Source organism: Arabidopsis lyrata (assembly GCF_000004255.2).
Source record: "Arabidopsis lyrata subsp. lyrata unplaced genomic scaffold ARALYscaffold_3, whole genome shotgun sequence".
Lineage (NCBI taxonomy): Eukaryota > Viridiplantae > Streptophyta > Magnoliopsida > Brassicales > Brassicaceae > Arabidopsis > Arabidopsis lyrata.
The window spans coordinates 9066467-9133827 of NW_003302553.1; the positions used below are offsets into that span (position 1 = coordinate 9066467).

Genomic DNA, 67361 nt, shown 5'->3' on the forward strand with positions numbered 1-67361 from the left:
CTATGCAAAAGCCTAACCAAAAGGCAACAAATCAACAAACTGATGGGTTATGAATGCAGAACTCAGGTTGGAACTCAGATCTGCTATGACAAACAAGATTTTCAGAAGTTTTGCATGATCGGAAATCAGAACTTTCTCGATCGGCGGAAGATACTCACAATTCGATCTTCACGCGTGACGGCTAGGGTAGGATAGATGAATCGAAAGGGTGAGACCAACTCTTTATATATAATAGCTTCTATCACTTTTCTACCACTTTTCATCTAATTACAAAGGGACATATGTAAGAATCTCATCTCGCTGCTAATAACAATTATGTATAACATTTAGTCATAAATCATGAATCAAAATCTAGCAGCATAGTAAAATTTAGTCGCATACCACGAATAACTTGATTAAAACATTTCTCATATACACCGTCAACGTACAATAGTCTCATACCATAATTAACTTACTATATAACTTGGTATAAGAAATTTGACTAGACAGCACGCCTCCAAGTCTATTTAGACACAGTGCAAAAAGATTTACTCTTGTTAACATACATATCGACAGTTTTTTTATATAAGAAATAATGTACTAATCAAAACATGCACTGACTTTACAGTAAATCTGCAAAGAAGTTAAAGTTCATCACTGTGAGCATTCATATATACTCACAAATTTGAGCATGAATATCTAGATACTTAATACAGGTTACATATTAATGAACAGAGACAAAACGAACAGAATAAACTTTTCGGAAGAAATTGAGTTGTAAAATGTGTTATTTCCCAAAATGCACTTATCAGAAAATGCAGATTGTATGTAGTGTAACAATAAATAGCTCAAACAAATCCGCATCTCAAGCAAACATGAGGAAACCAATTGTTCCCAAGTTAGATGGCTAATCTGATGAGAATTGTGTATATAAATTCAGAAGGGAAGGTTTTCCGGGGAATCAAAGGGAAAGAGTCAGTTTGATCTCAAATGGAGCTGCAAACTCCACTAAGCACCCATGTACAACAGACAATAGTCATTCTATCTTAGACATACAACTACATTCAGTCTTGAGCACACGAAACTTGTAAAATTCAAAACTTCTAAAGACCACCACACAAGAATTTCAGCAAAGAGGTATAACAGAACTCCAAAGAAAGAGAAAGATGCAATGACCAAAAGCAAAAGAAGATTCTGAAACCAAGCTTGCTGATTCACCAACTCTCAGTCACATTGATCCATGAAATTAGTCGTGCCTCTTTGGAAGGAAAATTCAATTTTTATGAAAAACCAACAAATCCAACAAAAAAAAAAATAAATAAATAAATAAACCCAATTAAGATTACCAAAATTCAAGCTCTATATGGTTTCCGTACCAATAAATCACTCAAACCTTAGTAACGCTTAAACATGGATTCCGAAATCAAAAATGGTAAAGAAGAACATCGTTTAGTTACCTCATAAGTATTCGAAGATAACGGCAAGAGATTCCGATTATACGCAATTAAAACCCCCAAATCAGGAAACAATTTCATGATTCTGATATCGGGATTTTATAATTTTTTTTTTTTTTTTTGGGAATCGAGAATAATACGAGCGAATTTGAAGAACACGTGTTGTGAGAAGAAGAAACAAGTCGTGTTCTTCTCTTTTGAGTTTTGAGTGTTAACCATAACGAATTATCCCACTTTTCGATCTCAAAAACTAATTAAATTAGAAGATCTCCAATCTCAGTGTATCCCGAGATTAAATATTTTATTACCATTTCAAAAACTTACAATCAACAGTTTCTTCTCTGCTAATGAAAATATATATTTAGAACGAATCTATTGACAATATGGGCTTATGATATATTATTGGCCTTCTTAGCGACTTGAAGATGGGCCAGTGTTTGGATCCAACAAAACTCATAAAACGTCGCCGTTTAAGTTGCTTGCTTCTCAGGTCTCAGCTCAAGGATGACTCTGATGATCGATAGTGAAAAAAAAAAGAATTTGGTTCGTACACAAAGGTAAAGCACACATATCTTGTTACAATCAATAATGTCTTACAAAGTTGAAAAATAAAAGATTACAACATAAAGCAAACCAGAACATCTTAAACCTGTAAACAAAATGAAATGGGAAATCATCTTTGGATACAAGTACTAGATTGCTTGCAGTCTTCTTTCCATACCCATATATCCATGTAATCTTATTGTAGAACAACCATTGATAGAGATCCTTCCAGATTAATCAGATAGGTAGTCTCTGTTATCCGGTCTTCATCACTTAGATGATCTGGATACTGAGGCAACAATTCATAACTTCGAACATTTTTTCCATATCCACATAGAGGATTTCACCAAGATCGTTCAAAGAAACCACACAGTATATCTCTCCTCTTACAAAAATATTATAGGAGGAAAAATATACTGTTTGGTTTCTTTAAACGAGCCAAGTGAGATCTTCTCGGTAGATTTGAAAAAAAGATGTCGAGGTTATAAACTTGTCTGAGTATCTAGATGGTCTAAAAGATGAAGACCAGATCACAGAGGCTACCCATTTGATAAATCTGTAAGGACCTCTCGCATTGCTTGTTCTACATCCAGGCTACATGGATATATGGGTTTGAAAGGAAGGCAACAACAAAAAAATTGTGCTCTTAAGTTTAAGATGTACATGGAATTTGTGTCTTTCTTGAGACAGTGATTTCATATACATATATACATAGGAAAGTTATAGTGGAATCCATTAACTTTAATGAGATTTTTATAAGAACATATAATTTTTATAAAATAAATAAATTCATGCACCTATTTATATTCACCTTAGAATTACTTAGTTTCCAAACATAGGTTAAATTTAGTCAAGATTCATGTATTCAAAAGTTTTAAACATAATAGGTGGCATGAATAAAAGGAAATATATTTGTCAAAAATAAATCAGTTCATGCACCTAGGTAAAATTGTAAACTACTTAAAGTTCATGAATCTTTGACTAATATTGTATGGAAATTTTCTTCAAGTTCATGAACTCGGTAGTTTAACATTTTACATAGCTGTGTGAATTAGTATAGTTACATCATACTCTTCGTTTATTAAAATAAACCAACCGGCTTAATATATAATATAAGGCAATGGTCGTAATAGAAGAAGAGGGAAAAAAAAAGCTAAGCAGAACTCAAAATTAGCAACAAGAACAGAGAATCAAAGCAGAAGAACATTAATGGTTTTGACAACATTTAATAAAACTCTGTTCAGAGACAAAGCACCCACAGCTTATTACTACTGTCAATCAAGTCTTGAAAACAGAAACAGCATAAACCAAGTTCAAAACGAAAACGAAACCCAACACAAACCAGAAAGTTTTAACACCCAACCTCTCAGATTCAGCATTCTCCGCATGGCATCAGAGAACATCGATACTCTTGTTGTTTTCTTCTACAGCTTCACACCACCTTTACCTAATTCAGCAATCAACAGATAAAAGTGGATTAGAAAGCAAACAAAGGAAGAAACATTGTATCCATACATATATAATAAAAACTTACATGGAAGAATGCTCTCGGTGAATGGGAACACAGCAGGATACCCAAATCCAGTACGAGGTCCCCTTATCTTCTTCCACTTTCCAGTATCCACATTATAAATATGCCAGTGTGTCTCAGTCACACATATGATCTTGTTCTTTAATGAAGTTACAGTTAAAACCAATTCATCATCTTTAATACGAATATGATATTTCAATAAAGGCACGGGCACCCAACTATATGTCTCGCCGTTGTCTTTCAAAAGCCATATATCCATGTAGCCTGGATGTAGAACAAGTAATGCGAGAGATCCTTTCAGATTTATCAGATGGGTACCCTCTGTGATCTTGTCTTCACCCTTTTGATTAGCTTCATATTCTGGCAAGTTTATAACCTTGAATCTCCCTTCCAAATTTACTGAGAGGATCTTACCTGGCTCATCTAATGAAACCAGCCAATAAACTTTTCCTTCTACACAAATATGACCAGTTTTGTATGGCCTAAGACCACAATCCATAGGAACACAAGGCACAAGGCCAATGTTTTTCCAAGAACCAGTGCTAGAAGAAAACATCTCACATTCATAGGCGTAACCTTCCCGAACATAATATCCCTCCACAGATTCCCTTTCTTCAGGAATTTTCTTTCCAGTGCAGAATATACGGAAAATTCTATAGTCACTTGTGTCGGAGCTATAAGCCACTCCAACACATGGCTCACACTCAAACGAGGGTCTCCCTTGGGGAAGAAGGAGAGTCTCCCCCGTACAAGGGTTGCATATCCATATCTGCAGATCAAAGAACTTGCTTTCTACGTCTTCGTCAAAAATCACATTAACGCAACAGATGAGTCCGTTAAAAGATGATATCATGTATAGGGATACCCCGTGGCTTCTCTCAGAGGGATCAATAGTGTTGAGGGGGGAAAGTTCAAAACTCCTTGAATCCATTGAATACAACTTCATTGATGTCTCCAGAGTAGGACAGACTATGAATGAGGGATTCTTCCTCGAGTGCGCTAACTGCAGCTTACAAAAGTATGTAGTACTTATTGAACCATGCCAGTGCTTACTAAGTGTCTTCAGAGACCAGATAGATTTGACAGAGACCCGAGATAGGATGTCCATAAAGACATCCTCTTCATCTACGACATTCCATCTCTCTGCTCTAGATAGCTTGAGAGGTTGTGTCTCTGTTCTCCTCCGCTTGATATGCTGACCACAAGTTTCGACCATTTTCTGATTTCTTTCTGTTGCTAAGGTTCTGCATCAACAAAAACGTCAGTTAGCACATAAAAGGGATTCAAGGCTTCAAGCACATATATTTCTGCAACATGAATGTGTATTTATGTGACTGTAACGAGCACACAACTGCTAACTAATCATACACAAACACAGCGCCCTTCAGATAAAGACCACAACGACAGCTGCGCCTATTAGAACCAAGCAAAAGGGTTTGAAAATGAAATGGAAATGCATCAAAATTATCTTTCATCTAGGAGAGAACTTCCATCAGCATGTTTCATTTTAAATATATAGATACACGAGATCAACACCGAATTGAACCTGAGAACAAATTGTGAAGGATACAAAATCTAAAGTACCTAGAAACATTGATCAGAATAATCAAGGCGATAGTTACGAAGATAGATCGAAAAGAGAAAACATTATGCACCTACACGAAACCAAGGATTTGTTACGGAAACAAAATCTAAAGTACCTAGAAACATTGATCGGAATAATCAAGGCGATAGTTACGAAGACAGATCGAAAAGAGAAAACATTAGGCACCTACACGGAATCAAGGATTTCTAACAGAAACAAAATCCATTACCACGAAATCAAAAACTGTTTCGCAATCGTGTTACATATCAACACGAAATTGGAACCGTAATAAATGATCATGAAAGAAGCCTAACCAAAAGGAAACAAATGAATTGATAGACAATTTATGAATGCAGAACTCCGGTTGCAATTTCAGATCTGATAACAGGAGGAAAATAGGCGACATCATCGAGACCTCTTGCTGGCTTTTATATGTTTTTCCTACAACGATCAAAATCTACAAACATAGTAAAATTTAGTCGTATAACACAGATAACTTGGCAAAAATATTTCTCATATATGCCGTCAACGTACAATAATCTCATACCATAAGTAACTTGCTATATAAAAATCTAAGATTTGACTAGCCGACATGCCTATCAATTTATTTAAACACAGCCCAAAAAGATACTCTCGTCAACGGTACATATCGAGTTATGATTTACTGGGAAATAGTGTACATAAATATTTATAATTGAACCCTCTCTGCAAAGAACTCAAAGTGCATTGATGTCAGCATTCATATACATACACAATTTTGAGTTCTAGAAACTTAAATACATATATACGTATAGAGGTTACCTATTGATAAACAGAGTAAAGGAAAACAAATTCAAGTTTTCGGGGTGAGCTCTTGATTGTGCTATTTCCCAAATGCAGATTCTATGTAGTGGAACAATGACTAGCAAAATGCGCATCTCAAGTGCAAACATGGCGAACAAGTTGAAAGAAATGGAAGCATAGGAAACTAATTGTTTCTATGTTAGATGGCTAATCACAGTCCATACACACCTGATGAAAAATTTCAGCCCAAACACCATTTATTTGAGTCAGAAGGGAGGGTTTTTCGGGAGATCTAAGGGAAAGGAAGTTTCTTTGATCTCATATGGAGCTGCAAACTCCACTCTGCACCGATGCAGAACAGATGATAATCATTCTATTTAGACATACACAAGCAGTCCTTGAGCAGAAGACGGTTTTATACAACAACTTCAAAGAAAAAAACAAACATTTATCTCGGGAATATAGATTATATTGTCTAAACTCAGAACTCCAAAAGACCATCAAACGAGAAATATAGCTAAGGAACTTCTTTCAAGAGGTATAGCAGAACTCTAAAAAACATTCACTGTGTGAATATTTCTTGTTGCTGTACATTCTTCTATGTTCATTGCAATCTACCAAACTTTGCAAACAATGCCTAATTTCGAAATTTACCTAAATATCAACTTGTTCAATCTCAATGAAATTATCATAGACAAACAACATATGCAAAGAGAGGAAGAAAGAGGCAATCTCATGAGCAAAATAACAACAAAAAAGAAGAAGATCCTGAAACCAACCTGTGACAAAGCTTGCTGATTTTACCAACTCTCTTCAATCACAATGATCCATAAAACTTGTAGTGCCTCTTTGATTACCCTTTGAAAGGAAAATTCAAAAAAATGAGTCTTTAATGTTTATAATAAAAGCAACAAATCCAACAAAACTTAAGTTAATATCATCACATCATAAGATCAACACAAAATCACCAAAATTCACATCAAATTCAATTCTATATGATTTCCGTTTTTCACCACAAAATCCCTAAAACCTTAGTAACGCTTCGAGCATATATATTCTGAAATCAGAAAACAGTAAAGAAGAGCATCTTTTAGTTACCTGATAAGTAGTAGATAACGGCAAGAGATTCCGATTAAACGCAATAAAAACTCCCAAATTAGGAAACAATTTCATGACTCGGATTTATTTTCAACTATAGTTTGTGGAAATCGAGAATAATATGATCAATTTTGAAGAACACGTGTTTTGAGAGAAGAGATAATTCGTGTCTGCTGTTAAACAAATCACATCAGTCTGATCCTTAAACCTCTCGATTAAGAAGAGAGCTCCTCCGTCACCGTTGTATCCCATATATTATTTCTATTAATAATTTATATGATCATAATTAGTCAAGATGCTTTATTTCTCCGGCGCGACGGATCGGTTATTAGGTTTCGGTACAACATTCATATTAAACCGGGAGATATTAAAAGAACTCACTCATTTATTTCACAAATTCAACACTTTTCTCTGATTCTGTGCTCATGAAAAACATATCAAAGAATTAAAACAAACAGAAGAAGATGAGCAATGATGTTTTGTTTTTAAACGGGTCTTAAAATTTGCGAAGAAGTTCCACAGGATACAATCATCAATAGTGAACCAAATTTACTAATCCACAAGTAAGATTTTGGAACCGAAACAAGTCCCATGGGTCACCTCAATCCAAATCTTAAAAACTCTATCGACCTTAAAAGTTTCTATGAAAAAAAAAAAGGGATTAGTTTTTTTTTGTCTTTGTGACTGGCTCCATCGAATCAATCAAGCCGCTGAAAGAAGTAGACATAACCCATGTCTTTAGGAGGATCAGTCGAGATACCAACTTTGTCGTCATTGAAAATAACCCAACGACCTTCTTTCAATATGTGCGCCACGTAGTGACCACAGTGCACTGATGTTCCCATGTGACTTACTATTCCAAACAGCTTGTATTCTGCGTTTAAGATCAATCTTGAGTTAGAGCTTTTCTCATATTGTTTTGTGGAAAAAATACACTAAGATTTGTTTTGCAATATGAGATAGAAAAACTCAAAAGAGGGTTTAAGAAACTAACTCCCTCCTCCATCTGGTAATCCACTTTGAGCCGGAGTCTGCGCTGAATTGCTAGAGGAAACATCCATGTCTGAAACAGATGCATTAGGGTTGTTGAATATCCAATCTGTTGCTTTCTCTATATCTCCTCCCTGATTAAAGAAAAAAAAAATGATTTCGGAAATTGAGTAAAGAAAAAACAGCCTCGCAGAAATGCAACTAATTTTCTCGAAAGTGTTATACCGAGGCCTTTAGTGCCTTTCGAGCAACATCTTCAGCAAAACCAAAAGAGAGTAAGGCATCAAGGCTTGATTGATCAACGTCAGATGTCTGGTGGGAGATCGGTGCATCAATGTCTATAAAACATAATGCCTCATCATATTAGTCATTGGTCTCGAATCATAATTTAGTTTTGTGAGAGAAGTTGAGCCTCAACTACAGACTTGTGGAACTATTCAATTACCTGGATCATCCATGTGAGAAAGTAACCAGTTCATTGCCTCTTCAACCCCAGCATTGGAAGTATTTATGGCAGCTTTCTGGCAATGAAGCTGGCTAAATCCCATTGAGACAAGTTGTGCAACTATCTCCTCATTTGCCACAGGCTGCGCTGATTCAATCACTTCTTCTGGAACTGTATACAGAAAAATCCAATAGCCAACAGAATTATAGGGAGAATAACAAGTTTTGTTTATCTAACAATAGATAAATGAATGGAGAGAGTGGACAATGAAATAAAGAAGCTAGAGCACCAAGACACTAAAACAACTATGACATATTGACATGCATAAAAAAAAAACATAGTCAAATAACCAAAAAAACAACCAAGTAGCTAGTGAATGCAGTCTAAGAGAAGGAAAACTCCTGAGTGCATAAAGAGTCCAGCAGAATGGTAAGAGTATCTGTTTGAAAATGTATTTAAGTGCTTTGGTGATGAAGGATCATTCAACACAACCATGGTGCACAACACAACATGCAACAATACACAGACTTCCTTCTTAGAAAGTTACTGCCCTGATAAAGAAACCGTTTAAGGTATGCTGATACTTTTTAATGATTAGTAAACTGACTGCTAATTCAAAAGGCTAAGAGTCATGACACCAGAAAAAGTAGCACGAGTTTGAAACAATCAATAAATTAAGTCAATCATTATTTATGTGAATTATGAAACACCATTCTTGTAATAAATATAACAACATACCGCCATCTGGCAACAGTTCCTCCCCAGGTTGGAGTCCTTTGCTACGCATGTGGCTGATATCAATAACATCCGGAACATCAATGTATACATCTGCCTCAGCAAATCAAAAAAAAATATAATAAGTATTTATGTACAGGGCCAGTAGGGGAACATTATAAGGATCAGTGTTTCAGAAAGAGACCAAGTTTTTTTGGCACCCAGCCTGCCTCCATAACAAACTTCCGCATGTGCAAGACCAAATAATCTGGGAAAGATGTCAAACCAGTTGTCCTGCATAAAATGGAAACCAAAAGTTCACCCTTAAAACCTTACTTTCATTCTAGTCCTGGTTGCACTAGAATTTACTCAGTAAGAAAAATATCATACTTGATAGCTGTTGTCCTCCCCTTCAGAGCAGAGCTGTAGTAGTCATCAATCGCCTCTGATGATGCAAAATTTGCTAGACAAGCTTCTAAAGGAACTCGTGGGCGTACTATTTCATCACTTGACCTGCTGAAAATAAATATCTTAGATAAGCAGCGAAACTATGAAACATATTTAAACTTGAGTCAATTAACTCACATATCATTTTCTTCCAATCCTTTTCCTGCTTTCTGCTTGTTAAAGGCTTCTAATTCATCTTGATCACCAAACATTAAACAAAACAAAGACAACAAAATTAAGAAACACGCCAAACAATAAAGGAAGAGGAACATAGACAGACGAACAGGATATACCTTTATTAGTTGCCTCATGCAGCGGAATGTTCAAAGAAAGAATACAGTCTTCCCTCTTATTATATCCAACCTTTCCAGATGGACAAAGGATCTTCTCTTCTATTCCAAACTTGAAGCTCCTCGAGGGATCTAAATCTGGTGTCGTGTTGCTAGCACGCTCAACCTTGCCTACCAAATGGAGAAAAAACTCGAGCGCATCCTACGAGACAGAATGGTGATAGAGTGAAAACATAAAATAATTTCGTTTACTGATGCCTAAAAGGAGTATCGTTCAAATACAAGTTAGAAAATAAACAAAACTCTGAACATTAAAAAAGACATGGTTTTCACCTGCTGTCTCATAGAAGAGAATTCTGCGTGGCTCGCAGCAATTACGTTTTTGAACATGCGAGGAGGTATTCCTTCTTGTCTCTATTATCGATTAAAGAAAGAAACAATATGTAAAGTCATCAGAAATCAACACAAGGGGTATGCAAAATAAAAAATTGTGGCCATCCGCATACATATATTTATTCAAAAGTTAAAGACAGGACTTCAACCATTTGTTGCCTAGATGTGCTGGTCTGTTTTTATTTACCACAAGTCGTACCAAAAAGGAAAGCCTCTAAAGAGTAGAAATGACTAAAGACGAGGAACTAACTATAGGAACCCGGAAAAAAAATCACTAGGATAATAAGATTGATGTGCTTATAAAGCTCTTGATCAATCGACGTTTCCATTGAAAGATCAATAAGGAATTTAATAATCATATAGAATAAGAATCTTACAGCATCTCCAGTTGTAGCATCCTTCTGCAATCAGAAAAATCAAAATCAATCTACCAAGGCCCTAAAAGGTGGTTTAGATAATATATATGTATGCAAGCAAAAAATATTCCTGATATAGTTATACCTGAGTTGCAGGAATAGAGTACTTCCCAGATAGTAAACCATGTCCAAGCTTTGTTCTGTAACCAACAGTGCAAGGAGTATGAAATAAATATGAAAATTATCTGAAAATTATCATGCAATTGTTCCTCATGGAAATCAGATTAGAAAAAAAAGTGCACAGAATATTAAACCAAACAGAGAGAAATCAGAAACTAAAGCACGTATCATGCAGATACAGAGTATTCACAAATATAATCTCATAACCCTTTCATCATTACGATGTCAAGAGTTCAATCACATGATTTCAGAAAGTCCAGAGAGAGTATAAACATAGTAACATTTGTTCTAACAATAACTCACAATTGCATATTGAGGTCCAAAGTTGGATCAGCAGGAGCCATCTCAAAAGCCATCTTTAAGCTCTGATGTGAAAAGTATCTGCCACAATCTCAGAACCAAAAGTTACTACAGTTGATTCAAACAGCAAAAGGTTTGTTTTGATTTAAGTTATACAAGTGAAAGAAATATGGGCAATGGCATCTACCTTGAAATAAATGAATGGTTAGAGAAAACAATCTGCATCGTAGCTGCCAAGTAGCAACTGGCAAAAGAAAAGAAATGGGCATAAGACATCAACAGGGAAACAAAATCCCTGACAATTTTTCCATTAGAGTACCTGTTCCCAAGATTAACAAGTCCGGTATATCCAGGTCCAAAAACTGGTACCAATTCTTTTCCACTCTCTTGTATACGGTTCCAATCAAAATTTGTATTTTGATCAAGTTCTCTTTCGGCAGTTGTCATTTCAGTCTGTAGAGATTGTAGCAAACATTCCAAGAAACTTAACATTAATCAGATAAAAGCTGTTTTATCGGTACAGGATATCTTCTAGCAAAGATGATGATCAAGGCAGTACAAATTGGAAAACAAATACAGGTGACCTATAAAACCTAAGCTTTGGGAAATGAAGCAGTACATGCAGCAAGGAAAAATGTTTGAACCTGACGCAAGAAATACAAGTAAATAGACTGAACGCGTGAATGGGAATTATTGTCTCAAAACAACCTGAAATTACATTCTCCAAGTGCACTGTGCATCTTTTTGATCGCAGTTATAAAAAAGTAAGCAATAACACTGATGTGAGTCTACTTGCTCTTGGTAAAGTAACGTAAAGCCTCATACATATTCCACATTTGTACACAAGACATAAGTTTCGTGGCAACTGATACTGAAGAAAGAAATGAACACAAGAGCAATGCGACCCAGTAAGGGTATCTCTACAAACCATAGCACTTAAGAAAGAAATGAATTCCAGACATAAGATTTCTAGTACACTACTCAGCACGTGCCAATGCAACCCAGGAAGGGTATCTACACAAACATAGCACTATTGGAATACCTAAGCTTGAGTCTCTGATAAAAATGCAGTATACGAAATTCATTACTAACCTTCTGCATCGACGAAAAGTCAATTCCAAAATGGGCCAGATGCTCAGCCAGGAGCGGGTCCAAAACACTGTCATCTTCCGGATAGGAATAAACATCTGAGCTGCCAAAAGTTTTTGCAATGGTAAGTGCTGAAGAAATCAAAACCCATCCAAAGAACATGATAATCCACATGTATCAACATAAAAAAAAAAACAAAGTGATGCAGGAAGTCCCCCTTCTCCAGCCCAAAAGACAACTATCAACTGACATTAGCCATACACAAAAGTGAAGTCCAGTGACTAATGTGGTTCTATGATTACGGATTCAACATTTTTTTTTTTTTTGATAAGGTATGGGGTAGGAAATTTACAACAACAAAGCTCTGAAAGTTAGAGCCACATGCAATGAATCATGACATTACTTAAAAAGGTATCACCCACATGACTTTGCCTTAAGGGCAGAGATTGGTATTTTTGAGCATATATGTAATGCGGCTTAAGACTCAAGAGTACCTAAAAACTTTTCAAAAAGGCCAATTCCAATCCCAGGATATCACAAGCCTTTACATTTCTCAGAAGTTAAAATAAAGAAATCCACAACAGAGACGACTAAAAACTATATTTAGGAAACAAGACAACATTACCTGCTGCTTCTAAGTCAGCTGTGATAGTTCCAAGCTTTACAGCAAGAGGGTAGGCTGTCTCTTTGTAGTGCTCAACCGCATGGTTGTTTCCACCAGTTCCATCCCAGTTTTTTCTTCCACAGAGAATCATTCCATCGGTAAGATTAAGCCAGAGATTCTCCGTCTTATCACACTTGGCACATTTCCAACCAGAGGGAGGAATGACAATGCCACTCTTGATTTGCTGCAGTGTCAATGCATGTTCACTAACTAACTTTTTCTCAGCTGTCCAAGCTGCAACTTGCTCTTTCCGCTCAGCACCTACGGCATTCACTACAGTATCGACAGCAATCCTCACCTGCAATAACAAATTACAAAAAAGCTAAATACATGCAATGTGTTTGCCATAAACCCTCTCTGATAACACACCTAAAATCAACAACATATTGCTAACAAACACCTTCTCTGGTAGTTCAACAGAAGGAAACGGAAGTGACACAAAATCCGGAAGAATGACTATGCTATACGACTCCTCGTACTCAGGCTCATTGTTATCAAATCCTCCATCAACTCCTGCAATATTGAAACAGTTCAAAATCAACCTCTCTACTCTATGTTCAAAAAACCAGTATAGATACGGCATTGATATCATCATTGAATATACCTATAGCGAGCAGAGTCGGTTTCTTGAGAGGGCGATCCTCAGGAATAGACTTGGTGGTCTGCTTAATATGCAGATAAACAGGGTTTCCAGTCTTCTCATAATTCCAAGAAACATAATCCTTCCCAAAAGCAAGAAAACTATTCATATCTACGAACAATCCTCCTTCGGATCTCTGAAAATCATCATCGCGAAATCATCAAAACCCCAAGAAACAAAAGAGAACAGTCGAGAGTAGTCGAAAACGAAGTGAGAGAGAGGTTTTACCGGAGTATCGAAGGAGATGCAACACTCATGCTTGTAGATGCGATGAGTAGGTTCAGGGATCTGAACCCTAGACAAGTTGGATCGGAGGAGCTCCATAGGGTTTTGCGAAATCGGCGAAACTCTCGACGACGGAGAGAAAGAAAGGTGTTGGTTGAGTGTTGATATCACACGTCTCCGTTACAATTTAAGAACAATGTACGGATGGATGATGAGAACGTCGTCGTCTTTCTAAATTCCTTTCTTATTGATTGCCCTCAGGTTTTGGGGTTTCTTTCTCTTTAGAGAGAATTGGAATAAAGCAAAAGTTGTGTCAATTTGGTGAAATTTCGTTAACCGGTTTTTTGTTGGGTGAATTTTGAAAATATTCTAAATTAAGGATAATGATATTTATTGGATACACAAGAAGAATATTGAACGGCCCATTATTGTTTGTATATACCCAATAGACCCAAGACTATTTGATTGACCCATATGCATGGATACTATGGCCAATGTGGGTTTTACATGCTCTTGTTCAACACGAATATTGCAAAGTATGAGGATATCATTTGATGATTTTCGAAATAAAAACATAAGTGGATGTACTGTATATGTGATTATATGAATGCTTATGAAATATGAACAATGGTGAAGTGATTGTCTTCTTCATATGTAAAACTTTAGTTTACGGTATTTGGATCGGTTGCTACGGATCCAAACTGCAAAGGTTTGTTTGTTCTTCTAGCATGCTAAAAATATTTTTGTTCAATTTTATTATTTAATTAATGTGTGTTTAGGATTATCTTTTTATATTTTGTGACTAAAATATGTGTCCCTCTATAAACTTTTTATTTACTAAATGGAAAACTAATAGATATGTAAGTATATTAATGTAAACTTATGCATGAACTAGTGGTAATTTCATGTTGATGGTATTCTTAAATGAGAATCTCAATAACAATACTTACAAAAGAAGTCACCTTTTTCAATAATCTCATTTTAGAAATTTTCCATATTTTTTACTGACAAAAAATATATCAAAATCAAACTGGAATTGATAGGTCAGTGATCTAACTTCAAGTCACTAGATCTCACTGTGTTGGTTCAAATTTCTATATAAGAAGTTAAAAAGTGCTCTAAATCCACTAGAGTAGTTGACAACAAAATAGCAGAGCCGATTTTTTTCATCCAATTTTCTCCATATAGAACTATTCTCTTTTGAAAATCCCATATCCCTTTAAACAATAATTCAGTTTAATGAAAATGTAGGGAGAGGGATTTTTGGGAAGCATGAAATGCTTTTTTTTTTTCTTTTAAAATGTTCAATAAAGAACCTTTCTGATAGAAAAATAAAAACTTTTGTGGGCCATATCTTACTTCCACTAACATTATTCCAAAAGTTATAAAAATATATCTGTCCCAAGATTATTTTCCTCTTGTCCAATCAAAATATGCATATCAACACATTACTCCCTCTTATTCGTGGAATCTAATTATTCCCTTTCAAAAAATAGAATAGCTAAACAAAGGAAGAAACAAAAGCTCCTTTTCTCCATAATTAAATCATCTTTCTCCTTCTCTGAATCAATGAAGACAATACTTGCATTAGAGATCCTTACATTCTTCTCTAACGAATAACTTAACATCTATCTTTTATACATACTATTGCAACCCCCAAAAAACGTTCCCTTTAGATATATGTTTGGAATTGATCTTGTAAAAAAATTACATGTCAAATCTCAATAGCTCTTATATTGCTATGCATGGTTCTTCAATTACACATTATCTTTAACTAGTTCTATGTATAAGAAATATAAATGGACAGCAAGTTTCATTTGTCCATTAACTTATCTTCCTCTTCGTTTAAAAATGCGGTGATTCTTATCAGCAATCAACGTATATATTATAAGTTAAAAAGATACGTACGTCAACCAACATCTAATATACGATTTTTCGTCTATATATCTATCTAAAAGTCCCACCAAATGTAGGAGTCCAGAAATCTACAGTAGTATCGTGTGTCACTGGAAATGTGCTTGAAACTGGCACTAAGCATAAACCTCGACTTCTAAGATCTGCTTCTTCTGATACTTCTAGCTCTGTGGGATGATCACTCTGCATCATCATTAGAAAACAAAGAAAAAACATAATTAGTTGCAAATGATTTCTTTTTTCGTTGCAAAAACCGTCTCGTTACATTGTTTCTTGGAATAATAATGCTTTGTCCAATCTTGAAGATGAAGCAACCATATTAAATACATGTAATAAATTAAGAATGTGAACGAGAGCCGTACGTTTATTCAATGGTATAATAATAACAGTATATAATGGTTTAATAATGCACGTAAGATTATATAATTATAAAAGTTACCTGTTGATGTTGTAAAGAGGCTCCACTTTTCATGTATGGGTTGCTCAGAGCCTGAGTTATAATCATTTGCAGGTTTGTTGTACATCAGTAGAAGAAATACAATAACTAACTAAAACTGTAGCAGAAAATGTTTGTATATTAAGGAATGGGCTAACTTACTGAAACTTGTTGGTGTAAGAACTTAATGTATTCAATGGCTTCAGAGAGCACTGAGGCTGCATCAGTCTGACACAAAACCACATGAGATTCAGTAAAACAAAATCTAAGAATTATATTTCATCTCCAACATAAATATCTATAGAAATAGACTTTACATAGCATAAAATAAATCAAAAAAGATATAATAATAATAACATGATAAGTAATAATGACAGTATACAAATATACTAATACACACTCATCATCTTTCTGAAAGGTAAAGCAAAAAATTGCAGACAATGAGAGAGAGAGAGAGAGAGAGAGATAGTACCTTTCCGAAAGGTGAAACCAATTGTTGGAGCGCAGCGATTCTGTCCCCCATTTTCTCTTTCCTCACCTAATTCAGCAAAATTTAATTTATAAAAAATCCTTATTATATAAACAAAAAAAAATATGAAGTAGAAAAACTAAAGAGATCTATGCAAGAATTTTGGGAAGAATGTTTGTTTTCTTGATATAAAAGAATGTTTTCTAAAACTCATTATATATATTCTATCTTATACTTTGGTGGTAAATGATAATAAACCTAATTTTATTGGTCAAATTAGGGTTTCGGTTTTGTTTAATAGAAAGATTCGAGTTTTTTTTTGGCAAAACCACAGAAAGCTGGCTTTATTTCAATGTAGTTAAAGATGCTTTTATTTGTAGACCAAAAAAGAAGCTTATACTGTTTTCTGTTAAATAAAAATAATAAAGCAAAATACCTTGAAAGCTGGTGACGGAGACGCTGCTTCGCTCTTAGCTCTTTTCGCCGCCGGCTGCTGATGGCCTCCTCCTCTCTTTACTTCGCTGCTACTCGAATCTCGAATCTCCGTTATATTCTACGACCAATCAATACATATAAACATATAAATAAATAAATGAAAAAACAAAAAAGAACTCGTGCAGCTATATAAATATACCTTTGGTTGTTCGTCAAAACTCGGCGGGTGAATCTGCGGCGGTTGTAACGCCGGGAAAAAGTTAGAAGACGCGTCATGAGGAGGAGGAGGACCGGCGTTTCCGGAAGCCGCAGGGTTCCAAAACGTTGCGTTGTTAGAGAATCTCAAAGGACTGTGTGGTTTTGGTGGAGAAGATCTTAAAAACCAAGTCGATGGTAACGCTGACGCCATTTGATCATAGTTTCCGGTGGATGATCCAAACTGAGAATAGGCGAGAGATTGCTGCTGCTGATTCCTCGACTGTTGTTGATCGGAAGAGCCAAAACCACCTGCTTGTTGATGATGAAACATACCGGAAGATGAATTAGGAGTTGTCGTTGTTGCTGCGTACATGGTGTTGGAAGAGTTGTCAACAGCGAAACCTTGACATGTCACTGTGCTACTGTCGGTACTTGAGCTCCCATGAGGGCTGAATTGATGATCTAAGAAAAACCCGCGATTACCACCACTCGTTAAAATCTGCGGTTTGAAATCGCTTTGTGGATCTCGCCACAAAGCTTGGTGCTGGTGAGAGGAATCAGATTCTTGCAGCTGGTAAGAAGATGTGGATGACGTTGTGTTAGCGTTTGCGTTTGAACTCGCATCTAAATTGAGATTCTCTTGAAGCATCACACCAAAGCTTGTCTCCGCTTTACTATCCCCTCGTCTTTTGTTCCCCGCAAAGAAAAAGAAAAATAAGACAACACATAAATCTTATGATTGAACCCAAAAAAAGAAGAAACAAAATTAAGACTTACAAGAGAGATTGGTTCCATTGATCAACAGGTGATTGTGAAGAAAGCCCTAAACCAATCATCTGAAGATGATGATCAGTAGTAGCTAAAGAATGATCATGATGATGATGAAGCTTATGATCATGGAAAACAGCAGAACCACCAGATTCAATAGAGCTTGCTCTCATGGAAGATGAAGAAGATGGTGAAGAAGAAGAAGATACTTTCCACCAGCTTCCTGAGTTGATGAAATCATGATGATCTCCCATAGCTTTTTTTTTTCTCACTATATATATATATATGTGTGTGTATTGATGTTGGATCTTAATTTGTTGTGTCTTCTCAGATTGTGGTTACATGAAATGATGAGGATCCACACGAGAGAGATACTTATAGTTATAAATATTTATCAATTTAAATTGGATATTTTTTTCTGGTAGGGTTTTCGTTAACTATTTATGAAGAGAGTGAAGACATCCGATTAATGTTTGGTTGACATTTTTTCAGGTGGCTCTCGCTGACTCTCTTGCCCACGTCATTCCCAACTTCTGTTTTTGTTTACTAAAAATATTGTTGATTTTTTCCATTGGTTACACTTCAGAAGAATAATAGTATTTCATTTCTCCTACTTTCCAAAAGGGGTATTGAAAAAGGGGCATTTTTAACAATTTCTCTATAATATAATTATATCACTCATCTCTACTAATTATTTTATTTTTTTTGTCATACAACTCACAAAACTTGTTAGTTTAAACATAAATTATAACACAATAACAATACTAACACAAATCATTAAATCTTGACAACTTATTAAGACATACACGGTGATATTTTTGTATTAATAAACATCCTGCAATTTAGTATATGTAAATGTAATGACCTTTCAATTCATTAGCTAGTGATGATAGTATGTTGATAGGAAAATAATATAAATCCAGATTTAAGTATTTTCACATTGAGAAGTAAAACACTAACTAATGAGGAAATACAAATTGACTTTGTAGATAGATATTAAAAAAAAAAAAAAAACCCGAAGAGGTTGAAATGGATTTGACTTATTTTAAGCAAGAGAGACCAAGGATGGACTAGAAGGAGCGGGTCACAGTCACGGTCACAGTCATAGTCACAGACCACTGAGATATTTTTTTATTGTTTCTTTTCTATTTTTTTAATATTTTGGCCTTTGAGTTTGGCTATGAAACTTCAGCGTTTATTTTTTCCCAGTCACAGCAAGTCAACGAGTGGGCTCCACGTGGCATGCGCGCGTGCTTTCACACTTTGACCCCACTTGTTCCGTCTCAGAGTCAGAGCCTGAATACGACTCTTCTCTTTTCTTTTTTTGTTTTTCTTTACGGCATCTTTTTTTTTTCTTAATGTTAATTATAGATAACAAAATGTTAATTTCTGTAATTTTCTCTCTTAACTTTTAAAAGATTAGTATAATCCGATTTTGAGATCTTTTGTTTTATTCACTGGTCGTCGCCCTAATCATTTTCTTTTGCCTAACGTTTGTCTCTATACGCATCTTCTCATTTCCAATCTGAACGAGCCCGACAAAAAAAAAGTCACATTGATATTCAATTTTGCTGTTAATTTTTGCTTAAGTATTTGGATTATAGTCAAACAGTAATATCACATACGTACCTTCTCTTACAAGTTACAACCGTCAAAATTTTATATAGTTTGCATGATCCTGTACTCCTGTCTAAAAACATCACATTCTTAATACACTGGCATCAGTTCGAGTGACTGAATTCAGTTTACCCGATTTAACAACTAAATATATTCGAATAATTATTTGCAACACAAGAATAAAATAATCGAAAATGTGGATTTGGTGGAGCTAGCTACATATGCGTAAATAGCACCAGTAAGTTTATTTGCCTATTAAATGGGGGTGTTAATTGTTCATTTTTCTAACATTACAAGCGAAGTACTAATTATTACTCCTTCCGTTTCGGTTTAGTTGTCGTTTTAGGATTAAATTTTGTTTCATAATAGTTGTCGTTTTAGGTTTTCAATGCAAATGTTTGGTAAAAATTCCAGTTTTTTACTTACTGTTTTAATGTTTTGGCCAATGAAATTTTTATAAAATATATTAATAAAGGATAAAACAGAAAATTTAATGTTTTTCTTAATTTGTTTGAAAAAACCTTAAACGACAACTAAAACGAAACGGAGTGAGTACTTACTTATTACAATACGATTACCATTAAAGACAAAAGAGCTCCACGGCTGTTGTATTTAGTTGGTGATCTTTTAATTTGAAAAAGAAGAAGAATATCACAAATTTTCTACCTTGCAACATTTACGGGAAAAATGGAAAGTTTCAGTGGTATTTCACTTCTAATCATAATTTATTTGCGAACTTTTTAACATCGGTCGGTTTGGACCTCCATTTTAACCGTCTATTTTTGCATTTTGGAAATTTACCACTTGTCAAATCTGTTTTATTTTATGTATAGTTAGTTTTTAACATTGTTTGGGTTGCCCTGATTTCCAATTACTCACAAGTCTATAGATGTTTTACAAAATATTTCTTAGGAAACATATCACGAATATATATAAACGATTATATATATAGGTGTACTGACAAAATGATCTGAGATTTAAAGCACCCATAGAACTTGAACTCGTGACAATTTGAATCTATTGCTTAGCTCTAACTTTTATTAGATCACTAGATCAACTCATCTTGATCTACGCATATTAATTTGCGATCAAAGTCAAATAGTTCAAAATCCAATTGCATTGCTTGCAACATTGACTACTACACACTACATAAACTAGCTAGTGTTACTGCTCAAGGAGAAAAAGCGATAGACGACAACGGAATAATCTTGTTTCCAAATTGTCATTAAATTGGTTATGTCTCCATCAATTAATAGAATTATATACCAGATTGTGTCACACGACATGCTCTTCAACTGTCTTTGCCGTCCAAAACCGTTGGTATATACGTTGGATCCATCCTCCTCCATATGTTATTTGAAATGAAAAAACTTTTAGAATTGGTTTATGGTTATAGGGAAGAAGCTAGCTAGATTGAGGTAGAGCAATGCCGTCATAATGACGTAAGCATGTGGTGTGATGAAAAGGGACAAAACATAGAGAAGAAGATGAACATGTAAATTGTACAGTGAAGATTTAGACAGAAACTAAAGAAAAGCTGAGAGAAAGAGACTGTCGCGGAGACAAACCCACACGGCCTCTCTCATGGCCTTCCATCATCACATCATCAACTATATCAATTCCATTATTCATGATTATTAATTTTATGTATATACGGTATGTTAAAAAAAAACAAAGCTGATTTTTGATATATTCCTTTACTTCAGAGTAATACCACACACTCAATGATGGTTATAATTATTTTCCCCAACGTGTAACATACACAAATATCATGCATTATGATTCGAAATGATCTATATATACTGTTCCTTTCATTAATTACTTCTTTAAATAATTTTATTGCTATAATATACAGTATGTTAAAACTACAAAAATTATTGAACAACATACGTCATTTCATGAATTTGTGTTACATCCCAACGTTTTAAAAAAAAAACTAACATTCTAAGAAAATAAAATTACAATTTATGCATGTTTTCGTATTAAATTAAGTACACAGCCAATAATTTCATAAATGTAAGAAGATAATAAGACAAAAGTAAATAGTTATATAGGTCCAAAATGATCATCACTCCATCGATCAAACAATATAATTGATTAGATCTCGACCGTCATAATTTTTTAGGTTTGTAAAATATTTGTGTACACACACACTCTCTTATGCTCTCAACTATTCATTCTTGTCGCCTCTGTTTGACGTTTATCTCACAATTCTTCTTTATAAGTCAACCTATGAGTGATTTAATCGTTTACACGTTCTGCGTTTTGCTTTATATTTTATTCTTTTGACTTCGGTGTATAGATATATAATTTTTAGGGATATTTCTAATTATATATAGTGGCTCTTGGATTTACCGAATTATATATAAAAGTATATTTTTCAATAAGATGCATGATCCTAATAAATTAGACTGTGATCTATTAATCCAACTAAACATTAAACAAGAAACATACATCACATTTGAAGAGATTATTGATCTTCACATATCTATATCACTATATATTAGGCCACTATTTTGTACATATATATATAATTAAGTAATTAACTGCATTGTATGTGTAAAAGAAGAAGGTATTATATGTAGTTAGTGAAATGTTTTATCAAATTGAGATGAAATAATTAAAATCGTATAACTTGGAGGTAAATATTTGACACGAAGAAGCAAAGTCGTACCATTCGTATTGGCGTCAAATGTTAAATGCTTAAGTTAATGATTAGATCATAGAAAAAGTAACACCAATTTCAGTTTCTCCACTCTTCATGATTTCGCCATATATTATAAGACATATATAGCCATGTGTATGCATATTATACATATCACCTAGCCATATATATATGGTTAATATATATGTTTTAACAAACATATTTTAATGTACAGTATATAGTAAATCATAGATTAACAAAAAAAAAAAGTAGCAATAAAATTAGATTCTCTTGTTGACAATAATTTTTTTTTGTTTGTTTGTTAAAGAGTATTTGTGTTTGGATCCTTTTTTTCGCCATTTGTGTTTGGATCCTTATATGAGAAAAATGTGATTAAAAATAGTATATTTTGCAAAGTAATTTTTTTGTATATATGTTGGTATAATTTGTCATTAAATTCGGCGCTATTCAAAACATATCTTGGTAAGTGAATGTACGAGGGAATATATCTACATACGTATTTACAATAATACTAAATATTTGTATACAATATAGTAAATTAGTAATATAAGCCGCCCATAAGCACTAATTGACGAAAGAAGATGAAGAAGAAGAGAAAAAATGCTGAAGGAAATAGAAACAGCTAAGACTTCCACTTGGACAGATCAAATGGAATTGTTGTCTGTCTCAATATGTCTTATATAAGTCATTACGTGACAAAATCCCTTTTTGTAATGTAATATAAATTTCTTAATTCTTTCAACTACCTTAAGATATTAAATATATGAATTAATTAATTACAAATTTTGCGCACTTAATTCGTCGATTGCTTCATTATTATTTTTGTTTTGTTTTTTCTTTCTTTCAATCATATCCCCGCCGTACTTGCTTATTCTAGTAGCATAGCTTCCCCCACACAAACGTTATAATTAATTGATTATATGTACATAAATATACATTATTATATATCTTACTTGTGTACTAATAATATGTAAAAGTTAATATTTAGGTCAGCTAGTGGTAGAGTTCATATCTAGATTGATGACTTCTACATTTGGATAATTCAATATTAGCTTCTAATTTGTTGTTATAAACGTGTTTTCTCTTGGAAAATTCATGATTTATGTTCTTTAGTTCAAAGGAAAACGTAAAATCAATGGGTTTTCTAATATAAAGAAATTGGTTCAAAAAAATCATCCAACTCGTTAATTTTTGTAAATTTACCTTTAACTTTATAAAATACAAATTAATCTTACGAAATTAAAAATAATTCGCAATATAACTTTTTTCTCTACAGTTAAATTTGTAAATTTTTTGAAAATTAATATGTCAAATCGAAGCCTTCGCGAGGATTTCAACTCTATATATACAATTTGAAAATCTAATATATATGGCCATGAAAACATTTACAATATCCGTATAAGAGTTATATTGTATCTTATTTTTGACTTTGTATGATTAATCTGCATTTTTTTAGATGGAAGGTAAAATTACAAAAATTGATGACTTAAATAATTTTTTTTGCAGAAAACCTTAATATAAGCATAATTTATTTGCTATTATTAAAAGAAAACAAATCCCACAGTATTAATTAGTCAAAATCTGATGACAAAAAAAAAAATTTAGTCAAAATCTAAACTAAGCCTGAATTAAATCATAAATGTCTCGGCTTCGCCATTGTTCATTTAATAAAATTGAAACAATTTATTTTTTACAAAATTTCAAGAATCTTGAGACATTATATATTTTTGATTAAAAAAACATTATATATATAACTATAAAATATGATTTATCATACCTGTACTATTTTCCTAATTATGTGATATGAAGAGGTATTGATATCATTTGAGCAAACGTACTATGATCAGAAATATGATTTCATAACTAGTATTATTCGTTTGAATAACATATATCTTAATTAAATATTTCTTGAAATATTTAGTGGATATATTAATAATCGAGCTGATAATTTCTAAATAAAGCATAATGAATTCATCGTCACCAACTTTTCCACCCGTCCAAAACCCCACAGATGTAGACCAAATCATAATTCTTCTTTCTAGATCTAATTAATCAATTTCTGTTTTTTAATTAGTATAATTAGGGGTTGACATATCTACAAAAACTTGCCCATCGGATATCATATCCTCTTGTAAATAATATATTATTTGATTATGACTCTGATACGGATGAATTCAAATAACTTATTTATTTAACTAGCATTATGGCCACGGACGTAGTACTTGTTTTACTAATTGGAAAATTTTATCAACTACTAAACATTTTAAGAGAAATACGTATATTTCAAAAAACATTTGACAAAGAGAAAGAAAAAATGACATAGCTAATTTGAATAGGTGGGATGAGTATAAATACATGTCTAAAACAATCTCACTCTCAGTCTCATCACTTCTCTTCAATTATAATCGCCAATTGTCATTGTGATCAGAAACATGGTGATTTCACCCTTATAACCGGATTAAGTGACCTGATAAATATGTTTGAGAACCTTAAAGATGGAGATCTTGTGCATACTCTCTTATCGTGCTTTTGTTTTCACCTATAACTTTCTCCAAGAATGTCTAACTTGTTGCTGCCGAAAAAAAACAATTACAGAAAACCAGAGACAATTCAGGGCCGGTCCAAAGTTTCAAAATTTTCTTTGATACCCTACGCATAACTAAAAATTTAGGCATTTTTGTTAATGTAAAAAAAAAAATTCTCCCAAAAAAAATATTTTATAATGTGAGACCCTAAGCGATGGCTTCACTTGCTTGCCCTCCGGACCGGCTCAGAGTTAGTGAGATATAAAAAAGAGAAAGATAAATATCTTTTTGCAACAGAGAACAAAGAAATACGAAAATTTTAGAGAACAAAAATGAAATCGCTGGTTTTTTGTACTTTGACAAACTCAAACAGTCTCAACCACTTGATCATCATATATGTGACCAACAATTAGTGAAAAGAAAACCAAAGGAAAATTAAATGACAGTTACCTTGGATTAATCACAATCTAACAATTTAGTATTCACGATTTGCTTCGTGGAATTGTTCTTTTCCCGAAAATGTTTCCCACAAAACCCTGATATTGAAGCTCATGTTCGATGTGCCCAACTTCTATAAAATATCAATATCACAAATTGTAAAATTCACAACTTATACATCAAAATTAAGACCCAAAACAGAATATGCAAAACGAAAAGATATACAATCTTGAAATATTACAAATTTGATACCTAAAACATATATGCAGCGCCAGTGTTTGATTTCAAAAACCAGAATCACTCTCGTTCTCGTGTTTCATCATCGCGGTCCGCAATTCACTATGTTCTCTTGTTCAGTATCACCATTTTCTTGTTCTCCTCTTCATCTGTAATTGATAAGGAATTCTGATTTGAGAAGGAAAAGTGGACCAAAAAGTGGTAGAATGGTATATCTAACATGGCGTGCAGTTGGTCGCCGAGAAAGTAACCGGTCGGAGGTGAGAAATTTAAAAAACTATAATTCACAAAGAAAAATGAAACCGTATAAATAAGGTGACCAATCAACTGCAAGAAGGAAACGGTTTCATATTTTCTTTGCAAACTAATTTGCTATTGTAGTCATGGAAATCGTGGGGAAGGCGGCGGCGAGTAAGAGGGAAAGATATTAGGGTTGTAAATATTAAACTATTTAATATTGTGTAAAAATAATTAGTTGTGCAGTTGCTAAAAAACAAAAATTTGTGTGCCACGTATTGGTTTGCTAACGTGTCAAGAACTGGAAGTTTTTTTTGTAAGAAATAATATTTTTTCTGTCAATTTTTTTTGTTCTGTAGATAACGTAATTAGATGTACAAAAGTAAAAACAAAAGAATTGAGACTTAACACACGTGTAAGATAGATAGAGTTGCAGTTATTGAAAAAGTGAGTGTTGATTTAGTAGATATAGATTGGTTAATTGGCCTGTTTTTTTTTCAATATGTTTAACAAATTAAAAGAGGAGTTGTAAGTTAAACGAAAGAGTCAGATAAATTTATAACAAAGTGGTCGTATCCCGCTGGTTAATAATGTTTAGTGTTAACTAAAACAATTTTTGATTTGCCATAATTTTTTTGGTCATGTCAGAAAGTTGTCATGACTCATAAATTAGATTAAGTTTCTTCTCCGAAAATTCGGGGTAATGTGTCAATGCTTTGTCTCTGTGGAAAGATGAAAGATCAAAAAATTGAAGCAGTCGTTTTTAGAAAATCACAGCATGACAAGTTCCAGCTTATTATAAGTCAAAAAAGAAATAAATATGTAATATACCATAGTAATACATCCTTTTTAGGAGTTGGCATATTAATTATTTACTTATTTTGAACTAGTGCTTCCAACAAAAATATCTTTTAAACGTTTATCTTTCGATATCAACAACAATACTGAGTATAAAATTGACTCTTCTCAAAAAAAAAAAAAAAAAAAATGAAAATTGGCAGTAAAAGAATATCATAGAATGAAGTGATATGGACAACTCTACCGGACACCTCTGTCCGAACATTCTCCCGACCTTTATCATATGGGCTCACTTCTTATTCAAATCTCTATCTATTAAAAAGGGGTTAGGTGCCAATCTCGAATGAATTGTTCAAAACTATATTTACAAAAGAAAATTATGCTACTTTTATATAACGACAATTACCATTTAAAATATAATTATACACTTACTCATAGTGGTCTAGTGATTGAATGATTTATTTTTATTTTATTTTAAATAATGTTAAATTAGATTCAAAAGAAAAATATTGTCTTTACAACTAGTGCATCGTTGGATTGAAATTTAAGAGCTTAGATACATGAACACGTTGAAACTATAAGAGTTTAACTTCTCGATTCGTTATTAGAATTCGACAAGTATATTAGAATTCGAGTTATTCTATTGAGATTTCAATCGTAATTTGTAATTATGGATGGCTTATATGACTCAAAATCTAATTTTCGTACAAATTGTAGAGATTAGTTTGGATTTTGGCTCGAGATTCTTCAGTTATCAATGTTAATAAATTTTTAATACTCGTAGCCCGTAGTTAATTACCAAAAAAAATATATTCAAAACTAGAGGTCTAAGACTAATCACGGTTCAAAATTAACAGCTGTTTATTAATACCAGTTACGATATTAATCTTTTGATTTGTAGCTCTATACATCTAGTGAAATTGATATACAACTTTAACTAACAACAACCATTGTTGAGAAAAGTGTTACTCAATAGGCAGACGATAAGCCAACTCCTAACATCTAAACGTATAGTATAATGGACTATTAATACATACAAATCTTTAAGTTGTAAAAAACATAAATGGTGTTTTGATACTTCTAATTTCTACATAATCAAAAAGTACGAGGAAAATCGTCAATATGTGGACAATTGGTTAGAGCTAGCATTAGATAGATCGAAGTTGTATGATAGCAATACCTCATTTTTGCATCATAAAAATAAATAATTTTAATTTATGGACCAAATTTGTTTTTTAATTTACTCTTTGTCGAAGGCAAGGAAAAGGAAAAAGAATTGATGATAACAATACGAAGAGAACAAATAATGGAGCGACTTTTTGTTCTACTTTTCTCGATCTGCCATGATTGATTATATTCTTGAGACTAAGCTTACTTAATTGAATATCATCTTAAAGAGAAAGTAACGTCTTTAATTAAACATTAATTATTGGACTTTGTGCATTTGATTATCACATAATGATTAACCTATAAAATTATAATAGTTTGCCTACGTCTTGAGAGATATTTAGCTTTTTGTATCAAAAAGAATTATATCTTTGTCATCTACTTCGTTATTAAACTTGGGATGCTTGCAACATCAACATGATAAACGATGTTGTTAGTGAGACCGATACAAGCCAAATGATGTTGTCGGTGTAAAATAAATGGTGCAAATATTGAAACATTACTATATTAGTTAAGTATTTTTAATTGTTCAAATGGGGTCATCTTTACAAGTTTTACATACACAAAGGTTTTCAAATTTTGAAAGAAATATATGTAAAATTGTGAACTTAGCACGAAATATTAATATAATTAAACCTTTTCTTCTATAATTACTCTCATGAACCATGACGTGGTTTGGTATCAATTAGGTAACATAAAGTAATTCAATTCTTATCTACAGATTCCGTTAAGCACATGTGTTTTAATTTAGGGTCTTTGGTTCATGAAATTATTCATCTTTTAGCCGAAAATTAAAGAAACGCAAGTTCATAATTCTTCAAAATGTTTGAAAAGTAGAGTACACTAGCTCAACCAGAGGGGTCGATTGTTTAAATCTATAGCAAAAGACATGAAAACAAAACAGAATGTTTCAAACGAAAAAAGAACCAAACAAAGTCACATGCTCGACTTTGTTCTTGATCAGAAAGTACACTCGACATCTTTATGGAAAGAACATGCTTTCATGTCTCAACTGTGGCGTCTCCTTGTGCAATTAATGAACATCGACATAGGGAGAAACAAAAGACAAACATGTCGTGATTAAGTTTTGTTTGATCTCTCAATTGTTTAAGCTTTATAAGAAACTTTCTTGTCATTGTTCTATGTTAAGTGTGGCAAAGAAAAACAGATAACTCGTAAAAGAAAGAGAAAGTGAGATCGAAACTAAGAGAGTAGTAACATAACAAAAGCTTGAATCTTTCTCAATTTCCTCCAGTTCAACGTCGATCTAATCCCAAAACATAATAATACAAAAAAAAAAAATCATGGACTTCGTTAAACAAAGTACGCTGCGAATACATCATAATACAGGTTATCATGTTCATCATCCTGATGGTATATCAAAGCCTACACACTTGAAAACACAAGTGTTCAACGACTATCATATTATTGGGCTTTCTTTGTGAAGGGATCAGATTTTCGAAAGTAAAACAATCTCTCAATTCAAATGGCCAAAAACGTAAGAGAACGAAGTGAGACCAAAACAGAGACTTGAGACACTCTGGTGTATAAAAGGAACACTCTTTTACACTTCAGCTATCGATATACAAAACATCGTCTTTCGATAAGTTCATTTTCCCATTCTTCCTCCGTCCGCTCCTTCGAGCTCCATCTGGTTCTCCCCTCTATAAAACCCGCCCGTTAAAACTCATAATCGAAGAAGCAGGGAAAACTGAAGATCGAAAGATATTAAAAAGGAGACAAACCTTCCTCAAGACAAAAGAGAGGTATAGATATGCAGCTTCCCATTCATCAGCTGATAATGTGCCTGAAAAGATACTAATCGAGTTAGTTATGTTTTTCTCGCATTTGGTTAGAATCAAAAGGATGATATGAAGCAGGAATCGAACAGATACTTACTCTGATCATTGTTACCATCACCCAAAGCACCAAGCCTTCTCATGAGTTCCACAAACTCTGGCTTTTTCATATACTCATGGACAAACTCGTGGGAGTTCTTCACAAATACCAACTCTAAATCATACTATCCAAAAGTTCATGGACAATGTCACACTCACAAATATAAACCAGTGTTTTTGGCAATTAGAAGGTTTTCAAGTTAACACGGTATCAAGTAATTACCTCTTCTGCTAAAGACTTGAAGACGTTAAAGGGCACAATCCATTCAGGACAATCAACAGCATCCTACAATACAAGTTCCTATGTTATATTTTCTTTTAAACAGCAAATATGACAAGGGAAGTTTCTGGAATCTACATTGAATAGCTCGTCGTGTTCTTACAATCTATCTACACCGATATATTTTCTTTTAAAATGCTTAAATTTCTGAGGTAAACTAAGTGAATATCTCAAGAATATTGTACATAAAGTAAGTACCTCCAGATGAAATACGTATTCGATACCAAATGGGCTGCTAGATTTGAACTTCTGAACCACATAACGAGAAAATCATCATCAGAACCGGGAAAGAGAGGACATTCTGCTAAATGAATTACGTTAAAATTAAGGACAAAGAAAGGTCACCTTTTGGGAATACTCTTCACCAAAACGAATCCAGTATACACTATTACCAATCTCCAAACCTTCAGCTGCGTATTCAGTATACAACAAAGAACAGTTTAATTTCCAAAACCCAGAACAACTGAGGAAAAACTAGAACGAAATGTATAGGAAGATTACGTTTTTTACTTAGATAGGTTGAAATAACATACTAAAGATTAAGTTTGAAGCTGTAAAGCACAAATCAATTTTCATAGGATGACAGATCAAATTCTAAGCAAAGAAGGAAAAAGAAAAGAACCTTCTCTGAGTTTTTTTATAATAACATTGGCATCTGGCATTGTTCCGATAAAGACACCTCCTGGACGAAGTAAAGCTGAAACATTTGCCAAAGCTCGTCGTGCACGTGCCTCAGTAGTCCATGAGTAATGCATAGCAAACTACAATTTAACAATGAATTGGTAACTTTAGAATCCATAACTACACCACTGACCATATTTCAACATAACGCTACAACTTCAATATGCCAGTGGGAAAAAATCATTTTGGCACAACCTAGTTACAAAGCCGAAGTAGATTCTCGTGACTAGTAAAACCAAATATGTTATCTGAAACAGTTCAACCTAGAGCGGAAAAGTATTTAAAACAGAAAGGCGATTGAAATATATAAAACCTGGCAACTGCAGATATCAAAAGGGGCATCCTCTTCAAGAATCTTGTCTAGCTCTACCTGAAATCATTGAAATGCAATTCCACAATTAGGATTTACAAATAGTCAAACAAAAGAAATTTTGGGGTTGTTGTTGCATCGACATCTAATAATACCATGTCAATAAATTTACGTCTTAAACAAGATTCCTAAACTACTAGAGAAGCTTATCTCAGTATACCTCAAAACAATCTCCACATAGTAATCGAGACGGAAAACTGAACTTTTTACGCCGTTGATGATGGTCTGCATCACCATTATAACGCGTGCGACAATCTTCAATCTGTTATTAAGAACAACATAGAAGCACTTCTCAGATATAGAGATAAAAAAAACAAGCAAAAAAAGATAGAGCTATCATTCAGCCAGTAAACTTACCGACCCTTCAGCAATATCGATTCCAACATAGTACCCGATTCTCGCCTTATCCCACTTGATCAAATCACCACCCTGGTAGATGTAAAAGCAATACATTGGGAACAGTTTTGAGAAATAACAATTGACATGAACAATAAGATCGTTTTAAGAAAAGAACCTTCCCACAGGCAAGGTCGAGAACAGCATCGTCAGGACGAGCATAAAGCTGGATCAACACACTTTTAATCTGTTTGCAAGAATAAGAAAAAGAGGAACAAAATTGAATATCATAATACAACAAGTTTCACGGAGAGAAAGATGTAATGAGTAACAAACCCAATTGTTAAGTTTCTTCAAATGAATGATGGGACTAGCTTCTCGCTCTTCCAATGTTTGGTTTGTTCTTCGACTGTAATGATCAGCAACTTTCCGGGCAAAATTCTTTGTGGTTTCATCTTCCAGAAACTGAGAATCACCTGAAAGAATCTGACTTTAAGCTTTACACAATCATAGGCATTTTGGCAAAACTATTGCTTAAAGAAACTGGCTTAAAGCTACAAAATCATAAGACTCCAAGTAAAAGATTAAACTAAAACTCGAACAAGACAGCAAAACACAGTTAACACTTGATAGAAACTATAAAGAACGAAACTTTTTCCAACCGGGTAACAAAAGGAACTCTCAGGTCCAAAGAAGAAACTAGGAAGGGATAAAAAAAAAAACACAAATCGAATCGACAGAGAACGAAGAACCCAGATTATGCAGAGAGGGAAAGGAAACCTTCGGGATTAGATTTGAATCGGGAAGAAGGAGGAGGACCAGAGCTTGAAGGAGATTCGGAGAATCCTCGTTTCATTACAAAAAAGATGTAGTAAAGCCCGTTTGTTGTGTACGAATGTCTCTATCTGCAAGCTCTTTGATGTTCTTCAATGATTAAGAACCCAATTAAGAAAACCAGAAAAAGGAAAAAAAGATTTTCGAGTTGGGATTTTCTTAAATCTTCTTCACCCTCCGATTCACTTTTTTTTTTTTTTTGGTTTCTTTGGCAAAAAGCAAAAACTGGTTTAATATCGGCTTACAGGAAAAGAAAACCCCCAATTCTGCTTGCGGCTGCGGCTTGTTTCATGCCGCTCTGATGCGACAAAATATTTTGGCCGGGAAAAAAAAAAAGAGGTAGTAACAAAACGATTCCACTGGGGATCGAACCCAGAATCTCTGGTTTCGTAGACCAGCGCCTTATCCATTGGGCCATGGAACCTGTTGCCTACTCCGTCGCACAATGCATTATATATCCGCGAAAACTAAAACAACACATTAAGATAGTAACATTGTCAAAGATTTCATGACATTTATCATAATTTTTGACAATAACATTATTAGTGTTAAAATACAATAATACTAGAGAATTTGATAATAACATCCATGTTTTTTGGTAATAGCATAAATAGTGCTACTGGTAACAAATTTATGATATTTGGTATTTTGTCATCAAAACTAATTTTATGTTCATGACAACATATCTAATGATTATTTTCTTTTAAAATATTTTAATGATTTTTGCATCGATGATATCCTATCCATGACTTTCGTGTACTATTTTCGAAGGAGGAATAGTTTTGGATTTATAAACGTAAACCGTTTGACAAAAATTGTCCAATAGTTTTGAATGTTCAATTTCCTAACCATTTCATAATCTTTTGTGATGATCTTTACAGGACCGGAAGATGCAACAAGTCTCATTCCGATGAGATCCAAGGTTTTGGATTATGTCTCAAAGTCAAAAGTTAAGGTGATTATTTTCAAATTGTTTGTAAGAGTAGGATTGAGAGTTGTCTCTCTCTCTCTCTCTCGATATATCTCATATTTGTTTCGCTTTGGTTGCTCTAGTGCTCTTGCTATTTCTCTTGTACATCGGATAGGTTCGATGGTGCCTATTTTGAATCGAAGAATTAGTTGACAAAAATAAAATTAAAACACGTTAATGTAGTTTAAAGTTTTTTCAAAAATGAAAGCAAACATAGAAACCGGCCCATTTGCTTGTAGCCCAATTTAGTCTGTTTTAAGTCTTTTAACCTAAGACGTGATTACTGTCGACTTCTTTCCCTTTGATCATTCTTCATCGCTTGAATCCTCGCAAAAAAAAAAAAACCCCCAATTCTCTGATCCGATATCCGAAGATGGAAGCTGTTTTTCGCTTTAATGGACCCGTTGCACCTGCCTTCAAAATTGACATTCAGGCTGATGGTTTTACAGTAACTGTCCCGGCTGGTTTTACCATTACCGTTAACCCTGTTGCCGGATCCGGTGTACAAATTCATCCCACGCTTGGAGGTGGATTCAACGTTAATGGAGCCTCTCCCGTCGCTGAAGATGTTAAGCCTCCCGTTTCATAACAAATAAGTCTTTTGTTTACGAATGTGGAGTTTGAGTTTTTCTCATTCTTTGGCAAACAAAATTGGTTAGATTTTCACTTTCCGATTTATGGCAAGCAATATTGGTTAATGTTTAACGTGCATGAAATGCTTATTGTTTTTGTGGTAGCAAAATAAATGTTAATTCTGTTATATCATGCATGTACCACCATTCCAAAACCCAAAGACTTGATTGAATGCAAAATCACAACACGAAAAAACCAAGAAGCACTCGTAACGCAAAAATACACATGTAAGACTACAAAACAATTCGACATTTCAAAAACACCTATTTTCTAAGATCTTGATTCGTGTCTCCATGTCTAAGTGTAAATTCTATTTCTTTAACATATTACTTCTCCTCTTCCTCTGTTACTTTCACTCTCAGCTTCGTGCATTCCAGACATTGTGTCATACAACGGCTTGTTTAACGTCTCCGGCAAGTAAAACGCAAGCCCACCTCCCACTAACCCGCAAACCGCAAAAACCCCAAACGGTAACTCCTCCCCTAAAACCACCACAAAAGGCGCCAGAATTGCTCCCATTTGAGCTGCTTGAGTCGCACAACCCAATGCTGCGTTCCTCACCACTGTTGGAAACAGCTCCGCGATGTATATGAACAGAAGATTGTACGTTCCTGCCATCCCGAATATCCCTAAAACCCCTGACACCATTCTAACCGATTTCCATGGACCAGCTCCCCATACAGCGAATCCTACGAGACAGAAAATGCAGCTGAACCACTGTGTCCCAATGGACAGCGGTTTCCTCCCGTACTTGTCTAGCAAAACCGCGGTTATAGCAAATGCCGGCATTTCCGACACCGCGTTGACAAAGACGTTGAGGTAGAGATTGGTCTTGAGGTTGACTACGTTGAGGCTTAGTCCGTAGTATACAATCGAGACTGTGAAACTTATGGCAACCGAAATGAGAAGTCTGATCCGCATGAGAGGCGACAGTATAACATCCTTGAGCGAACCCTCAACAGCAGTATTCCTCTCTCCGTTTTTATTTTCCACGTCGTCGTCAAGAGCAAGAGTGACTCCAGCGGGAATGTGGCGCCCGTTCGTTTTAGCGATCAAATGCATCAACTTCATCGCCTCGTCTACTTTGCCTCTCACGAGATACCACCTAGGGGACTCGGAGATGAATGGGATAACAATGAGTAGGAACAAGAGAGACGGTAACGATGACACTATAAAAAGCTCCCTCCACGATCTGAAAACGTAAGCAATGCCGGAGAGAAGTGCAATGCCGGCAGAGAAGAAGTAGAAAGTTGACATTCCGGCTACACCACGTTTGCTTGGTCCTATGGGTTCAGTGGCTAGGACAAACGCAGTTAGGCCAACACCACCGGTGCTGAAACCAGTCAAGAACCGGAGAACCACATAGGTCCAATAGTTTGGGGAGAAAGCTGTTGCGATACCAAAGATTGCGTTGATAATGCAAACAACTGTTAGCGAGCCTTTTCTTCCTAGCTTTGAGTCCGATAGATGTCCGAATACTCCTGCACCTGCACATAATTGAGTCGGGACACTATCATTAGGCCATGTTTGTAAGTTGTAATTAAAAATGTAATCAGAAAAAGTATACAAATAGTTAAATTTTGGTTAAAGACTTATCAAAGATTTGATAAGTTCATAGGGACCCATAACGCATGTATGGTCTACATGAAGTGCTTTTTGAGATATGTTGGACCAATGTTTCACAATCTTTTTTGGTTGACATGAAAATGATATCTTCAACTTCAAATTGAAGATGACGTATTTCATGCCAGTTACATGTAAAAAAATTGACTAGTATGCAACTCTAAATTGGATATTCCTTCGTATATCCTATTCATTATATATAATGTGCATCAAATTTAGAGATTGGATAATCCAGAGCCAAACTGTCCCTTTTATAAACTAATCTAAACATAAGCCAAGATAAGGCAAACAACTTTTGTTTTTTCTATTATTAAACCAAAGTACTCTAGATGTCTTTTTGCCACGTTTGTTTCTAATGTGAAAGTGAATGTTGTAATCATTTTTTTCGGATAAAAAACGAATGTTGTAATCATCATTCACTAATGTCATAATATAAACGCTAACGAATACTGTGTTAATAATAATCAAGACTAGGCCTGGACAAAAAACCCGGACCCGATACCCGAACCGATACCCAGACCGAAAAAATCGGGTTGGGGCGGGTTAGGGTATTAGAAAATTACCTTATTGGGTAGAGTATTATATTACCCGTGGGTATCGGGTCGGGTCGGGGATTATCCGTTACCCATTTAGGGTACCCACAAACCCGAAGAAATACACATATTTATATATGTATATAGATAATTAGATATATAGTCTTATATAGTTATATATTTATATGTATGTCCTAGATTTTAGGTTTTGTGACTTTTGACGTTTGAGTTTATATATGTATATAGATAATTAGATATATAGTCTTATATAGTTATATACTTATATATATGCAATACACATGTTTATATATGTATATAGATAATTAGAATCTACTCTTAACACTTAAGAGTGAAATAGTCATCTTTGTTATTTTGGATTGGATTTAGTATTTAAATGTCATGTTTGATGTTCTATTCTCTTTTTTTGATCATTTGAGTATGTAAAGTGATTTTAAACTTCGGGTATTATCCAAACCGACCCGAATCCGATAATACCCGAACCGGACCGGAACCGAAACTATAGGAATACCCGAATGGACCATAAATTCATTACCCATTCAACCCGAACCCGAACGGGTTTTACCCGAACCCGAACGGGTTACCCATATGTCCAGGCCTAATCAAGACCATAACTAAGATCTACAAACAATTACGGGATTCCAAACATAATTCAAATTTTGATTAACAAATTATAAGTATATAAACCCACGAAGGTTATACCTAGCTAATTCAATTTTTTTTAAAAAAAGGGAATGGTATGATGTAGATTAATCATGATTTACGACAAAAGGTATCATGATTTAAGTCTGAAGCGGTGTATAACCCAATGTTTATTTGCAGACAGGCGCATGCCATGCCACGAGAGAGATTTGTGTGTTTCGACTTTACAGATCAATGCAACGAATTAATTATGTTCCATGATTAAATTAAAGTAAGGAAGTTTTGACTTTTATACCAAAAAAGCCAACAAGATAATAAACATATATATAATGTGATCAACTCGTTAGACAGTCGGTCACATGTATGTTATACATTTTTTTTTTGTCATTTTAGTTGTTTGGTTTCTTTGTTTGTCACCAAGCCCTATCAAAGTCTATCTTTTCTTTCTCGCCAATCATTTTTTTTTGTGTGTGTGTGTGTGAACTTGGACCGCCTAATGGGTAAAAGCATTATCATCCAAATTTTCTAATACTAAAAAAATTGAGAGGTATATCGAAAAAAAGTGAGGTATATCTTCACTCTAAAGTGTTATTTTACAAAATTTTTTGGATAAATCGTAAAAGATTCATGTAATCAAGGCACGTGGTACGAATGCTCCAGATTCAAGCCAACGTGCCCATTGATGTGCTCATAACTAATTTATTGGTTCGATCACTATACACTTATGCACAACTAACAGCTAATTTTAATGTTTGTTGATATATTCATTAATTATAGGATAATTCGAATATAGCTAAATCTGCTTAAACACGAGTTCGTGATTTTAGAACGATTTTTTTTTACTCAGAAACTATATTAAAATCCTAATTATGTATTTATTTATTTTCTTAAGAAAAGAATCCAAGATTAGAGTTTAAATTTTTTTTAGTGTAATTAAAAAAACTATTAGAATTGAGAAAACATTTTTAAGCTACAGCTGTTATTTTCTGTTTTGTAATTTCCCTAAATCACAAAAAATTTGGAAGGAAAATAAAAAACTTACCGATCATGCATCCGGCGAAGAAAAGAGCTTGAACAAGACCAACTTTATACTTCTCACCGCAAATCAATCCCCACTCCGACACCGTGGAGCTCCCTTTACCCGCCGTCCATTCCCAAGAACTCGGATCCATATCGCAGTTAGATGACCCGACCCGACAATCCGACCCGACGCATCTCCACTCGGGTTCTTGATCGGCAAATATCATAACCATCGTGTGGAACGCCTCTAAAGCCCAAGCAATACACGTCAACACAAAGTGTTTCAGCTGCCACCTACCAAACTCGCCGCAGTATCTTTGTAACATCTCATCTATGCATAATCTCTCCTCTCCCTCCGCTTCTTTCTTCGCCGGAATTTTCTCCAGCAACGGTTGTCGGACGTCGTTACCGTTTCTTTCATCTGGAGATTCCATATTTAATTTTTTAATTTTTACAGTGTTTTTTTTTGTTTTTGTGTTTGGAGGCGTTCTTGATTTTGGTTTGACGCGAAGAAGGAGGTGGCTTCTTTGTCGTATTTATATCTCTTGTTTATCGGAAAACAACTTTTCTTCCTTTTTATCTAGTTTCTTAGATTTATTTTGATTAAGGAACTATTTTTTTTTTGTTGACGATATTGACTACATTTTAATCGGCTTATATAATAATTTCAATATGTCATGTTATTAACGTTTATGAGTTGTCCACTTTGAAAATTAGTATGCCAAATCATGTATTATTCCCCAAATTAGTACAGTACATAAAATTCATTTCAAAGTCAAAACAATTGATTCTATATATGGTTAATTACCAAACGTGTAATCGTTAATTAGTAATTACACGATCGAATACGTGTTTTATAATATGACATGCTAAAATTGATTAATCATATTTAGGAAAAAAAATATATGGTAAAACTGAATACAAATGTGATGAATGTATACCACATTTTCATGTTTTATTTAACAAAATGATTTCATATTTTTTTTAATTCTTCATAACATTCATTAAATTTTCATATTTCAACGATATTTATAAAATAAATTAAAATTTAATTTAAAAATACCCCCATTTTGGGATCTAAAGTGTCTCTTTAGAAACACTAATCTCACATATTCACACATTTAAAGACACCCTCATTTTTTTCTTTTATTATTTTTATATTTAAAAACACTTATATAGGATGACCAATGAGAATGGTCTTAGTTGTATACTAAGATGCTATTAATTTATTAAAGTCATTTTAAAGTGTTTTATAGTTATTTGGTTAACATCTTCTTATATTAAAAGAGAGTCTTTGATATTTAGCTGTTCAAATTATTCATAACTTTTTTATTTTATTATTTTTACTATTTTTATTGTCAAACACTTTAAATTCATAAATTTATATTAAATGCATTTGAAGACCAAATATTATATATATTTATTATTAAACTTTAGATTAAAACCGCAAATATATATATTTCTAAATTTATGAACAACGTAAATGCTATTTTATATGTATAATATAAATATAATTTATTAAAATATTTAAAATTTAATTTGTAAATTTATCTATAGATTAAGAGATTGTTTCAGTACCTAGTATTTATAAACATTATTTTCAATTTAAAATATTTTAATGCATCTACAAAAGTTGGTTTTAAAGTTGGTTTTCATGTATTGTAAAGTTGGTTTAAAATTTTTTAATTATTCTAATTTTTCAGCCGCCACAACTATCAATAATATTATAGAAGAGACTCTTCTAGCCATTGGCAGTGGCGGAGATAGGGTTATAGCATGGGGGTCAATTGACACCCATGGATTTTTTAAACCTAGCTAAATTTTGATTGGTAATTGTAAATTGACCCCATTACAAAATAAAAATTGACCCCCATCAAATTTTAATTTAAGAGCAAACTACTAAATATATATCTATATATATATATACTAAAAAAATGTTATATTAATTTATACTAAATATTAAGCTAAGAGTTAAACTTTACAAATAAATATACAAATAAATCTAAAATAAAAACATGAATGAATTCAACTTCAACCTAATAACTATATCTCTCGTTACTTTAGGATTTTTCCTATTTTCTTCTTTTTATAATCACCATTATCCATTGAAAATCACTTTAAAATAACATTTAGGTAAAACTTTATATATATTTTAATTTGAACTAAAATGTTTTGATGATTTTGCTCATATATTAAGAAAAATCTCATCTTTTGATTTATTGACTTTTAAAACTATTATTGATTTTTTTTCTATGAATATTGTGAAAACGACTTCGTATAATCGTCTCGTTGATATCATTTCAATGATTGTTTAGTTTTTCAATTGAAAATATAAGCTAAATTGTGGCAAACGAGACAATAATAAATCGATTACAATATATAGTATAGTTGTGATGATATTTTTATTTTTTTCTAATAAAGTTGATATAATTTTGTATATACAAAAAAAAATTTGACCCCTATAAATAATTTTTCTGGCTCCGCCACTGGCCATTGGAGCATATGTATCAAAATAATTTATCCCTTCCATTTGTCTAAAATCTTGAATAACTAATTGAGTCTTAAACTTGTCGATTGTTCCATCAACTTTTCTATTTTTTCTTGAAGATCCACTTGCAGTTCAAAGACTTGCAACTGTGTAAGAGATCCGTGAAGACCAAAATATTATTTTTTACGATAGAGTCTATTTCATCATTTACCGCTTTTTTAAAAATAAAACGTCTTGAGATTTCATAACTTCATCAAAAGTTCTAGGGTCCTCATCAACAAGATAACAATATATATGAGTATTGAAACCAACCTTTTCTCTTGATCCTTCAACTAGATAAAATTAAAAATCGGGACCGAAATTTTTTCCATGTAGGTGACTCGTTAGAAAGAACAAACATGTCGTTTTCTTTCTTAATTCTAATCGAACGTAGAACTAAATTTTTTGGTGTAGGTACGGATCTCGATGAAAAATAACTCTCATCGAATATTGCATCTCTAGACTCAATTGCGGTCTGAACCGGTATAAAATCATTAGATTGATTAATATGTTTTGTAACTATTTTTATGCAAAGTCTTATCTAGTTTAATGTTACAACTTACAACTTTTTTTTTATTTTTGCAGTGTTATTTCTTAAGAAAATTAAATGCTGTGTTCGCGTCATAAGAAAACTAATATTTATATCTCAGTTAATAACATTACTAGCTTTTGAACTTTCAGGGTTTCATGATAATCTTGTGATGTATATCAAATTCAGTATTTTTCTACTATTCAATTTGAGCCCATCATTTTTAGAGAAAAATGATCCAAATTTGTAGGACAAGACAAAATAGATTACTAAAGAATGGTATTGGACCTAATGGTATATATGCATCATCAATGTATTCTACTACTCTACGCTTGCATGTGACTAAGATCAACATGGAGTTTTTTCTCATCACTCAAATATTTTCATCACTGCGATTTTGAATTGTCGGAACTGGAAAAAAAAGTGTTTTTTTTAGCTCAATTCCATCATATGAAAACTCAAATTGATGGATGATATATATAAAAAATTCTTATACAAGATTAACAGCTCTAATCGAAGGCAAAGGTAACTGCTTAGAAAAAAAAAACAAAAAACAAAAAAAAAGGTAACTGCTTAGAATCTTGCAAAAGCCATTGGGCAAACTTCTTCTTCGTCTTTCCCTAAACAGAAGTTAGAGACAGCGTGCACTTTTCAAAAGCCATTTATCAATGCAATCACGGTGGAATTTGTGCATGCAATCTCTTAGCCTAACATAACCAAAACCTATGGTGACATCTTCGAGACAGATTGGGCAAACTTCTTCTTCGTCTTTCCCTAAACTCTCCTTGTTTTTCTCCACCACTGCTCTCTCTAACTTCTGTGAAATTCCAAGGCGTGGAGATACATTTTGGCCCCTGAATCTTCTCAGCTTTGTACGTACATCAGCGTAAATTATTGCGCAGAAGTAAACGGTGAAGCCGCCGGAAACAAGGGCCGCAATTAAGCAAACAAGTCGGCATACGATGTTAAGAGCCCACGGATGACTAATTGCTTGATCTGGTTCTCCAGAACAACTAGCAAATAAGTTTATATCAAAAAAAAGACTAGCATATAAGTAATAACATGTGAGAAATGCCCAAAACATTAAGGAGGTAGAGCCTCCAACTAGCAAACTAAATATTGAAGGCTCTTCTCTGGATTTGGCTCGACGAGAACCAGGATTAGCCATCAAAGGATCCATTGAAGCACCAAACTAAAAATAGCCAAATATTGGAAGTACTCACGTCAATCCAAAAATCTAGTTTAGATGCTGCTATATATATATATATATCATGCACATACATAGGTCCCTTGATTTTCTCTATGCCATTATTGATTCTGTTATCATATCCCTTGATATCCCACTCTCTTATTCTCATTCCATTTTAATCCTAATTATTTAAATTGTTGTTGTAGGACGTTGCTGTGAATTTGGTTTGGTTTTGGTTGGAGATAAAGTTTTCATTGTTAAGCCAAACTCGTAATTGAATTTTCTGCGTGTTGTATGTTATCAATTTTATATCTAGGTGGAAGTAAAATCTTGTAGTCGATAATGATTAAGAGAAACCTATTAATATACAATCAAAATACTAGAAAACAATGTAACGGTCTTTTATCTAACCGCCTAACCGCCTGCACGTTTTTGTGTCCATAAGAACATCTCTATCTTTTGGATATTCTTTTAGAATATTTCAACAACAATATATTATTATTTTAATATAATTTAAATAATCAATTATATTTTAGTTTTAAAAATAAAATTAAACCACTTACAAAATGACAAATGGCTATTTTTAATATTATTTTATTATCTAGATATCTTATTAAAACCTGCAATGGAGATGCTCTAATTGGTTTAAAATTGCATATCAACTGAGTTAATGTAATGCGATTAGATATTAATCTCTAATATAATAACTAAAATAAATAAAATAGTATAATTAGATTTCAGTTTTACCATTTTATGAATATTAATATTTAGTTAGTCTAATGAGAAAATGAATTTAGTTTTTTGAAAACTAAATATACAGTAAGTTTTAATATTTTTATAAAGTTTAAATATTTAATATATTTTTATTTATTATATTGGTTCAACTAAAGCACCGTTGAGATTCAAATTTGGGTTTTCGGATCGGGATTGGACCGATTCCTCGGATTCGGATATTCGCTCCGGGCCTAATTTAGTGGTGTGAATAACCCACCGAAGGGTATTTCCGTCACTCCCACTTCTAACAATGAAGCCAAGCATCTCAATTATGAACCGTCGATCATAATATAAAATCCAACGGCGATAACATCGATCCGCGTGATTGTTTACTATTGGACAAGCATCACTCAACCGTCTCGAGACAGTATATATATAAACCCAAAGAGCCTAGTTAAATTTTAAAAGAATCTTTTATATTTTTTCCCTCGCTCTGAAATTTTCTACTTTCGTCTCTCTTCCAAAATCACAAATGGCTGGTCGTGGAAAAACACTCGGATCTGGCGTTGCTAAGAAGTCAACATCGAGAAGCAGCAAAGCCGGTCTCCAATTCCCCGTTGGTCGTATCGCTCGTTTTCTGAAGAACGGCAAGTACGCAACACGTGTTGGTGCCGGAGCTCCGGTCTACTTAGCCGCTGTTCTCGAATACCTCGCCGCTGAGGTAATTATCCCCTTCTATCCCTCTCTCTCTCTCTCTGCTCTTTCAATCTTCAATTTCGTAAAACCCTAATTTTGATCGATTTGTGTTTCGGAAATTGGATCTGTGTAGGTACTGGAGTTGGCTGGAAACGCAGCGAGGGATAACAAGAAGACTAGGATTGTGCCACGTCACATTCAGCTCGCGGTGAGAAACGATGAGGAGCTGAGTAAGTTGCTTGGAGATGTGACGATTGCTAATGGAGGTGTGATGCCTAACATTCACAGTCTTCTTCTTCCCAAGAAGGCTGGTGCTTCCAAACCTTCCGCTGATGAAGACTAGATTAGGTTTTGGTGTTGTGGTTTGCTAGCTGATTAACGTGTAGCTTAGGTTTAGATTAGATCTGCTTTTGTTTTAATTATGGTGTGGTCCCTCTTTGCTTTGAATATTGAAATCTTAATATTGATTGTTAATTAATTATTCTATATTTTTGCCCCATTTATTCGAACTCATGATGGAATTTGCAATTTATACTCTTCTACATTGTGAAAGAATCTTAACTTCAACAACATTTTAGCTGCAGATGGAATTTGCAATTTTAGTTAGATTTCTTTATCCAAAACATCCATGCCATTCTTTACAAGAACCTCTCTTAATTCCAGGGAAAGCGAAAACTAAACAAGACATAATAACACACATTGAACTCCTACCCAATTACTTCTTCCCAGTGATGTTTGAAACCAAATCTTTCAGAAACTTAGCTGATTTGGTGATAGGAGAATTCATAGCCATCAAGTTATACAGAACAAGCTCAACTTCTTCCATCGATGGCCGAGAGTTGAATTGTGAAACCACTTTCAAAATTCCATTACCTTCTTCTTCTTCAACAAGAACATTCCATCTCTCTCCACTCACAACACCATCTCTCACACACTTAAAGATCACTCCTTTTCTCTTACTCAACACTCCTCTCACTTCTAAACCTGTGAACGCATAAATCACTTCAAAGGAACCAATAAAGCCATCACCAAATCCTTTCTCTTCCTCAAACAACCATCTCGGATTGATCATCACCACAGGTTTCGAAGAAAAAGCTTCACTCGCCGTCTTCACATCCTCCACCTGCGTTTTCTCCGGAGCCATGAAAACCGCCACGTCAGCAGATCTCAGAGCTTTGTTAACAGAGTCTGAAACAGGAGACATGGCAATGTGGTTAACAGAGTCTGACCGGAAAGCTTTAACGGCGGAATCGATGAATGAAGGGTCAGGCCAGAGGAAGAGAATCTTGACATTGGAGCCTCTTCTCGAGATGGGTAAGTCATGGAAGATCGAAAAAGCGAGCTGAGAGAGAGACGAAGGAGAATCATCGTCAAGGATTGGGATTTCAAGACGGAATCTTGGTTGTTTGAGCTTCCTGAGTTTTGGGGAAGCGAGTTTTGGGTTGTTTAAGGGTTTGATGAGACAAGAAAGGAGACAAGTCTTGGCTTGAAGAATGGCTTCTTCTTTGGAAATTGGAGGAGAAGAAGGTGAAGGAAGAGAGAAACAGAGAGGAACGAAGAAACGAGTAGTTGTTGATTTGTGGTTGAGCTTTGAATGTTGTTGTTGTGAGAGTGATTTGGAGAAATGAAGATGGAAAATTCTGGAATTAGGAGGAGATAACGAAGGTGGAGAAGGGTTTAGTGCTTTCAAAGTCTGTGAATTAAGTTTGAAGAGAGTCGAAGAAGCCATGGCTGATGATGAGGAAGAGAAGAGAAAGAGGATAAGGTCGTTCAAATAAGAAACTGAGTTACAGAAACGAAAATTTGATTTCGGTTTGGGTCGGTTTATAATACCCAAACCGAAAATAAAGCAAAACAGAGGGCTTATCAAGTACCTTGCTCGTCACTAGTTGTCTCTCTGTTTTGTAAGAACTTAAAAATCTTCATTATATAATTGCATAGAAGAGATGAGAAACAAATTAAAATTAAAAGAAGATGAAAGCAAGAAGACGTTTTGAATAGAACTTGGAACATAAGAACACATAGGACCTGGTGTGCATAGAGATTCACCGAGACCCACTGTTTTGAAATGACCTTTCTCTCCAATGATGTAAGCAGCTATGTTGAAATGGGATGTCATCTTCTTTCCCCAATCATTTTCAAAAATCAATGCGACTTTCTTTTCCTCATCAATCAAGAAATTCCCAGTCACTAAAAAGCATCGCTTACCAACTTTTAATCGATAATTTCTAGCGATAGGCATAACAATAAACCGTTGCAGTGAAAGGCGTTTAATGCTTTATCTGAACTGTCTAGGCTAATAAGTGTTGTTTATTCCTCCTAGTGGAGAAGAAATCAACATTTTCGTTTTGAATACAATGGAGATCAACGCCGATCAAAGAAACCCTATATATGATTCATAGGCATTAGAAACTCTGCTTCCCCTGGCGTGGCTACATTGCGGATGTGCTTATTTGCAAAGCTCTGATCTTTGGTTAAAGCGTTCCATTTTTTACAAGTAGATCGCACTGCTTTTAAAGATGTCAACGGAGCCCTAGAGAGAATCTCCTCTACCAAATCATGTGGAAGATAGGACATCATCATTGTCGTCGTTTCAGACAAGGATCAGTGTAGCACAAATAAAGTTAGGTCAACTTTCAATAACTCTTTTCTTTTTTTCCTCTGTGGTTGTTAATTTATTCTGGAGAGGTTATCGATAGATTGTTACTGAAGAAGACAAAGAAACCTAAAGTTTTAAATAGTCTCAAGTACTCCAAGAAAGATCCTTGTATATATGTCAAGACTCATGAGCCATGGTAAGAAAGGTATTAAGCCTTTTCATTTGTCATTAAGAAATGAATACATCTTATAAAAGGATGGACAAGAGTGTAAACAAAACATGAGCCTATAATTTATATAAGTTTCAGAACAAAAACAGGAGTCTGGCTTTTTTCATTTGTGGATAGAGAGAGACTTAAGACAAAAAGAAATATGGATAATCTGAATGTAATTAGAAAACAAGGGATAAACTGGTTTACATGATTTGCACAGAACTTGGTACATAAGAGCAAGCAAGACCGCAACGTGTTGTGTATGGATATTCACTGAGATCCACTGTTCTGAAATAACCATTCTCTCTAATGATGTAAGCGTTGCTGACAATATTGGATTTAAAACTCTTTGTCTCATAATCATCAAAAACCACTGCGACTTTCTTCTCTTCCTCAATCAAGAAATTCGCAACGTAAAAACAATGTGGCCTCTTATAAACTTTCAAGAACTTGCTCCACGACACTTCATCAGGCTCAATCTTGTTCGTAACCCAAATCTCCATTTCTGATGCACCCCAATGCTGTAATAACACTGCAAGCTTCTCTTCTCCAACCACAGATAGAGACCCACAACCTTCATTGATGAAGGGCTGAGGAAGAGGCAAACGCGGTCCGAATCTCTCTCTTGTAAAATCAAAACATAATAAATAATAATCTTCTGATTCTTTATCTTTAGCATACCAGTATGTATTGCCCTTCAAAGACACGTCATCATGCATATCCACTATATCCCATTCAAGAGTGACACTAGGAACCATCCATGAATCAGAATCAGAGCTCAAATTGTAGATTTCTATGTTATTTAGGTAATCACCGAAAAGCCTCAATATTTTGTGGCTACCGCAGGATTTGTCGTATCCGAAAGCAAATTTGTCGAATCTCCCATAATTATTTGTGCGTTTGAACCATTTATGTTTCCCCCAATACGGGTTAAATAAAACCACAAGTGTAATAATAACATCATCATCAATGGTTTTTCCTGATAGGCATAACAATAAACCATTGCAGTGAAAGACCTTGAATATTTGATCTGGATGGTCTAGGTTAATAAGTTTACCTTTACGCTTTATAGATAGATCAACATTGTTATTTTGAATACCATGGAGATTGACGCCAATCAAATAAGCCTTATTCTCCATGATCATCAGAAAGTCTCTTTCCTCTGGTGTGGCTACAATATTACCGATGTGTTTATTTGCAAAGCTCTGATCTTTGGATAAAGCGTTCCACTTTTTACAAGTAGATCGCACTGCTCTCGTAGATGTCAACGGAACCCTAGAGAGAATCTCCTCTACCAAATCCTGTGGAAGATTTGACATCATCATCGTCGCTGTTTCAAGTTCCAAACGAGGATCGATCGGTGTAGCGCAGATAAAGTTAGGTCAACTTCAAAAACTACTTTCTTTTTCCTCTGTGGACTTTGCTGATTTCTTCTGGAGAGACTATCGAATATCAATAGATTGTTATTAAAGACACAGAAACCCTAATTTAAATTAGCGTCTAAATTAAAGTACGTACTCAAAGTTTCTAGCATCTGTTAAGTTGATGTCTAGTGTCTCTAATAGAGATCCTTGTTGATTGGGCCATTCTTAATTTATAGCCCATTAGACGTATTATCCTCGCACACGTGGCACAAAACCGATTTCGAATTGGTTTTTTGGTTCCTTTTTGGGTTGGTTTATATACCCATCCCTCTGTTTTCTTTTTTCGAATTGAATGTAAAATTGTATTCAACAAAAAAAAAAAAAACGTTTTTACAATGAATACATATGTTTTTGAATTACATATTTGAAACGATTTTGAAGTTAAGAAGCTTGATGACTACGTTACAGAACGGGGCTGGGGTGAGCCAGTCCATCAGTCCATCATCGTAGTTCCTGTCTCCCATAGTCCCATGTCACTTAATTGAGCTGAGTCAATTTCTGAAATTCTTGTAGATGAGCTTGAGTCTATGAGTTGATATTATTTTGCCATGTCGCCTTGGGCTTCTTTCCCACCAAATGTGGAAAAATCGTTGATTGGAAGACGTACCTTAGAAAGAATAGTTTGATCCGAGACATAGTTGAGCTGTGTAGTGAGGAGTGTAAACGATCCCAATATTAATCCCTCTTTTTTCAAAGCTTTAAGTTTTTAAAGATCAATTTTCTTACCTTCCTTCTTCGTTTGGTTTTGTCAAATTAGTTGATGTTTTGTGAGTGAAGCAATGATGAGGGCATTTGGTATCGTTTTCGTATTGATGGCACTTATATTAGCTGCAAAGTCAAGATCCATATTGTGTGTTCGCCTCTCCCATTCAAACTCTTGCTTGTGTTCTGTTGATCACTACGTTGAGTCGTTGATTAACACTAGAAATGTTATTATAACGTTAAAACTAAAATCTGTATGCTGTTTACATATATATCAATACTCATGAGCCATGGTATAAGAAAGGTTTCAAGCCTTTCCATTTGTCATTAAGATATTAATACATCTTATAAAGGGATGGACAAGAAGAGTGTGCATGCATAAAAACATGAGCCATTATTTTAGTTTCGGAACAAAAACAAAAGTCTAGCCTTTTTCATTTGTGTTTAGATCAATGTGAATGTAAGAAAACAATGGATATTATTGCCTGGATCAACTCTGTCTCTAAGCATTTGTTATATATAGTCTAAAGCATATAGGCTATTATTAAGCAATGGGTTAACAAAAGTAAATAACTATGTTGAGAATTCGATTGCAACCAGAAAACTGATAGCTTGCTCGTCCATTGTTGTCCTGTCTCTATAAAATATTAAATAGTAAAACTTAAATCATTATCATATTGCATAGAAGAGATGAGAAACAAATTCGCATTGACTAATCTTGTTCAAAGAAGATAAAAGCAAAAAGAAAATGTAAAAGACTAATTCTTAAATCTGGTTTACTTGATTTGCACACAACTTGGAACATAAGAAGACACAATACGGCAAAGTGGTTTGTTTGGAGATTCACGGAGATCCACGGAGATCCACTCTTCTGTAATAACCATTCTCTCCAATGACGTAAGCTATGTTGTAAATGGTTTTAAACCCCTTTCCCTTGTCTTTATCAAAAACAACTGCGAATTTCTTTTCCTTGTCAATCAAGAAATTCCAAGACGTTCATTTCAACTTTCAAGAAGATGCTCCACGACACTTCATCAGGCTCAATCTTGTTCGTAACCCAAATCTCTATCTCAGATTTATCCGACGGCTGTAATAACACCGTAAGCTGCTCTTCTTTAACCGTAGATAGAGACACATAAGTTCCATTGAAGGGCAGTGGCAGGCGCGGTCCGAATCTCTCTCTTGTAAAATCAAAACAGAACAGATTACAATATTGTGATTCTTTATCTCTAGCACACCAATAAGTATTTCCCTTGGAAGACACGCCATGTTGCATACACTCTTTATCCCGTCCAAAAGTGTCACTAGGAATCATCCATGAATTAGAGCTCAATTCGTAGATTTCTAGTTTATTATCGAAATCGTAAATCCTCAAGATTTTGTAGCTACCGCATAATTTGTCATATCCGAGAGCAAATTTGTCTAGTATCCCATAATTATTTTTGGGTTTGACCCATTTTGGTTTCCCCAAATACGGATTACAAACCACAAGCCTAGTATCATGACTAGTTTTTCCTGATACGCATAACAATAAACCATTGCAGTGAAAGACTCGAGACACATATAATTCCTCACCTGTTTTGTCTCTGCTAATAAGTTTACCTTTACACTTAATAGATAGATCAATGTTGTCGTGGAGATTGACGCCAATCAGATACACCCTATGATTCATTATCATCAGAAACTCTTTTCCTCGCTTTTTTGCAAACCTCTGATCTTTGGTTAAAACGTTCCACTTTTTGCAAGTAGATCGCATTGCTTTCAAAGATGTCAAGGGAACCCTACAGAGAATCTCTTCCACCAAATCACATGGAAGATCGGACATCATCACCGTACGTCACTGTTTCATGTTTCAAACAAGGATTGGTGTAGCAGACAAAGTTTGGTCAGTTTCAAAAACTCATTCCTTTTTAATTTTCTCTGTGGCTGCTGATCTCTTCCGAGAGGCTGCTGATTGTTACTTATAGCAAACATTTTGAGCTTGCGGAATCCCTAGTTTTCTAAGTTGCTCTCTACTCTAGTAAGGACCAAAACCCTAGTTTATGTCTCCCGATTATGCCATATATTAGACTTCCTAATCCAATAAGAATCCCTAATTACCTATTTCTATATTCCTATATTCTCATCATTCCTTTACTTTTCTGGTATTTTCGTCCTATATTGCTGTCACGTGTCAAACTCATATTTAACAATGAGTACACATTCTAATATTCTATATATCAATTGAGAAATTTTACTAGCTAGCTAGATAGAGAGAATTTATAGTGGGAAGAAAGGTAAGAAAAAGCTGACTGTTTGCCAAAATCACCAAATAAAACCTCAAGTCTTAGAAAAACCCTCTCCAAGTTTTAAGATCCAAAATAATCAACACGAGTTATTATTCAAAGAAGAAAAGAAAAACAAATTAATATCCAAGGAAGAAGAAAGCAAAAGGAGAATGTAGATAGACTAATTCGTAATCTGGGTTACTTGAGCTGCACGTAACTTGGAACATAAGAGCATGCCAGACAGGAAAGTGGTGTGTATGGAGATTCACCGAGATCCACTTCTTTGAAACAACCTTTCTCTCCGATGATGTAAGCTATGCTGTAACTGGATTGCAACTTCTCTGCCTCATTTTTATCAAAAACCAATGCGACTTTCTTCTCCACATCAATCACGGCGAAATTTGCAAAATCAAAACGTGGTTTAATATCAACTTTTAAGAACCTGCTCCACGACACATCGGGCTCAATCTTGTCCGTCACCCAAATCTCCATCTCACATGTATCCCACCTCTTTACTAACACCGCAAGCTGCTCTTCTTTAACAACAGATAGAGATACATCATCGAAATACATGAAGGGCAAAGGCAGACGCGGTCCAAATCTCTCTCTTGTAAAATCAAAAGAAAATAAGTATTTATCTTCTGATTCCTTATCTCTAGCATACCAATAAGTCTTTTCCTTCAAAGACACACCTTGTTGCATATACACTATATCCCGTTCAAGAGTGACATTAGGAACCCTCCATGAATTCGAGCTCAAATCGTAGATTTCGATGTTATTTAGGTTATCACCAAAAAGCCTCAAGATTTTGTGGCTACCACATGATTTGTCATATCCGAGAGCAAACCTCTCTGCTGTCCCATAATAAGTATATCTGGTGGGTTTGATCCATTTTGGTTTGCAACAGTACGGATTCCAAACCGCAAGCCTATTATTATCCATGTTTTTCCCCGAAACGCATAGCAATAAACCATTGCAGTGAAAGACTTGGGATATACAGAATCTCCGAACTGTATTGTCCATGCTAATAAGTCTACCTTTACGCTTTATAGATAGACCAACATTGTTGTTTTGAATACCATGGAGATTGACGCCGACCAAATAAACACTAAATTCCTTGATCATCAGAAACTCTCTTTCCCCTGATGCGGCTACATTGCGGATGTAATTATTTGTAAAGATCGGATCTTTGGATAAAGCGTTCCAGTTTTTGCAAATAGATCGCTTTTGCAAATAGATCGCACTGTTCTCATAGAGAATCTCCTCAACCAAATCCTGTGGAAGATTGGACATCATCATCGATGATCGTTGTTTTCAAGTTTCAAACAAGAAACAACGTAGCACAGATAAGTTAGGTCAACTTCCAAAAACCTTATGGAGAGGCTGCAGTCTGCACTCTGCAGATAGATTGTTGTTACATAAACCCTGATTTTAATTAGGTACTTATAGGTTGTGGAACTCCAAATTTTATCCGTGTTATTGGGCTATTTCGTCCGATTAGGCCATTTCTTAGACATAATTAAGGACCAGCTTCTGAAACATTACGACTAAAATATTTGTTGAAAAAGCCATCTGAAACAAAATTTATCAATTTGAAATCAAATCAAAATTTTCTAATCATATACGTATATTACGGAGTAAAATTGTAAAAGGTTTAATTTTATGGATACAATACGGAATAATTTTTTTGAAGAAAATATACGCATTTAAAATTTGAGACTATATTTGATGAATAGTAAAATATAAATTCCTATTAGTGATAAATAAAACCAGAACTATTAATATTGTAAATTTAATTGAATAAAATATATATTTTGACAATGCTATTTGGAATATAAGAAACACTTGATTAAATAGTCTAGTGGGAAAAAGGTATAAACAAATTTCTAACGTTTGCTAAAGAGTAAATTCACCAAATAAAACCTCAAGTTTTTCAATGGTGTCTTGATTGAGCCATTTTAGATCATAAATAATCATCATATACTAGTTTCGGTTATAAATGTTAGTTGTGTGCTCTTTTCCTTTTCTCCTTCATCTATTTTGATTTTAAAAATCTCAAAATTCTAGCCTTAATCCCAATATCGATTTGGGAGACATAATCTCTTCGGCGTGACGCGAAGATGATTTGTTTTTGTTTTGTTTTGTTCTGGAGGAATTGCTTATAAACCATGTTGAGGATTAATGGACTGAATCCAAGAAACTGGTCTAACTTGCTCGATCCTTGTCATCTCTCTGTTTTGTAAAATGTAAAGTAAATGAATTCTCTACCATATATATTGCATAAGAAGAAGTATTGAGAAACAAATTCATATTTATTGATAAAATCTTGTTCAAAGAAGATGAAATCATATTGAAAATGTAAACTGGACTGATTTCTATATAAATCTGTTACTTGACTTTCATAGAACTTGGAACATAAGAGCACACAAGGCGGCCAAGTTGTCGTGTGTTTGGAGATTTAAGAAGATCCACACTTCTGAAATAACCATTCTCTCCAGCGATGTAAGCTCTGTTGTAAATGGTTTTAAACATCCAAGGCGGCCAAGTTGACCTGTCTTTGTCTTTGTCAAAAACAACTGCGACTTTCTTTTCCTCGTCAATGAAGAAATTCTGATAGTGATGAATCTTTGGTTCCATTATCATATCAAGTTTTAAGAAGATGCTCCATGACACCGCATCAGGCTCAATCTTGTTCGTAACCCAAATAACCGTTGTATCCCACCGCTGTAATAACACAGCAAGCTTCTCTTCTGTAACTACAGATAGAGTTGCATAACCTTTGTATAGGGCATAACCTTCATTCAAGGGCTGAGGCAGAGGCAAACACGGTCCAAATCTCTCTCTTGTAAAATCAAAACATAATAAGTAACCATCTATTGAATCCTCATCTTTAGCATACCAGTAAGTATCTCCCTTCAAAGACACGCCTTGTTGCATATATATATCCCTTTCAAGAGTGACATCATCAGGAACCATCCATGAACTAGAGCTCAAATCGTATACATCGAGGTTCTTTTGGTTAACACCGAAAAGCCTCAGGATTTTGTGGCTACCGCTGGATTTGTCGTAGCCGAGAGCATACCTGTCTGAGCACCCGAAAGGAGGTCTTGGCATGATCCATTTTGTTTGTCCCCAATACGGGTTCAAAACCACAAGCATTTTTTCCCGTGCGCATAAAAATACACCGTTGCAGTGAATGACTTGAGATTTGTGGAATAAATCATCTGTTTTGTCTCTGCTAACAAGTTTACCTTTAAGCTCTATAGATAGATCAACATTGTTGTTCTGACTTCTATGGAGATTGACGCCGACCCGAAAAACATTAAATTTTGTGATCATCAGAAACTCTTTTTCCCCTGATACGGTTGCTTTGTCGATGTGTTTATTCGCAAAGCTCCGAGTTTTGGATATATCGTTCCAATTTTTGCAAGTAGATCTCACTGCTCTCAGGTATTTAAACGGAACCCTAGAGAGAATCTCCTCCACCAAATCCTTTGGAAGATTTGACATCATCATCGTCGTCGTTCCAAGTTTGAAACAAGGATCGATATCGATATAATGAAGTTAGGTCAAATATTAATAAATCTTTTCTTTTCCACTGTGGTGGTTTTGTCTAGAGAGGCGTTCGATAGGTTTTGACGTTTTGTTATAGAAGACACAGAAACCCTAAAAAGTAAGCCGGTGGAGCATCTGTTACGTTTCATATTTATTGGGCCCATTTAGACACATTTTAGTGACAAGACCCATGTTTTGAGACATCTGTGACAAAAATATCATTTTCGCTTTTATCCCTCTTCCGCTCAAGTCAACATTTTTTTTCCTAGTAAAAATTTCTCTCATTCTATTAAATCTTCTAACACGAGTCACGACTGACGACACATATCCATCTCACTGTCATAAGATGTGATTAATTTTAAAAAAACTAGTTGGTACTTACAATAGTTTGTTGGTTCAATATGTTTGATGATTAGTTAGGGCGGCTCAAATGTTGGCGAGACCCGGTGCTAGATCCATCTCAAAAAATTAAAGACCTTTAGATAAAAAAAGAAAGGTTTGGCCTATTATTATTACTAAACAAAAATTTGTGATTTTTAATTATAGAAAATATTAGTTAAATTTTTTTGGATTTTTTCATACTGTTTTTAATAAAAGTTAGAATTTTTAAGGTATATTTCTTGAATTTGTGGCTATTTTTAAGAAAATAAGGTTTTTTGTATATAAAAAAAAAAGAAAATAATTATATTTTGGAACCTTGGACCTTGTGCCCTAGCACCCTAACACATGTGCTAAGCCGGGCCTGATTAGTTATGGGGATTCAATGCTTGATGATTAGGTTCAATGTGGTAAAATTTTCTTTGTTCCCCAAAACGTATGAGCCAACGGTGTCCCAAACTAAACTAGTGATGTACGTTTAATATAAAATCAAATCCTTGAGGAGAGAAGAGACAGAGAATTCTACTCTTAAGGATAATAATATTGCATAGAAGAGATCATGAGAAACAAATTAATATTCAAAGAAGATATGAGAGAAAAAAGAGAATGTAAATAGACTAATTCATAATAATCTTGTTTTACTTGATTTGCACAGAACTTGGAACATAAGAGCAAGCAAGTGGACGAGGTGATGGGTATCGAGATTTACGGAGATCCACTCTTCTAAAACAACCATTCTCTCCAATGATGTAAGCTATGTCGGTGTAAGTGAGTGTGAGTTTAGGACTCCCCCATGCCCTGACTGTATCAAAAACCACTGCGACTTTTATCTCCTCGTCAATCAAGAAATTCGCAGCATAATCACATAGGTTCATATCAAATTTTAAGAAGATGTTCCACGACACCGCATCAGGCTCAATCTTGTTCGTAACCCAAATCTCTATCGCAGATATATCATACCGCTTAATTAACACTGCTAGCTGCTCTTCTTTAACTGCAGATAGAGACCCATCAAATCCTTTGATGGGCAGAAGCAGACGCGGTCCAAACCTCTCTCTTGTAAAATCAAAACAGAGTAAATGATAATCTACTGATTCCTTATCCTTACCACACCAGTAAGTATTTCCCTTCAAAGACACGCCATCTCGCATATACATCATACCCCATTCAAGATTGCCACTCGGAACCATCCATGAATTAGAGCTCAAATCATAGATTTCGATGTTATTTAGGTAATGACCGAAAAGCCTCAATATTTTGTGGCTACCGCAGGATTTGTCGTATCCGAAAGCGAACATTCCTAGTTGCACATACCCGCGTTTGATGTATTTTGGTTTCCCCCGATACGGGTTCCAAACCACTAAGCTCGTGGCGTTTACGAATAACAATAAACCATGGCAGTGAAAGACCTGAGAATGAGATGTACGATATTCTTCATCTGAATAGTCTAGGCTGATAAGTTTACCTTTTTGCTTTATAGATAGATCAATGTTGTTGTTTTGAATTCCATGGAGATTGACGCCAATCAAATAAGCTCTATACTCCATGATCATGATCAGAAACTCTCTTTCCCCTGATCTTGCTACATTGCGGATGTGCTTATTTGTAAAACTCTGATATTTGGTTAAAGCGTTCCACTTTTTGCAAGTAGATCGCACTGATTTCAAAGATGTCAACGGAACCCTAGAGAGAATCTCCTCCACCAAATCACGTGGAAGATTGGACATCATCATCGTCTCGTACGCCGCTGTTTTATGTTTTAAATAAGATTATGTGTCGTTGCATGTATTTTCCGGAAAGGCTATCGATGGGTTTTTTATTGAAGAACACAACAGAAACCCTAGATTTTATTACAGAGCAAAGATCCAACCTTGCGGAAATCAAGGGAAGACGTGGAGTATCCGACACGTTAGCGAAGTTGCTCTATAATGGGTCGGTACTCCGATAAAGATCCTTGTTATTGGGCCAGTCTTCTTTTGGCCCATTATACTCTTTTCATTCTTCTTCGGATAATTTGTTGGGTCAATATGTTTTGTTCATTAGTCATGGAGATTCAATGCAACTAGCCAAAGTAGATGATTTAGCTTCAATGATCAATGTGGTAAGTTTTCAACTTTTCATTGTTCCAAAACATAACAGAACTTGAATCAAAAATCACAACTCCAACAATCCAAACTAGTGATGTTTGAAACCAAATCCTTAAAAGACGTATTTCATCCATCCGTTAATGGCCGACATGATAGAAGAGAATGTTAGATTATGGAGCTTTTAGGTTTCGATGGGACCTTAAGATGATCGGAAAAGATGAGAACTTTAATCGGAAAAATGTAAGCTAAAGAGAGTAAAGAGATTTGAGAGATTTGAGAGATTGGAAAGATTATTTCTCTTTCTTACTAAAAATGGATCAATACAAAGGTTCCTTTTAAGGACAAAGCAAAAGGAATATCCTCTTGGATATCCACAATGTACAACGGTCAAAAGCAAGGGAAAACGCGTCATAAAGGATTTCCTCTCTTGGCGAGTGTAACGGCTCTCTTGGAAGGGTCGAGAGTCTTCTAGAACCTTGGTGAAGCTTTGGATAGGCCTAGGAAGGCTGGAGATCCCAATGGGCCGAGTAATCTTGAAATGGTACGAACGGCCTCAAGGATGATCGTACGGACATGGCTTGTACGGACGAGAAGCACAAGATGGTTCACAACCGATCGTGCAAACCGATTGGAACAACACCAAGTGACCCGGATGGATTCTTTTCTTCACTTGGTTCACTTGGTTCAATACTCCCCCTCAAGTCTAACCGGAGAAGGATGGAGGTTAGACTTGGATCCAAATTCAACCACCTCATTAAAAACCTAAGTGTAGAAAACCTCATGGGATAAAACCACACTTAGGGAAAAAGAGTATGGGATATTTGGCTAAGGGGATTGTGGCTGAGTTAAGTCAACAAGGCCTAACTTTTGGTGAATGTACTCACACACCTTGGTGCTAGCTCCTTTGGTGAAGATGTCAGCCAATTGTTCTTCACTCTCGGTATAATGTGGCAAGATGACTCCAAGTTGGATTTGCTCTCGGACTTTGTGGCAATCGACTTCAATGTGCTTCGTTCTCTCATGAAACACCGAGTTGGTTGCGATGTGAATGGCGGCTTGATTGTCACAATGCATGGTGATTGGTTGAGGCGTGTCTATACCAAAGTCTTTGAGGAGAGCCTTTAGCCACATTAGCTCCGTAGTAAGCTTTTTCATGGCCCGGTACTCCGCTTCGGCACTTGAAAGAGATACAACCTTTTGCTTCTTGCTTCTCCAAGTCACTAGATTTCCACCAATGAAGGTACAATAGCCGGTTGTTGATCTTCTATCATTCTTGTCTCCGGCGTAATCCGCATCACAATACCCAACAAGCTCCGTGTTCCTATTGCATCCCATCCAAATGCCTTGACCCGGAGCGCCTTTGAGATACTTGAGGATGCGGTTCACCATATTCCAATGGTGTTGAGTTGGAGCTTGCATTTGTTGGCTCACTACATTCACGGCAAAGCAAATATCAGGCCTAGTGATGGTTAAATAGATGAGCTTACCTACTAGCCTCCGATACTTGGTAGGATCTTCGAAAGGCTTGTTATCATGCTCCCCCTTTCGTCTAGCTTTGTAGTCATCTTCCAAGGGAGTCTTTGCTGGTTTAGCGCCAAGCTTACCTACTTCATCAAGAAGATCAAGAGTATACTTTCGTTGGGATAAGAAGAGACCCTCCTTTGATCTACAAACTTCTATCCCAAGAAAGTATTTTAGTTCTCCAAGGTCTTTAATATCAAAGACACTTTTAAGGAAATCTTTAGTATCTTGAATACCAACCTTGTCATTCCCGGAGATGATAATATCATCTACATAAACGAGAATGACTACTATACCTTCTTGGCTAGGGAGAGTGAAGAGTGTATGGTCAGCTTCAGATCTCTTGAATCCTCTTCCTAGGAGTGTGGTGCTTAGCTTGTGATACCAAGCTCTCGGAGATTGCTTAAGGCCATAGATTGCTTTGTTGAGCTTAAGAACTTTCCCGGGTGCTTCTTTATCTTCTAGACCCGGTGGTGGTCTCATATACACTTCTTCCTCTAATTCTCCTTGAAGGAATGCATTCTTGACATCCATTTGCCAAAGATCCCATTCCAAATTAGTAGCCAATGAAAGAACCACTCGAACCGTGTGAAGTTTGGCCACCGAGGCAAAAGTATCAAGGTAGTCTTCTCCATATTTTTGAGTAAAACCTCTTGCTACAAGTCTAGCCTTGTACCTCTCAATTTCTCCATCACTCTTATACTTGATGGTGAATACCCATTTAGAGGTCACGGCTTTCCTTCCTCTAGGTAGATCCTTTTCATCCCATGTGTGGTTGTTTATCATGGCTCGTCTTTCGGCTTCTATAGCGTCTCTCCACACTTGATGTTGCATGGCTTCTTCATATGTTGTGGGAATCCAATGTTGATCAACTTTGCTAAGGTAGACTTGATGTTCTTCGGGTAGGTGAGCAAGAGTGCATACGGCTTGAATTGGATGAGCTACCGCATTGGCATTGTAGTAGACTCTCTTGTCTTTCCATGTTGAGGGATGAAAGCGAAGTCTTTCACTTCTCCTTAAAGGTATCACTTCTTGAATAGTGTCTTCTTCCTCTTGATTTAATTCGTTGGAGCCATCACCATCGGGTATATGATCTTCTTCTTGAGTGTTGAGGTCATTTTCTTCATTTTGAGTGTCTTGGACTTCTTCCTCAAGACTTTCTTCTTCTTGTTCTTGAGTCTCTTGTCCTTGTGGCTGGTGTGGAGCTTGAGTTTGTGAAGGTTGGTAGTTCTCAATTCCAAGCTTCTCAAGAATAATCCGAAGGTTAGTAGCTCTATCCGATGGTGAGCTAGACAAATCCTTAAGACTTTCCCAATCCTTCTTGTCATAGAATCCCTTGTCTTCCACAAACTTTACATCTCTTGACACCAATACTTTCCTTGACTCCGGTACATAACACTTGTAACCCTTTTGAGTTGTTGAATACCCGATGAACATTCCCTTAGTGCTTTTGGCTTGGAGCTTGTTCCTTTGATCTCCGGGGACTAAGACATAGCAAACACAACCAAACACACGTAAGTGATCAAGAGAAGGCTTAGTCTTAGTGAGTACCTCAAATGGAGACTTGTCTTGTAGAATCTTTGTTGGTGTTCTATTGATCAAGTAACACGCGGTCATCACGGCATCACTCCAAAATCTCTTTGGAACATTGGTGTGAAACATTATGGACCTTGCAATCTCCATTAGGTGTCGATTCTTGCGTTCGGATACACCATTTTGTTGAGGAGTGTAAGGGCAACTTGTTTGGTGGATGATTCCGTGTGATGCTAGGTGATCCTTGAATGCTTGGCTTGTATACTCCCCACCATTGTTGGATCTAAAAATCTTAATCTTGGCATTGTATTGGTTAGTCACATAAGTATGAAAGTTTTTAAAAGCTTCAAGAACACGATCTTTTGAACGAAGGAGAGTAAGCCAAGTATACTTTGATTTTTCATCAATAAATGTGACAAAATATTTTTGGTTTTCTCTTGATAAACAAGGTGAAGTCCACACATCCGAATGAATTAAATCAAAGCAACTTTCATAAATAGTAGACGACTTAGGAAAAATAGCTTTGCAATGTTTACCAAGAATACAAGCTTCACAATCAAGACTTTGAAAAGAAACTTTTGGTAGCATTAAACTTAAAGCCCGAGGATGTGGATGACCTAGTCTAGCATGCCAAATAGCACTATTCGCAACAACAATACTTGAACTAAAATGAGAAGATAAAGGTTCGGATAGCTTTGTGTCTTCTAGAACATAAAGACCATCCTTTGTAACTCCTTGACCAAGCACCCTACTTGATTCAATATCCTGAAAGTAAACATCATTAGGTCCAAATATCGCATAACAATTTAAATCGGTCGTTGCTCTTTTAACGGAAAGCAAGTTAGAAGTAAAATTTGGCATGTAAAAGGCTTTAGACTTCTTATCAAATAGCTCTAAATCACCTATTCCTTTAACCGGAATTTTATCCCCATTAGCAATTACCATGTTTCCTAAAGCCGGTTCAATATTGTTCATTAGCCTAGAATCACTAATCATGTGATGAGAGGCTCCCGAATCAACAATAAGAGGTTTTAGAGTATGAGCAATAACATGATAGGATTTACCGGATGACTCCTTAAGAGCCTTAATGAGAGCATCGAGATCAGATTTCTTCACATACTCCGAAGACGCCGTCATTGCCACTCCAACACCATTCGCTTGAGTTGAGGGTCCGGGTCCGGAGGTGTCTTGAGTCTCTTGGCTCCAGTTCGCTTGATGAGCTTTAGGATCCTTCCATTTACTTGGTCGGAGATGGGGATGGAGGATCCAACACTTCTCCTTGGTATGACCCGTCTTTTTGCAATGGTCACAAGTTAGGCCTCTCTTGTTCTCGGACTTGTAGCTTCCCTTGTTGGCGGTGGTGAGCTCTCCTTTGTTGGCTGTAGCAAGCTCTCCTTTGTTTCCGAAGAGACCAAGAGATCCTTGCTCCTTTTGGATTTGAGAGCACACTTCTTCTAGGTTAGGTAGCTTCTCGGCTCGGAGTAAGTGCTTGATGAGATCGTTGTAGGTGGAGTTCAAGGTGAGAAGGAGACCAAAGACCTTGTCTTGTTCACGCCTTTCGTTGAGGATCGCCGGATCAATGGTGTTAGGCCTTAGCATCTCGAGCTCCGCCCAAAGAGACCTAAACTTGCCGAAATGTTGAGTGAACTCCATGTCTCCTTGAGAGAGATCGTTGATGGCCTTCTTCACTTCGAACACCCGGCTCAAGTTGGAGAGATTCCAAACACATTAAAGAGAGTATCCCAAAGCTCTTTAGGAGTTTCACAATAGGAGTAAGCTTCGAGTATTGAGGACTCAAGCGAGTTTCGGAGGAGGACCAAGACCGATTGATCTTCTTGGAACCATTTCCCCTCATCAACAAGAACGATTTCTTGTCCATCTCTTGTGGTCGTCTCCTTTGGCGCCTCTTCGTTCAAGATATGGTTCCAAAGTCCCCGACTACACAAGGCAGATCTTGTGGTTCGTGACCACAGCAAGTAGTTTCCTCCCTTGAGGATAACCGGAATGATTTTCGAGTGTAAAGAACTCATCTCATCATAGAATGAACTCATCGAACAAAATCAAAGAAAAGAGAGAGATTTGGTGCGGAAGTAAATGAGGTGGGTTGAATGAAGGATATGGAGCTTATGGCTCTGATACCATGTTAGATTATGGAGCTTTTAGGTTTCGATGGGACCTTAAGATGATCGGAAAAGATGAGAACTTTAATCGGAAAAATGTAAGCTAAAGAGAGTAAAGAGATTTGAGAGATTTGAGAGATTGGAAAGATTATTTCTCTTTCTTACTAAAAATGGATCAATACAAAGGTTCCTTTTAAGGACAAAGCAAAAGGAATATCCTCTTGGATATCCACAATGTACAACGGTCAAAAGCAAGGGAAAACGCGTCATAAAGGAGGTGAGAGCGCTCCTTGTCCTTTTCCTCTCTTGGCGAGTGTAACGGCTCTCTTGGAAGGGTCGAGAGTCTTCTAGAACCTTGGTGAAGCTTTGGATAGGCCTAGGAAGGCTGGAGATCCCAATGGGCCGAGTAATCTTGAAATGGTACGGACGGCCTCAAGGATGATCGTACGGACATGGCTTGTACGGACGAGAAGCACAAGATGGTTCACAACCGATCGTGCAAACCGATTGGAACAACACCAAGTGACCCGGATGGATTCTTTTCTTCACTTGGTTCAATAGAGAAGAGATAGAGAATAACTCTTATAAGGTCTCTCGTTCAATAATATGAATCGTCGTCGGTCAATCTTCACGCGTGCGAAACGAGAAGCCTCGCACGTGCCAGCCTTACATGACAACAATAATACTTTTTTTTGTCCTCACTCATTTTCAAGTTACAGTCTTTTCTCTGAATTTATTATCACACAACAAAAATCTCTAAATGTCCTAAAGACGCAAACATTCTCGATTCCACGTCTTTTTGCTTCTCCACATAAACCCAATTTCTCGGATCTGGGATCTTCGTAATCCGGCAAAGTCTATGAGCTGCAGTTGTTCTTGATCCATCTTTTGTGATTCGAATCACAGAGGATCGGCAATGGAGTCGATACTGGCTCGAGCCTTAGAGTATACACTCAAGTATTGGCTCAAATCGTTTACCAGAGATCAGTTTAAGCTTCAAGGCCGTACCGCTCAGCTTTCTAATTTAGGTTCGTCTTTATCTTCCCTCATTGGGAAAGAAAAAGATTGTGTTTTGTGTATCTTCTGATTCAGATTTCTGTTTTGCAGACATTAATGGTGAGGCTATACATGCCAGTATGGGTTTGCCACCTGCCCTTAGTGTGACCACTGCCAAAGTTGGAAAATTGGAAATCATGGTTTGTGTTTTTTTGGCTCTGCTTTTCTGTTTTTGTTGTTGAGGAACATTTATGGAATTGGCAGTGGTATAATATGTAGTTTCCACCTTAACCAGATATGGTTACGATTATTAAGAACTTGGCTTTGATTTGTTGCGATTTCGGCTCTGTTGATTGTGATGGAATGAGCTCTAAAATCTACTTTTAACAGATTGAGATTTAGGATTCTAAACAAGTAAGAACATAGCTTGGATTTGTGACAGTTTAAGTGGATAGTTGGATAAGTAGCACTAGTTCTTTTGAATTTGATGGAACTGAAATGTGTTTCTGTTTCTGTTAACGTGTGTGATCTATCTTGTTCTCCACAAGCAATAATTTCTTTTTGATTCCTTCTCATTTTCCTCCTCGTATAGCTTCCATATGTCAGTAATGTACAAACGGAACCCGTTGTTGTGCAAATCGATAAACTTGATCTTGTTCTTGAAGAAAATCCTGATGCTGATGTGACAAAGGGTCCAAGCAGGTACTGAGACCCTACTTCCTTCTGTTTTGCTTCTACCCAGTCTTCACTGAGCCTTGCTTATTTTTCCAGAATATTATTGAAACCTTAATTTATTTTCTTACTTTTTTCCTTCAGTAGTCAGTCTCCTACCGCCGCAAAAAGTAACGGGTATGGATTTGCTGACAAGGTGAGGTATCTCTACTACTTCGTCAATATTTCAAAAAGTTATTCCATAAAGCACTGAGTCATTAGTAGTTTTCTACTTAGTGGTTCAAATGGTCTAGCCTCCTCTAGTTAGGTTGGTTGTTTTGAGCTTGGTTCATTATTGGTATTTCTTACACATGTGGTTGAAGACTAGCTAAGCATATAATCCTTTTGTTTTGTCGAAGCAATGATGTCAATTTTCTACAGTGTCTTTCTTCTAGTTCATATAGTTCTATTCATTTCTGATATAGAGGTACTTGTGCAATTATATTTTATTATGTTGATCAGATTGCAGATGGAATGACTTTACAAGTTAAGGTGGTCAATCTTCTTCTTGAAACTGGAGGTGGTGCCCACCGTGAAGGAGGGGCAGCCTGGTTAGTTACTTTTACTGCACACATTGTCTAGTTATTTGAAACTTAGCTTCATGTCTATGGGGTGTTGGAATCTCGTTACTTAGGGTTCTTTGATACAGAATACTGGTTATACTATAATTTATGCCTTTCACACTCCTACCTGACTGTAGTTTCGTTTCGTTGTCCTCTACTCGGGGATTAAATCTAAATGCCTTGGATTGTTGCTTATGTATATCTAAGCTCTTATACTTTGTATCTAGGGCTGCTCCGCTGGCATCTATTACAATTCGTAACCTTGTTCTGTACACCACTAATGAGAGTTGGAAGGTGAGATTTGCGAGCATGATGTAAGAAAATTCTTTTCTGGAAGAATTAGTATTCTGAATGAATTTCATTTACAGGTTGTAAATCTGAAAGAAGCAAGGGACTTCTCTACTAACACAGGATTTATTTATTTGTTTAAGGTATTGATGCCACTCTTTAGCTAGTTTTCCTTGATACATATTCTAGATGGCTCAAGATTAAGCATTCCGTGTTTGCAAAAACAGTGCCAAATGTCTATCTATATCCATGGCGCTTGCTTTTAAAAGTTCTTTATTCCTACCTGATAATCTTCTTTGAAGATAATATTCCTGATGTGATTTGTTTTTCTGCATGTGATGATCCTTTCGTTATCAGAAACTTGAATGGGAAGCTTTATCAATTGATCTTCTACCACATCCTGATATGTTCACTGAAGCTAATTTAGCCCGGTCTGAAGAAGAAAATCTCAGAGATGATGATGGTGCAAAACGAGTATTCTTTGGTGGAGAACGCTTTTTAGAAGGAATTTCTGGCCAAGCATATGTAAATATTTGTTTTCGATTCCCTTTTACTTGTATATACGACATTAAAGCAGGATGCTTGTCTGCATTAGATGTTTTGGTGCCTAATTCATTCCTGATGGTGGCCTCTTGTTCAGATCACAGTTCAGAGAACAGCACTAAACAGTCCACTTGGGCTTGAAGTCCAGTTGCACATTCCAGAAGCTGTTTGTCCAGCCTTAAGTGAACCAGGTTTGAAGACATACTCTCTTAGTTTTCAGATAGTAGGTTGATGCAGATTGGTAAGTAAGTCTACTCATTGTTCTTTGGAACAGGGTTGCGCGCTCTTCTCCGCTTTCTAACTGGAATGTACTTATGCCTTAACCGAGGAGATGTGGATCCAAAATCTCAGCAGGTCTTAAATTTTCACATTCCCACTGGATCATTTTAAAGGAAACGTTGTACATGAATTCTTTTTCTCACGCTTTAATGGTATGCCTCCATCAGTCTGCCGAAGCAGCAGGACGTTCTCTTGTCTCCGTTCTTGTGGACCATGTATTTCTTTGCATTAAAGATGCTGGTTAGTTAATTTGACTCACCACATGTTAGCTAAGAGTGCAGTCTTGCATAGAACCATTACTCTTGTTTCCTGGGTTTAACATGTACCACCTTTCTACGTTTCAGAATTCCAACTGGAACTACTAATGCAATCACTCCTTTTTTCTCGGGTATGTTCTCACTGATTCTTAGATTTTGATCTAGATAGTAACTAGCATGATTTTGTTTCCTGCATGCACTTTATGCGCCATGGAGCTTTCTTAGTTCTGGGAAATCGTAAAACAAATTACAGGAACTCTAGTTCTTATGAATTAATTGTAAGTGTGTATAAGTTTAGTATAAGTTGGAACAACACACACACATTATCAAATCAAATCTCGGGCAATGTGAAGAACACATAAAGAAATTAGGGATTTGGACCAGATTTTCTCCCTCGTGAAAATGGTGACATGGTTAATAAATCACTCTAATATGATTAATGCATATAATGGTTTATACCACTAACTTGGTTGTCTCAAGCTCTATATATCTCTTCCCATTCATATTATGTTTACTAGAAAGTTTATTGCCCTCAGATTATTTAATGCACTTCAGTACGCTAAGCATCTTGAATTATATATGGTGCTGTAAACTGACATCACTAGGCATATATACTTGCAGGCCTGTGTTTCGGACGGAGAATCAGCTAACTATTTGACTAAGATTTTGATTGTTGGGCTATTTTTAAGGTGAATATGCTTATGTCGGGATACAATAGTAAATTTCCTGATTAGAGTAATCCGTTTATAGCTTTCTTTAAAGTTTGAACTATGCTCCCTATCATCATATCAATAGCTTTGTCTTTGCAATTTTACTAGAACGATCTCTGAGCACTTTGTAATTTCTGTTGATCTTCAGGGCATTATGTTAGTCGTAGTTGCGATTTACTTTCTGCATAGTCAAGATCTTTGTTTCTGATGGCTCTTTTGAAACCTTTATCCGATTACCTTGTGTTACTAGTGTTTAATAGATGTAGAAGCCAAAATCTTACTTGATAGTGTATGTCGTACGATATAAATTGAAAAGATTTGTGGAAAACTTCAAATAATCTACTTCTTATGAAGTACGCTGTTGATGTTGTTTTTTGAAGCTAGCTCTTTTACCATTTTCATTTCTTTGTTTCACATGCATTTGCTGGTTATGTTAACTTATAATATTTGTATAATTTTCGGATGCATGTAATGGTTCACAACTTTGAATTTAAAGTTCTTGCATAATCACTCATGGTTTCAATTCAGGGATGCCTTTTCGCGCGCTCCTTGTGCTCTAGTCCAACCATCCATGAAAACTGCTGCCGAAGACCTTGCAATTCCCGAATTTGGTATTAATAATTCCTGACTGTAGTTTACAAAAGTTCATCTATTGCGATCCTGTTAGTTGTTGAAACAATTTCATGCTGATTAATTTTCCATCCACGTATTTGGGGCAGCCAAGAATTTTTGCCCTCTCATATATCCATTGGACAGCGGCCCGTGGCAAATAGTTCAGGATGTACCCTTGATCTCCCTACACTCTCTTCAGGTCAAGCCATCCCCAAAACCTCCACACTTTTTCTCAAAGACAGTTATCCAGTGCCAACCACTCATGGTATGTGTATGTCAAGTAAAAATCAAAATTCTCTCTTTTTAACAAATTCTTCACCCTTTTCTTCTTCTATCCTTTCTCAGGTTCATCTTCAGGAAGAAGCTTGTTTAAGAATTTCATCTTTTCTGGCTGATGGCATTGTTGTAAATCCCGGTGATGTTTTGCCTGATAACTCTGTTAACTCTCTTCTTTTCACGCTCAAGGAGTTAGATGTCTCTGTTCCATTAGACCTGAGTAACTTGGAAGATTCAGCAATCAAAGAAGACCTTTCCATAAAAAAGTCCTTCATTGGGGCGAGGCTTCATATTGAGAATTTATCTTTTGCAGAGTCACCTACTCTTAAAGTTCGGCTACTAAACCTGGAGAAGGATCCTGCTTGCTTCTGTCTTTGGCCAGGACAGCCTATTGATGCCAGCCAAAAGAAATGGACAGCTGGAGCCTCACATTTTAGTTTGGCTTTGGAAACATCTCCCAACTCAACTGAACTTCAGAGCCCTCGTGGTCCGGAAATGGGTTTGTGGAATTGTGTTGAAGGAAAAGACGTGTCTATAGAAGTTGCTATGGTATCTGCGGATGGAAAGCCACTGATAACAATTCCTCCTCCTGGTGGTATTGTACGCATTGGAGTTGCTTGTGAGCA

General features: G+C 35.4%; 14 protein-coding genes, 1 non-coding gene and 1 pseudogene across 21 annotated transcripts in view; 2 read left to right on the forward strand and 14 right to left on the reverse strand.

Moving 5' to 3' along the window:
* The window catches only part of LOC9321454 (F-box protein At5g07610), a 3725-nt gene extending 2096 nt beyond the window's left edge, over positions 1-1629 (reverse strand). Inside the window, exon 1 of one of the 2 annotated variants that reach the window (XM_021031645.1) lies at positions 1437-1629. In XM_021031645.1, coding sequence (XP_020887304.1) covers positions 1437-1441 — 5 coding nt within the window. In that variant the 5' untranslated portion in view covers positions 1442-1629. Of the gene's footprint in view, positions 1-158; positions 266-1436 lie in introns of those variants that run through there. The other variant, XM_021031646.1, reaches the window with a different exon arrangement.
* A 1501-nt stretch (positions 1630-3130) lies between these two features.
* Positions 3131-7215, reverse strand: LOC9321455 (putative F-box protein At2g02030). 4 transcript variants are annotated; one of them, XM_021031648.1, is made up of 6 exons: positions 6974-7214; positions 6655-6733; positions 6104-6217; positions 5407-5549; positions 3511-4751; positions 3131-3423 (listed from the first exon to the last, which is right to left on the reverse strand). In XM_021031648.1, exons 5-6 carry the CDS (start codon positions 4721-4723, stop codon positions 3401-3403), a joined length of 1236 nt encoding a protein of 411 aa, XP_020887307.1. In that variant the 5' UTR covers positions 4724-4751; positions 5407-5549; positions 6104-6217; positions 6655-6733; positions 6974-7214; the 3' UTR covers positions 3131-3400. The 4 variants fall into 4 exon arrangements, with proteins under 4 accessions (XP_020887307.1, XP_020887306.1, XP_020887309.1 ...); XM_021031647.1 differs by lacking the exon at positions 5407-5549 and having other exon boundaries at positions 6974-7215; XM_021031650.1 differs by lacking the exon at positions 6104-6217.
* A 223-nt stretch (positions 7216-7438) lies between these two features.
* Positions 7439-14028, reverse strand: LOC9321456 (ubiquitin carboxyl-terminal hydrolase 14). 2 transcript variants are annotated; one of them, XM_002885344.2, is made up of 20 exons: positions 13710-14028; positions 13446-13617; positions 13242-13354; positions 12803-13139; positions 12181-12275; positions 11408-11541; positions 11276-11332; positions 11092-11169; positions 10754-10808; positions 10630-10653; positions 10193-10273; positions 9863-10061; positions 9708-9765; positions 9513-9638; positions 9328-9416; positions 9147-9236; positions 8409-8579; positions 8189-8301; positions 7968-8097; positions 7439-7847 (listed from the first exon to the last, which is right to left on the reverse strand). In XM_002885344.2, the coding sequence occupies exons 1-20, from the start codon at positions 13803-13805 to the stop codon at positions 7672-7674; spliced, it is 2394 nt and encodes a 797-aa protein (XP_002885390.1). In that variant the 5' UTR covers positions 13806-14028; the 3' UTR covers positions 7439-7671. The 2 variants fall into 2 exon arrangements, with proteins under 2 accessions (XP_002885390.1, XP_020887510.1); XM_021031851.1 differs by having other exon boundaries at positions 9513-9635; positions 13710-13989.
* A 1325-nt stretch (positions 14029-15353) lies between these two features.
* Positions 15354-18539, reverse strand: LOC9321457 (transcription factor bHLH123). Its single transcript, XM_021033769.1, has 7 exons — positions 17936-18539; positions 17160-17844; positions 16962-17078; positions 16529-16594; positions 16219-16284; positions 16060-16110; positions 15354-15803 (listed from the first exon to the last, which is right to left on the reverse strand). Exons 1-7 carry the CDS (start codon positions 18178-18180, stop codon positions 15654-15656), a joined length of 1380 nt encoding a protein of 459 aa, XP_020889428.1. The 5' UTR covers positions 18181-18539; the 3' UTR covers positions 15354-15653.
* A 10297-nt stretch (positions 18540-28836) lies between these two features.
* Positions 28837-32272, reverse strand: LOC9321458 (mRNA cap guanine-N7 methyltransferase 1). Its single transcript, XM_021033393.1, has 13 exons — positions 31956-32272; positions 31512-31651; positions 31354-31422; positions 31197-31268; positions 31000-31101; positions 30783-30839; positions 30411-30549; positions 30134-30198; positions 29987-30037; positions 29732-29794; positions 29510-29633; positions 29356-29417; positions 28837-29274 (listed from the first exon to the last, which is right to left on the reverse strand). The coding sequence occupies exons 1-13, from the start codon at positions 32029-32031 to the stop codon at positions 29182-29184; spliced, it is 1113 nt and encodes a 370-aa protein (XP_020889052.1). The 5' UTR covers positions 32032-32272; the 3' UTR covers positions 28837-29181.
* Positions 32273-32360: 88 nt separating this feature from the next.
* On the reverse strand, positions 32361-32433 carry TRNAR-ACG. Its single transcript has one exon. It is a non-coding gene; the product is annotated as a tRNA-Arg (tRNA).
* A 1280-nt stretch (positions 32434-33713) lies between these two features.
* Positions 33714-38164, reverse strand: LOC9319331 (organic cation/carnitine transporter 4). The gene is made up of 2 exons (XM_002885347.2): positions 37471-38164; positions 33714-35099 (listed from the first exon to the last, which is right to left on the reverse strand). Exons 1-2 carry the CDS (start codon positions 37880-37882, stop codon positions 33931-33933), a joined length of 1581 nt encoding a protein of 526 aa, XP_002885393.1. The 5' UTR covers positions 37883-38164; the 3' UTR covers positions 33714-33930.
* A 4698-nt stretch (positions 38165-42862) lies between these two features.
* Positions 42863-43591, forward strand: LOC9321461 (probable histone H2A.2). Its single transcript, XM_002883218.2, has 2 exons — positions 42863-43128; positions 43237-43591. Exons 1-2 carry the CDS (start codon positions 42940-42942, stop codon positions 43444-43446), a joined length of 399 nt encoding a protein of 132 aa, XP_002883264.1. The 5' UTR covers positions 42863-42939; the 3' UTR covers positions 43447-43591.
* A 91-nt stretch (positions 43592-43682) lies between these two features.
* On the reverse strand, positions 43683-44890 carry LOC9319332. Its single transcript, XM_002885349.2, has one exon. The coding sequence runs from the start codon at positions 44830-44832 to the stop codon at positions 43819-43821; it is 1014 nt and encodes a 337-aa protein (XP_002885395.1). The 5' UTR covers positions 44833-44890; the 3' UTR covers positions 43683-43818.
* A 1198-nt stretch (positions 44891-46088) lies between these two features.
* LOC9321462 (F-box protein At3g20690) lies at positions 46089-47331 on the reverse strand. Its single transcript, XM_021030529.1, has one exon. It carries the CDS (start codon positions 47236-47238, stop codon positions 46117-46119), a length of 1122 nt encoding a protein of 373 aa, XP_020886188.1. The 5' UTR covers positions 47239-47331; the 3' UTR covers positions 46089-46116.
* A 1375-nt stretch (positions 47332-48706) lies between these two features.
* Positions 48707-49938, reverse strand: LOC9321463 (annotated as a pseudogene).
* Positions 49939-50316: 378 nt separating this feature from the next.
* LOC9321464 (putative F-box protein At3g20705) lies at positions 50317-51655 on the reverse strand. Its single transcript, XM_002885352.2, has one exon. It carries the CDS (start codon positions 51603-51605, stop codon positions 50505-50507), a length of 1101 nt encoding a protein of 366 aa, XP_002885398.1. The 5' UTR covers positions 51606-51655; the 3' UTR covers positions 50317-50504.
* Positions 51656-52558: 903 nt separating this feature from the next.
* On the reverse strand, positions 52559-54105 carry LOC9321465 (putative F-box/kelch-repeat protein At3g20710). The gene has a single exon (XM_002885353.2). The coding sequence runs from the start codon at positions 53820-53822 to the stop codon at positions 52695-52697; it is 1128 nt and encodes a 375-aa protein (XP_002885399.2). The 5' UTR covers positions 53823-54105; the 3' UTR covers positions 52559-52694.
* Positions 54106-54765: 660 nt separating this feature from the next.
* On the reverse strand, positions 54766-56261 carry LOC9321466 (putative F-box protein At3g20705). Its single transcript, XM_002885354.2, has one exon. It carries the CDS (start codon positions 55970-55972, stop codon positions 54878-54880), a length of 1095 nt encoding a protein of 364 aa, XP_002885400.1. The 5' UTR covers positions 55973-56261; the 3' UTR covers positions 54766-54877.
* A 3530-nt stretch (positions 56262-59791) lies between these two features.
* On the reverse strand, positions 59792-62044 carry LOC110229786. Its single transcript, XM_021030648.1, has 2 exons — positions 60445-62044; positions 59792-60145 (listed from the first exon to the last, which is right to left on the reverse strand). The coding sequence occupies exons 1-2, from the start codon at positions 61031-61033 to the stop codon at positions 60138-60140; spliced, it is 597 nt and encodes a 198-aa protein (XP_020886307.1). The 5' UTR covers positions 61034-62044; the 3' UTR covers positions 59792-60137.
* Positions 62045-62202: 158 nt separating this feature from the next.
* The window catches only part of LOC9321467, a 7656-nt gene continuing 2497 nt past the window's right edge, over positions 62203-67361 (forward strand). The window contains exons 1-16 of one of the 2 annotated variants that reach the window (XM_002883219.2): positions 62203-62528; positions 62608-62696; positions 63089-63198; positions 63313-63364; positions 63670-63758; positions 63998-64064; positions 64139-64201; positions 64416-64583; positions 64699-64792; positions 64876-64955; positions 65048-65120; positions 65225-65268; positions 65759-65826; positions 66376-66458; positions 66567-66724; positions 66805-67361. The exon at positions 66805-67361 is cut by the window's right edge and continues 749 nt beyond it. In XM_002883219.2, coding sequence (XP_002883265.1) covers positions 62417-62528; positions 62608-62696; positions 63089-63198; positions 63313-63364; positions 63670-63758; positions 63998-64064; positions 64139-64201; positions 64416-64583; positions 64699-64792; positions 64876-64955; positions 65048-65120; positions 65225-65268; positions 65759-65826; positions 66376-66458; positions 66567-66724; positions 66805-67361 — 1907 coding nt within the window. In that variant the 5' untranslated portion in view covers positions 62203-62416. The remainder of the gene's footprint in view (positions 62529-62607; positions 62697-63088; positions 63199-63312; positions 63365-63669; positions 63759-63997; positions 64065-64138; positions 64202-64415; positions 64584-64698; positions 64793-64875; positions 64956-65047; positions 65121-65224; positions 65269-65758; positions 65827-66375; positions 66459-66566; positions 66725-66804) is intronic. The other variant, XM_021030647.1, reaches the window with a different exon arrangement.

Bases quoted from the DNA above. Each gene is read 5' to 3' on its own strand.
- LOC9321462 (XM_021030529.1), bottom strand. From the start codon at position 47,238: ATGATGATGTCAAATCTTCCACAGGATTTGGTAGAGGAGATTCTCTCT.
- LOC9321465 (XM_002885353.2), bottom strand. From the start codon at position 53,822: ATGATGATGTCAAATCTTCCAAAGGATTTGGTGGAGGAGATTCTCTCT.
- LOC9321458 (XM_021033393.1), bottom strand. From the start codon at position 32,031: ATGAAACGAGGATTCTCCGAATCTCCTTCAAGCTCTGGTCCTCCTCCT. The intron at 31,652-31,955 runs GTTTCCTTTCCC...AGATTCTTTCAG, and splicing joins ATTCAAATCTAATCCCGAAG to GTGATTCTCAGTTTCTGGAA. The intron at 29,275-29,355 runs GTTTGTCTCCTT...CGGGTTTTATAG, and splicing joins TCTCTTTTGTCTTGAGGAAG to AGGGGAGAACCAGATGGAGC.
- LOC110229786 (XM_021030648.1), bottom strand. From the start codon at position 61,033: ATGGAGTTCACTCAACATTTCGGCAAGTTTAGGTCTCTTTGGGCGGAG.
- LOC9321461 (XM_002883218.2), top strand. From the start codon at position 42,940: ATGGCTGGTCGTGGAAAAACACTCGGATCTGGCGTTGCTAAGAAGTCA. The intron at 43,129-43,236 runs GTAATTATCCCC...GGATCTGTGTAG, and splicing joins TCGAATACCTCGCCGCTGAG to GTACTGGAGTTGGCTGGAAA.
- LOC9321457 (XM_021033769.1), bottom strand. From the start codon at position 18,180: ATGGGAGATCATCATGATTTCATCAACTCAGGAAGCTGGTGGAAAGTA. The intron at 16,111-16,218 runs GTAAGTTAGCCC...ATTATAACTCAG, and splicing joins TCTTACACCAACAAGTTTCA to GCTCTGAGCAACCCATACAT. The intron at 15,804-16,059 runs GTAACTTTTATA...ATGATGATGCAG, and splicing joins CCTCTTTACAACATCAACAG to AGTGATCATCCCACAGAGCT.
- LOC9321464 (XM_002885352.2), bottom strand. From the start codon at position 51,605: ATGATGATGTCCAATCTTCCACAGGATTTGGTTGAGGAGATTCTCTAT.
- LOC9319331 (XM_002885347.2), bottom strand. From the start codon at position 37,882: ATGGAATCTCCAGATGAAAGAAACGGTAACGACGTCCGACAACCGTTG. The intron at 35,100-37,470 runs GTAAGTTTTTTA...AATTATGTGCAG, and splicing joins CTTCGCCGGATGCATGATCG to GTGCAGGAGTATTCGGACAT.
- LOC9319332 (XM_002885349.2), bottom strand. From the start codon at position 44,832: ATGGCTTCTTCGACTCTCTTCAAACTTAATTCACAGACTTTGAAAGCA.
- LOC9321456 (XM_002885344.2), bottom strand. From the start codon at position 13,805: ATGGAGCTCCTCCGATCCAACTTGTCTAGGGTTCAGATCCCTGAACCT. The intron at 13,618-13,709 runs GTAAAACCTCTC...GATGATTTTCAG, and splicing joins GCATCTCCTTCGATACTCCG to AGATCCGAAGGAGGATTGTT. The intron at 9,417-9,512 runs GTATGATATTTT...CATTTTATGCAG, and splicing joins GGGAGGACAACAGCTATCAA to GACAACTGGTTTGACATCTT.
- LOC9321466 (XM_002885354.2), bottom strand. From the start codon at position 55,972: ATGATGATGTCCAATCTTCCACGTGATTTGGTGGAGGAGATTCTCTCT.
- LOC9321455 (XM_021031647.1), bottom strand. From the start codon at position 6,132: ATGGTGTTTGGGCTGAAATTTTTCATCAG. The intron at 4,752-6,103 runs GTGTGTATGGAC...TTGTTGATGCAG, and splicing joins GGGCTGAAATTTTTCATCAG to AACCTTAGCAACAGAAAGAA. The intron at 3,424-3,510 runs GTAAGTTTTTAT...TTGCTGAATTAG, and splicing joins CACCGAGAGCATTCTTCCAT to GTAAAGGTGGTGTGAAGCTG.